The sequence below is a fragment of the Chenopodium quinoa genome, unplaced genomic scaffold (assembly GCF_001683475.1).
Source record: "Chenopodium quinoa cultivar QQ74 unplaced genomic scaffold, ASM168347v1, whole genome shotgun sequence".
Taxonomy (NCBI): domain Eukaryota; kingdom Viridiplantae; phylum Streptophyta; class Magnoliopsida; order Caryophyllales; family Amaranthaceae; genus Chenopodium; species Chenopodium quinoa.
In genome coordinates this window covers 690,798-762,886 of record NW_018742415.1, presented here as the reverse complement: position 1 = coordinate 762,886, position 72,089 = coordinate 690,798, and the positions used below count along the sequence as shown (strand labels likewise).

Sequence of the window (72,089 nt, the reverse complement as noted above, 5' to 3'; positions counted from 1 at the left end):
CCTAGGATTTCTATGTTGGTTGATTTAAGTGAACTTAACTAATCATCGCAACATCAAGAAAACCTAAGCATGCATCTAACGAATAATTCACATATATATAAGCATAAAATATAAAGCGAAATTATAGATGCATATTGGCAACTAGCATGACCCCTTGAGATCTTCATATCTTCAAAAGGTCTTCATTCGCAATTCAAGGCTTTGTCTTCCAAGATACGCCGTCTTCAAGACTTAACCAAACTATGCAAAAACTAGTGTCTACAACTAGGAATAATCTAAATATTAAAGTACAAAAATACTTAACGGTGCGTAGACCGTATTTAGATTTACAAAAATACATAACGGCACGTAGTCCGTATTTTCTATCCTACTCGGGTCCCACTAGTTGCCATTTCATAAAACCTGTGAGAGAGAATATATACATATATTCCATTCATCCATTCACTATTTGTGAATGACCCATGCAATTTACAAATTAAAACAAAGTAAAATGCATTTAAACAACGCGCGCTCTAGTAACTAATCTAGGTGGTTAATCCGATTAATACGCCTAATTAAAACTAGTCAAAGTTGTTTAACCGATTACGTCATTAATAATTGAAGCTCCCACTAAATTTCGCATTTCCTTAATTAATCTAATTAATTAAGTCGGTAGCACCCAAACTTGTCAAAATGAATTTTTTTTTTCCAATGCCGCTCAAAACCGAGGCCTAGCCTCCCAAAATTTTAATTAAAATAAACAAAATTAATTAAAATAAATAAAACGGAAAAATAAGCAACATCAAGCGTACTACGGCTAGCCACCTCACCGCACCAAGCATACACACACGCCAAGACCACGAACACACGGCCCACGGCACACGGCCGCGAGCTGCTGCCACGGCATAGCCGCGTGTGGCTGCTGCAGCCCGCACCTGCTGCCGCGCGTGTGGCCGCAAGTAAGGCGGCGCTGCCACCTTGGCAGCCACATATGGGCTGCTATGCAGCCCGGCTCGCCAAGGTGATGCAATGCCTCGTTTTGCGTGCCACGGCCTCGGGATTTGATCCCTTTTCGCGAGACAACAATAATTAATTCTAAATTAATTTTAGAACTAATTTAGAGAGCAAAATAAAATTTTAAACAAGTCTAACTTAATAAAATTTTCAAAGTGCAAATAACCAAAATAATTCCAAGAACCATTCTTAATTAAATTGGTTTAGCTTGGTGCAACATAAAATCAAGGCAATTTCTCACTTTCAATTTAATCAATTTAAATTAAACTTGAGAATTTGACAAAGTAAAGGGAAGTTGGAAAAATATGAACTTTAATGTTCAAATGAAAATTCCAACATCTAAATTTTGTGAATCCTTGAAAATTATATCTTCCAACATGAAGATAACCAAATTTCTATCACAAAAATCGAAACTTTATGTTTCTAATCAACTCAAAATGATTAAAACATCAAAGTTTAACACAAAATAACATTGAATTTAGTGGTTTTAAAAGTTTCAATCACTTATCACAAATAAAGATTGAATCTTTAACACTCATGGAAGCCTCAAAATTAAAACTTTCACACTAAAAAGCAATTAGTTTGCAATTATGTGAAAATAAATCAACCTTTAAGCATCAAATACTACCAAGTAAGTGTGCTTTAAGGGGACATAAAAATGCAGAAAATAATGCAAATAATCAACTATTTATGCCATTAATTTCAAGGTTAGAAAAGACTTAAAATTTTTCGTCAAAAACGAAAAACCCCTCGAAAAAGGCATTTCTGGTCAGAATTTGGCTAAAATCACAGCCCCCTTTGGGAATAAAAACCTTTCTTGAATACGTTTTCTACCCAAAATTCACTAGTCTTAGGTGAAATCTGGGTTCTGGGCCAAACTCGACATTAAAAACGGGATTAAAATAAATAAAACCGAGCTACTAATCTAATTAGCAACTTAAACCAGAAAATTAAGCCAAAATAAACCTTGAAAAACATGATTATAAAAATAAACGAGCGGGGCTCTGATACCACTGTTGGGGTTTGGTGCACCGCGGAAACAAACCCCGACCCAAGGAACCACTCGCAATAATTAAAATCATAAAGCATAAATAAATAATTACTAAGAAAAGATAACGAATCTTACCCTCGAAGCGAGCTTCGCCCAAAAGCCGGGGCTCTTACTTGAAAGCTACGAGCACGTCAAGCGCCGCGCCTCCAACGGTATACACCCACAAAAAGGCGAACACAACTTTAAGGTCTACTACCTGGGGGTTAGCGAGGTCCGACCAAAACCCGAGTGTTATATGAGTTTAAGAGTTTTTCCAATATTATGGAATGCTCTTTTTAACTCCCATTCAAGCATCATTTCCAATGCCCAAAGTTGGGTATTTATAGGGAATGATGGAGTATGAAAATCTCTCCCATCAATGTGAGACAATGAGATTTTTCTCATTTTATTTTAAAGCTAAAATAAAATTATTAAGCAAACTAGTAATAAATCAACAAGTGTCAAGCATACATGAGAGAGTAGGTGAGGACCACTTGGAGATGGGGACCAAACTTGCTCCCCACTCTCTCCCTCACCTTGTGCCACATGGCAACCCACTTGCTCCCAACCTTCCCCTTATACACGGCCCTATGGCCCGAGCCAATCCATGAGCCAAGCCCGAGCCCGGCCTGCACCCAGCCCGCAGCTGGCCCAAGCCCAGCCCGCACCTGTTGCTGCTGTGGCGTGGTGCGGCTGCGGCTGCTGCTGTGCCTAGCCGCGGCTGGCCGTGGCTGCCAGCACGGTGCGCCGGCTCGTCTTGCCCCTAGCATTCGGATGCTCGGGGCACTCCGATGCTAGGGGTATTTTCGGGAATATTATTGATTTATTATTATTTTGCGCGTCTCGTCTTTTATTATTTATACTCGACTTTCGACGATCGGTTTCGTCGCTCTAAGCTCGAATTACCGACGTCTAATTATTTAACACTCGGGCGACGAATTAATTTCTTCCGAATTAAATCGTCGAGTTGGTTCGCATATATTTGCTTGGGTGTGACCCGAAGGGTTCAGTCAAGATTAAGCTGTAATATTAATTATATTAATATTACTGATCGGAAGCGGCCTCCACCCAGGCATTCCGATCACTTGACCTTACTGAATATATTAGCTTTCTAATAATTCTGAACCCGCTATCAGAATAATACACTTGTTCGAAGGACACTATTCCTTTCATCCTCTAGGGGAACTTGGAGGTTTAAATTACTTCTCAATTGCGCTAAATATGATTGTGGCTGTTACCATGCGGATTAGTGTATTTGTGCATTCTCCTTGTTGCCCCTCCTTACTTTGATTTTGGCCAGTTATTTCCCTTCTTTGGTTTGGCGTGATTAGTTTGCTCGAGGACAAGTAAAATCTTAGCTTGGGGGGATTTGATAACTTGTTATTTGGTATGATTTTAGGGTAGCTTTGAACCTTTTTTTTTCGTATTATATGGCATCAAAGTTCACTATTTATCCTATTTTTATGCAATTTTTGTACCATCCATGCTTCACAGGATTAGGTTATTTGTGTTTCTGATGTAATGTAGCACATTTAGCACCTTTTGGCACCCATGAAGGCTATGGATTGATTGAGAATGAAAGGTAAAAGAAATAGGAAATCACAGGTTGATGGAACTATTAAAGAAACACGAGATAATATCTTGGAGAGAAATAAGAGCATTTAGAAGAGTTAATTAGGAAGGACTTTTATGCAAAGGTCAACTTAAACAGTCCATAACTTTCATTTTACTTAACATTTTGAGGTGATTATAATTGGAGATTAAATTTCATCTCTAGAGCTTTCTAACGAGTGGTCACATGCCTTTTTTTCGACAAGTAATGAAGAAGTTATGACTATTTGAATGATTTTGCTGAAGTGCTGACGCGCTAGGTTTGGCCGCGCTGGTATATTGGAGAGGTTGCTCCCCTTGGCGCGACCGCAGAATTCCTTTAGAGAGGTCTCGGCTATCTAGTGCTGAACATTCAGCCCATCACCTGTTTTAAGGTAGTGCAGCCGCTCTAATCACTTGGAGATGCCACACCTTTGCTTTTCTGCGCATTTTTTGATGGAGCTTTCTATGTAATTTAAGGGTAATATAAATAAAACCCAAATTAATTTTAAGGGGGGAGAAATTTTATGTAGTTTCTCATTTTTTAGAGAGATAAAGTAAGAGAAGCTTTTTGAAAGATTGGATTATGAAGAATTGAAAGAAGGAAACTTGAAGATTTGAATACTCCTTGCAAATTTAATTAGAATTTCTTACCTTCTCTCTTATTTTGTTATTTTATTTACATAGTTTTGTATCTTTTCATCCTTAATTACTTGTTCATACTAGATTAATGTTTGATTTCATGTTCTTAGTTGTTAATTTCTTTAGTTTTGATTTATTATGGTTTGAAAGACGAATTCACAAATACTTGTTTGCATGTTTTGATTTAGCTAATGTGGCATATTAATTAATTAGTTGACCTTAAGAGGTTTCATTATTAGATCTTGTAAGTGGCCAATGCTAGAACTATTAATCTAATCTTTCTCAATGAATGATTGAGAGATGAACTCGAGTTAGCTCCCTTATAATTGACATAAAACACCATGAGAATTGGAATTTCTAGTCAATGGAATGTTCATTTCATCGTGATTATGCTTTAATTCTTGTTTTATACATTGTAACCACGAGAGTAAGTTGTATTCATGAATCAAGTAATCCCTCTAGCTTGAGAGAGTAGTTGGGTGCCTTAAATGACTTCTCTTAATTTTTATCCCCAAATTGATATGTCTTGTATGTTAAACTATAGTTTGTGAATGACTTAATTGGTAGATACCTTCCCAAGATACTTTTTATTATTGTTTATAGTTTTTCTGCATAACTCATAACCCAAAAAGACTTGACTTATCTTGTCATAAATCGATACTTGTTAGTGCTCTCCTTAGTCCTTATGAGATCGACCCTTACATGCCCTTTCTACCCATTAGAGAGACCAAGTTAGGGTTTTATCTTTAGGCTGGACGAGACCTATCACCCGTCGAGTAACCACAGAGGCTTTCTTCTATGTCTCATCGTTTTCCTCTTCTTTTAACCTCTTGTTGTTAATCCTTTCTCAGCATAGTAGCAAAGAATGTTAAATTAGGGTCATACTAAACCTTTAGGGAAAACATCTTCATTCTTTGCGCTGACATTTTCATCTCAACAATAATGGTGTTGCTCATGGGGAGGAAGGAGGAATTTTCTACAACCATTGATGTGATGTGAGAAGGGAAGAAGACAAGGATTACAATTACCTATTTGTCCCCAATTTTATTAATGATTTTACCAACATAACCTGTGACATACATGTATGTATACCAATCTGATAAATTTGTATTTTTCGTACAACTAAAGCTTATACGGGGTATTCACTATTTCAACAAAAGATTTTGTATACTTTTACTTTACATTATTACTGGTATAATTAGAAATTGAATAGTTGGTTATAGGCAACTTTTAGAGAATAAGGGTATTTTAACCTACCTTCGTTACGTAATAAATGTAAATTTTTGACTTTTAGTTTTTTAACACCACTTTGATCATTAATAATTATATATCTTAATTACTACTTCATTTGTTTTATAATAATCGTAATACTTACCTTTTTCATCCGATTTATAATTATAGCAATCCTTCCTTATTTTTTTTATAGTGTTACCACTATTTTAATATTTCATTTTCTGCTAACCCCACTCACATTACTTTTATTTTTCCCCTTCCTCGTTTCTTAGATGCATCACATTTAAATTTACAAAATCCTAGACAATTTTTAGAGTGAAAAAAGATAGAGAGAAAAATTAAAGAGGACCTTAATATATAAGAGAGATAGAGAGAATTTATCAACTAAAAAGGAAAGTAATATGCATCTAAACCGAGATACAATCTGGGCCCCACCCCCTCTAGCTATAGCGAACCCGATCCTGCTAAGATGTGAGTAGCTGCATGAGCACCAATATCCTGAGTCTTAGCGAACGCCTAGACCCGCTTCAGCAATGCAATAACATCCTTCTTTAATTCCCCCAATGAAGAAAAGGAGAAAGGAAGAAAACCATAGCAAATAGCCCTGCAACGCACCCCATACTTGTCCCGCTTCCGCTAAGCCGCCGTCGACACAACATGACTAGGAATGAAGTCAGACAACCCCGATTGTGTCAAAGGTGAAGACCCCGTCAAGTCAACACATTGATAGGTTGTCGTACACCTGTCAAAAATAAATTCCTAACAAAACCAACTAACAATGTAGTAGGGTAAGTAGGGTCGAATCCACAGGGAGATGGTATTCAATCTAACCTCTAAGAAATTGGAGAAAATAAACTATGTCACAAAATTGGGATAAGGAAGTAGTCTATATTAAAATAGGAATAAAACAATTGATAAAAAGACCTAGGGTTGTGGTTCACCATGCTTGTAGTTCTAAATCTATTAAATATCAATAACAATTCAATTAATCAATTATCTAGAGAAATTGCTAAGCCTACGGTCGGTTCTTAACGCTCTCAATTCAACATATGTAGTTCGGTCGCTAACATAATCAGAATTGCTAATTGTAGGTAATCCTCTAAAAGTAAGATCTTTCGATTCAAACTCTTATTAACAAGAATTAATCAAACAATTGATCAGGTTGCAAGATTAACAATAAAACACTATCAATTAGAGAAATCAATAATCAAAATATTAAAATTATCAATCAAGATTCATAATATAAACATGGATTCCCAAACCCTAGAAATAAACTACCTAAACATGGAAAAAATAATTAAAACTAGATCTAAGGAATAAAACATAATTAAAAATAAGAGATAGAAATAAAATACCTCAATGAATAGAAATTATAAAACCAAGAATCATCCATGGAAGAATCCATGGAGATGCCATGAGAAACTAGGGTTCACGAGAAAACTCAAAAGAACGTAAAAATAAAAAGTATAAAAAGGCATTAGGAAAAATAATAATCCCTTGAGTATTTATAAACTTCCTAAATTCTAGGAAATTTTGCGAATAACTACCATTTAAATGACCACTTTTGATAACAACTACCATTTAAAATTTTCTTTTGAAAAAACTACCACAAAAACACAAAAAGTTTGAGTAGCACTACTACATTTATTGTTTTCGGCAAGAATCTCCGTTTTTTGGGCATATTTTATAAAATTTCCATCAAAAAATCCTAATTAAATGATAATATTGCACTATATTAACCCATAATTGGATTATACACTTCAATTGCCCCAAATCCCCCAATTTCTTACAGCCCTTAATTCAATTTTTTTGACCATAAACCCTAATTTTAAGATTTAATTGAGAAATTAAATAAACTATAATGCAAAATTAAAAATAATTGACCTATAATTGTGTTTTACTATTGAAATCTCTTGTTTTCTATACTACAATTGATTGAAATTTTATAAACTAGGCTTTCTCAACCGGAAATTCATCCCGGAAAATAAAACATGGTAGTGCTACTCAAAATTTTTGTGACTTTGTGATAGTTTTTTAAAAAGAAAATTTTAAATGGTAGTTGTTCTCAAAAGTGGTCATTTAAAAGGTTATTGGCAAAATTTCCTAAATTCTAATCTAAAAATAAATAAAGAAAAGAAATAAGAAAATACAAATTACACAAGTTGTATTACTATTATTGGATGATAAAGGATGACGTGGCACGAAGACTAAGTACGATGTGGGACGACGAAGCTACTCGAGGCTTCAAGGGCTGCTCGAACAGAACTGCGGGAGAAGGCCTAGCTGCGGCCTGGCAGTAGCATCAGGTGGCCTCGAGTGGGCGCGGGGCAGAGGCGCAGCCAGCCCTGCGGTGTTGCACCTCGTCGCTGATTGCATTGCTCAGATTGAAACGGCCATATCTTCTGTTCTAGGAAGAGTTTTTGGGCGTTTGACCTATCATTGGAAATCTCTTCAAGTATAGTTTCCAACGCAATTTGAATCTCTACAATCCGATTTGTATAACTCAAGTTATGATTAAAATAGTGGACAAATGTCAGTTTTGTCACTTTGTAAAATATCGTTTTCCTTCGTTTCTAACACAAATTCAATTCCGAAAAGTGCATAACAACCCTTGTGGATGCTATATTCATTCCTCATGCATATAAATCTCAAAATCAACATCTACGAACGTGGGATCTTTGATTTATAAACTCAATTAATCGACTTCCATCCAAATATCATCCGAATCAACTCCAAACACAACGAAAGCGTCCAAATGTCTATCAAATCACCTGAAACATTAAGAAAAACACAAATGGAGCTTAATAGAGCAAAAAACAAACAACTTATTCATTTGCAACCTAAAAAGCGATACAAAACTCAAACATCAACTGTAAAACTAGCATAAATGTGCCTATAAATCCTATATAAATGTGACTTATAAATTCCCCCAAGCTAATCCATTGCTTGTCCCTGAGAAACACTAGACTCAAAACGGAGAAACAAGACAAATAAGACTTCCAGGGAACTAGAATAAGACCAACCTGACTCTCGAGCAAACAATCAAACCAAAGTTATTAAGACCAAAATCTAGCTCGGATACAGATAGAACCACTTAACATCACGATCAACAATTGAAACCAAACTTGGCCACAAACGATTTCCCAATCAAGCTAGTCGTCGCCGCACACCTTGTAGAATATAAATATTTGATGCAACATAGGGTAATTTGACGATAGCAAGAGATAATATTCACTCAATTACAAAACAAACATGCCGATCAAAAGGACTTTATAAGATTGTAATGGGGCTAAGGGAAAGAGGTAGGATAATATTTTAGGAAAATGTGAGTAAAAAGCTAACTTGGGGAGCAAAAACATAAACGTGATCAAATAATGATCTAATTCCGATTGACATCACCAACTTTCTCCAAAACATTATATCGAACCAAGATTGAAATTAATTATACATCGTAATGAATAATTTTTTCTTTCTTTTTCCTTTTTCGTTGCCTTTTTCTTTCAATTCTTTGGCTTTTTCATTGAAGTACACATAACAAGCTTTTTATCTTTTTTTCTTTCTTTTTTCAAGTAACACTTCTCAACCATAAATACACCTTTTTTTCAAACTTTATTCCACCATGTTTTGCATAATTTAAAGCTTGACACTAAAACAACGACACCACATCAATAAGCTCCCCAAGCTAGCTAGACTTGGGAATAGTAACCAATGGGGCTAAAGTGGCTTGTAATGTAGCTAAATATCAATAAATGGACAAGGCAACAACATGGGTGAGCAAAGGGAACAAGTGTATCTATATATCATCTGAAGGCTACCTAAAGAACATGGCCTTTATCGATCATATGCGGCATGCGTGAATCATGATCAAATTACTAATAAATCTCAAGCCAAAGTCAATTAACATAACAAATTGCATCAGTCACACAAACACAAAGTAAGGTGACTTAACAAGAGAATTGGCTAGCTATACTTGATATGGGACAACCAATCTTTCCACAAACCATTCAATTGATTCACACAATATCAATTAGTTAGAAATGTATAACACAGACTGAGTGAATTTTAGAATTATAACTAAGATCAAAAGAAGCTCAAGAGAGTCAAATCAAATCCGCACACAGTTCGAAGTCAAAAAATATGAAAAATAGACACAAGTATGCACTATTAAAACAACTAAAAAAAAAACCAAGAAATAAATACATTATATTTCGATGTATGTAAACTCCCACTCCTAATGAATGGTACAAACCATACACCTACGAAGCACTAAAAATAAGCTAAAACACAACTAACATGCATAAAGTGCTAATGAGAATCATCCTCCCCAAGCTAAACATCACACTGTCCTCAATGTGAAAAAAGAGGAACTAAAACATAAATAAGGGAGAGGTACAACTCACAAAGGGGTGGGTATGCGAAGGGAGCGTCAAAAGGTATAGAAACCTCCACCACAATCGGTTGTTGTAATACGGTAGCCGACATAACCAAGGAACTTAGCTATGTTTGTACCTAGCAACAAAGTTCATCACTTGAACACACATTAGCATTATTATTTAAATAACAAAATAAACATAAAATAAAAAAGGAAATAGAAAAAAAAAAAAAGAAAATTGGGTTGCCTCCCAATTAGTGCTGGTTTTTAAGGTCCCACACGACCCTACTCAATTCGTCAATCGAAACAATCCAATGCCTTGAGTAACTTATCATACGCCCTTGCAAACATATCATTGAGCACCATATATGGCTTGACTACAAGCACACAAAACTTAAAATACAGGGGGTTAGAAAAAATAAAAGAAAAATAATCGGAAGAAGAAAAGTTAAAATAATAAGAAAAAGGAGAGTATATACAACTTACCTTTGCTTTCTCCTTAGGCAACCTTTTTGAATAAACATCAAGGTCTACATGGCCTAGTGTATCATGAAACGGAGATGTTTTGAGAAAGTACGGAGGATGCGACAAAGTGAATGAAGGAACTAGATCAAGTCTCTGGGAAAACGGGATATAAAGAGGAGATATGTTAGGCTCAACATAAATGCTTTTACCTTCAATTTCACCCTCATGAATAAGCTTGTTAACAAGATCTTCAACTACCAAAAGATCCAAAACCAATGATTTCTCAATCAAGGACTTCACGATAATTGGTTGTTCTTCCTTCTCCACTACATCTATATCGCCATTCCAAAAATTTTCACCATCAGAATCATAAATAAATGGGAAATTATTCTCCTCTATTATGCTTTTAATTGATGGGGAGTAAATATCATGAGTCAAATTAGCGCTTTCCTCCACTGAAATACAATCCTCAAAACCAATATCATTATCATCATGTATCACCTGTTGATTAGTATATTGTTGCACAACAAGTAATTCAATAGATTTTGAAATACGTTGACAATCATGCATCAATTCATTAAGTTCTTCATGCTTATTAACAATAAACTCATTCATCATATTGAAAAGTTCCCTACTCTCCGATGGATCGGGTTAAGTATAATTATCCACTTGGGGTTGGTAAGAGGAAGTAAAATCAGGCATATAAGACTCACTAGGGTAATAAGAAATTTCACAGGAATTCATGCATATATTTTGTGAATTTTGATAATCATATGATGCATCAAACATAGAAACATTAGCATTACAATTCCAGAAATTATAATCATATTGCCCCTGATAATAAAATCATTCATCCCATAAAAATTATAACCGTACAACTCCATGATGACAAAATCAGAGTTAAACAAAAAGGAAGTATATAAAAAATAAATAATAAAAATATATACAAGTTTAGTTCAACCAAAAATAAAAGTCAAATCAAATTAAGCCGTCTCCCCGGCAACGACGCCAAAATTTGATAGGTTGTCGTACACATGTCAAAAATAAATTCCTAACAAAACCAACTAACAATGTAGTAGGGTAAGTAGGGTCGAATCCACAGGGAGATGGTATTCAATCTAACCTCTAAGAAATTGGAGAAACTAAACTATGTCACGAAATTGGGATAGGGAAGTAGTCTAAATTAAAATAGGAATAAAACAATTGATAAAAAGACCTAGGGTTGTGGTTCACCATGCTTATAGTTCTAAATCTATCAAATATCAATAACAACTCAATCAATCAATTATCTAGAGCAATTTCTAAGCCTACGGTCGGGTCTTAACGCTCTCAATTCAACATATGTAGTTCGGTTGCTAACATAATCAGAATTGCTAATTGTAGGTAAGCCTCTAAAAGTAAGATCTTTCGATTCAAACTCTTATTAATAAGAATTAATCAAACAATTGATCAGGTTGCAAGATTAACAATAAAACACTATCAATTAAAGAAATCAATAATCAAAATATTAAAATTATCAATCAATATTCATAATATAAACATGGATTCCCAAACCCTAGAAATAAACTACCTAAACATGGAAAAAATAATTAAAACTAGATCTAAGGAATAAAACATAATTAAAAATAAGAGATAGAAATAAAATACCTCAATGAATTGAAATTATAAACCCAAGAATCATCCATGGAAGAATCCATGGAGATGCCATGAGAAACTAGGGTTCAAGAGAAAACTCAAAAGAACGTAAAAATAAAAAGTAAAAAAAGGCATAAGGAAAAATAACAATCCCTTGAATATTTATAAACTTCCTAAATTCTAATCTAAAAATAAATAAAGAAAAGAAATAAGAAAATACAAATTACACAAGTTGTATTACTATTATTGGATGATAAAGGATGACGTGCACGAAGAGTAAGTACGATGTGGGACGGCGAAGCTACTCGAGGCTTCAAGGGCTGCTTGACCAGACCTGCGGGCGCAGGCCTAGACGTGGCCTGGCAGTAGCATCAGGTGGCCTCGAGTGGGCGCGGGGCAGAGGCGCAGCAAGCCCTGCGGTGTTACACCTCGTCGCTGATTGCATTGCTCAGATTGAAACGGCCATATCATCTTTTCTGGGAAGCTTTTTTGGGCGTGTGACCTGTAATTGGAAAGCTCTTCAAGTCTAGTTTCCAAGGCAATTTGAATCGCTACAATCCTATTTGTAGAACTCAAGTTATGATAAAAATAGTGGACAAAGGTTAGTTTTGCCACTTTGTAAAATATCGTTTTTCTTCGTTTCTAACACAAATTCAATTCCGAAAAGTGCATAACAACCCTTGTGGATGCTATATTCATTCCTCATGCATATAATCTCAAAATCAACATCCATGAATGTGGGATCTTTGATTTATAAACTCAATTAATCGACTTCCATCCAAATATCATCCGAATCAACTCCAAACACAACGAAAGCGTCCAAATGTCTATCAAATCACCTGAAACATTAAGAAAAACACAAATGGATCATAATAGAGCACAAAACAAACAACATATGCATTTTCAACCTAAAAAGCGATACAAAACTCAAAAAACAACTATAAAACTAGCATAAATGTGCCTATAAATCCTATATAAATGTGACTCATCACACATACATCAAGGCCTCTATCCCAGGAATAAAGCAACACATCTACTGGTCGAAGAGCCCCGTCGTTCCCTCCAGTCAACCCAACATTAACCTCCTTTCGAACATAAATCCCAGATCGAAAAAAAATATCAACAAGGGTGTCACGAACAACATTGTGGCGATGTTTAATACCCACCATCCCAACACAAGACATTGCATGATCCCCATAAATATCCCCATCAAAAACCCTTGAGCAAGCAGAACACGGTGTTGAAACGGAGAACAAAGGAACACCCAACCGGTACCAAAGAACACTATGGTAAGTCTTAACATTCATAGTTTGACCCAAACCTGATATCGAGACAGTCCGTAACCAGCCAAATAGTGATCCCTCTGTTGGGACTTCCATAATGCAACCTGACGCGGAGATAATGAGAAAGTGGAATCCGCATATGTAGTGACCTTCGTGAAATATATATCTGCCAGTATTTTCATGAGCTTGGGGGCAGCGATCTCACTAGGGTTACTCATAAGGTCAGTCTCCACAGTCCTGTTAAAAAGACTAAGAGCACCATCGAAGGCCGGTCCCGGACCAACTGTACCAGAATTACGATGAAGCGATGCTTGAAGACCAGAAAACTACAGACGCGACGCAAGGAAAGCATAGTGCCGAACATCACCCGCTGAATAGACATCCAAACCACCAAAAGCAAAAGGTAAGGTGGCAAGTCGCCATTGCCAATCACCAAAACCAGGTCCTGAAGCAGTTACAATATGCTCTAAAGAAGCCCGATGGGCCACGTCAAAAGAAATCTACGCTGTTTCAAAAAGACGAGGAGGACAAGTGCGCATAGAAAATAAGAGTTTTGAAACCCCAGTACACGCACGAAGAAGAAACAACTTGCATTGGGGATCATCAAGCTTAGCAACAACATCTATTAACACAATGGTCTTTGAAACTCTCTGCGAAATAAGCTCACCACAGAAAGAGAAATCAACACTGACAGGACCACTCAACAACTTAATACCAAGCACAGGGCGTCAAATATTTGGAGGAAAGACATCAACAAGACGGCTACGAGGGTCCTCCGAGGGCTAGAATACTTCCGTTTTCTCAACGTTGACAGGAGTCCCAGACGAAGTCCCTCAGCCAAAATCAACTCAAAAACCTTTCCTACCACTAAGGTGTCACCAATAATAGTACCGTCATCTAAATACCAAGCTTGAAAACATAAGTCAAAAGAATCCCTGATTTGGCACACTAATGGATGAAGAACCAAAGCAAAAAGAAAAAGGGCCTAGAGGATCACCCTATTGCACTCCTTGACATGACCATAAAATATGCTCCTCGTAGAGAAACCTAGCTGGATTAGAGTAACAGAACTCAACCCATCGTGAGAGAGCTGGACAACGGAGACGAAACTCACGCAACAAAGTCGAACAATATACCAAATTAATGGCATTTTGGAAATCCACCAGCAACATGGAGAGGCCAACATCACCACCACGCGCCTCAACCAAACGATTAACATCATGAAGAATAGCCTCACCACCCGCAAGAACCCCAACACCAAACTGAAGACCTCCAAGATAGCTTCCTAGACACGGACCAATTAAAGCAACCCCAACCTTTGAAACCAGACGCCTCCAAATGGTACCCACAGCAATAGGCCGAATAGCACCTCCAGGCATAACAAGTGGCGTAAGAAGAGCACTAGCAATGTATTCTCCAAACACAACATGACATTTTCCAGCGAGAAAAAGATTAACCACCTGCGTAATAGCAACCGCAGCACCACTCAAACAATCCATAAGGTGTTGAGCACACAAGCTGTCTCTACTACATGATGTACCTCGCGGAAAACCCCTAATCTGATCCAAAACAACACCAGGAGTAGCAATAATGTGCTAATCAACGAGAATATCCGGTAAGATAGGAGCTGGAAAAGAAGGGTGCTTAGCTTGCAAATCCGTAAGAGTAGCATCATTTTAAGGGGCAAGACTAGAAGTAGGGATGTCAATGGGGCGGGGCGGGGCGGGGCGGATGTTGGCCTTCCCATCCCCATCCCCACCTAATATTTTCATCCCCATCCCCGCGGCGGGTCCAATTTTTATCCCCATCCCCGCCCCATCGGGTACAACTCCAAAACCATCCCCGCCCCACCCCCCACTTGGATATACATCCCCACCTAATCCCCACCAAAGACCCGCCTAATCCCCACCCAAGATCCACCTAATATCTGTATCTCAAATACACAATCTTACATAATTAATACGAATTATAAATAAAACATTCTATACACATTTTTGTGTTATAATATAAGTGTTGTACAAAGTATTATAATTAATATTGTATTTTATGTAATTATTTTATAGAAGAAAAGTATGTAATTTTGCTGTAAAAGATATATAGTTGTGGGTATGAGGTGGGGATGGGGCGGGTACGAAGTGGGGCGGGTGGGGCGGGGCGGGTGCAACTTAAAATCCACCCCCGCCCCATCACCCATGGCGGGTATGGTTTTTATCCCCATCCCCGCCCCACCACCCGCCAAATCGAGACCCATTCCCGCCCCATTGGGGCGGGGATGGGGCGGGTCTCCTACTTGACCCGCCCCACTGACATCCCTAACTAGAAGACGAAAGAACCTTAACCGCAACAGTATAATGTCCGTCAGAATTCTTTCTCTTACACTGCTTAATATTATGCTCGGACAAATCATGGTCCTCAACAACATCCAACAAAGGTGGAGACACATAAGATTTATTATTATTATTATTATTATTATTATTATTATTATTATTTCTCTCTTCTATCTACAATAAAATTTATATCCTACTAACTGTACTTTATATCATTAACATTTATCTTAGGTTCCTACTTTTTATATTATGTTTCTTATAACTTTGTGCACTATCTAGTATTGCGATTATTAACAAATACAGAGAGTAAAAAAATTTTAAAAAATTATATTTTGAAAATATGCATTAAGTTTTTGATACATAAATATTTAATTTTTTTATATATGTAAAAAGTATAGCAAAAGTTAATAGAAGTCCACAAGAAAAATAAAAACGTTGCATCTATTGTGAAACAAATATAGCATGAATTTAATGCATATAAGTTTTTTTATAACGTTATATAACAACCTTAATACATGAGGTTTGGTTTTACCCCTCTAAAGCTCTTTTCTCTTCTCCTTGTTTTTTATTAATTGAAATTTTTTTATTGAAAAAAATAAATTATTTTTACTAAACTAAAATTGTAATTAAGGATTAAAACTAATTTTTTTATCAATTAATGTATTAATTTTCCTTTCAAGTTATTTATTTTTGGTCGACAATACTTATTTTTACTAAATATTATTTTGACAAGGGGAAAAGGTATTAGGCTTAAAAAAACCCTATCTATACGTAATAATTTTGGGTTTTGGAAAGTCTGACTTTCCACGGAACAAAACCAGGCCCCAAGACCCGCTCACAATTATTATAACTAAAAATCATAATTGACAAGATAAAGGGAAAAGACAATATTACCCTTGATGCGTGCTTCACTCGTTCAACGAGCTCTTACTTGGAAAACTTCGAGTCCCGCACGTGCGTAGACCTCCGACGGAAATCCACCTGCAACTTGACCTATCTGGTCTTTACTCAGAGTTTAGCCAAGGTAGACAAAAAAAAAAAAAAAAAAACTAACTCGAGTTTTAGTGAACTTAAAGGTTTTCTCTCTTTGGATATGCCTTATTGAGTTTAAATCAAGTGGAATTCTCAAATATCAATACATGGATATTTATACAGAATTCCCACAAACATTCCACTCCCCCATCAATGTGGGAGAGTTGGTAAAAATCATTTTTCCATTTTATTTTTAATTCAAGAACAAAAGAAAACGACAAACCAATAATTAATTAATAAGTGTCAAACAAGGAGGGAGAGAGTAGGTGAGGACCACAAGAGGGGGGATGGGACCAAAGCCTTGATCCCCAAGCTTCCCCAAATCGCCCTCACTCTTCTTTTAGGCCCTATGAGCTGCTGCCAGCTGGCGAGCTTGGCCTTAGGCGCCAAGGCAGCCTGGCTGGCTACTAATGCACTTAGATGGGCTTGCTGGCGCTAGCTCGGTGTGGGTCCCTCGACCCAGCATGCATTGCATGGATGCAGGCTGCTAGCCGAGGTATTGCGCCCCACTGCTAGCCGTGCTAGCTCGCTACCGCTGCTAGCGTACTGCCTGTGCGTGTGTACAAGCATTGCTTGCTAGCCATGTGCTAGCAGCGATGCTAGCATTTGCTAGCATTGGTGCGCTAGCATACTATGCCACACACTAGCCAGCGCTGCTAGTAGCCTAGGCTTGGTGCATCGCGCATGCTAACTACCATGCTAGCCCATATGCCCCTAGCACTCGGTTTGCTCGGGGCACTCCGATGCTAGGGGTATTTTGGTAACTTGTTGATTAATTGATTTTTATCATCTCGTCGTCTTATTAATTTAACTCAACTTCCGACGCTCGGTCTTAATGCTCCTAGCTCAATTTCCGAAGTCTATGTTCATAATACTCGAGCGACTCATTAATTCCTTTTAGATTAATTCGTCGTGACAGATCGTTGGTTGCTTGGGTGTGACCCGAAGGGTTTAATTAAGATTAAGCTGTAATATTAATTATACATTAATGTTACTGATCGGAAGCGGCCTCTAACTAGGCATTCCGATTACTTGACCTCACTGAATAATTAGCTTTCTAATAATTCTGAACCTTCTATCAGAATAATACACTTGTTTGAAGGACATTATTCCTATCAATCTCCCACTTATCCTTCCGGAAAAGTATGCTTTTTTGTGTGTAGCCCATTTTTGATGTCACTAAATGTCTCTTCATGAACTATAAGGTAAGATTATTTGTCTTCCTTATTACGTCTATAAGTGTTTCTCAAAATCTAAGTTCGATTGTTAATAAGCATATTATATTTTTAAAATTCATCTGAGCACAACATGCATTTTCACAGTCTCGTTCTTCGAGAGGCCTTGTAAACAATAAAGACATATTCCCTATTTTTAGTAGGGGGACGTTCCCTGTCTTGTATTGTCAGCTTCTCTTACTAAGACGACCTAGTTGCCCGAGTGTTGCCGTTATAATCCCCATGTACGGCAAACGTTTGATGAACATCTGATGAGTCTATTATATATATTTTATTCCCCGTCCCACGGTCATATTTGTGCTTATTTGAGCTCTTCAGAGCTATTTTTATTACTATTATACGTTTTCTAGTGTTTTTGTAGAGTTGATATTATTTTGTAGGAATTTGCATAATTATGATGATTCCCGAGCTTATTGAGCCATTAAAAAGATATTAGAGACGGAGTGTATTTTATGACCGTATATTGGAAGCCCAAGACCGAGTTAGAAAAATTTGGTTTGGTGACTAAGGGCTCGATTAAGTAAAAGAGGTCTAAAGTTTCCCACACGAATTACGGACCAAATAAGAGAAGAAATGGGCTCTAAACAAAAAGGCACAAGGCCCAGCTCACAGCTGCAGTTGACCGGGCCCGATCGGGCGAGGCCTGGCCCGGTCGGGCGGACATCTTCAACACTTTTGGGCCTGCAATTTTATTGGCATATTTTGCTGATATTGAGTTCTAGCTTTTAATGGACTTGCTCCAGAGACTTTGAGTTTTGCTTTTAATGGGAGTTTTAATAGGTTTAAAAGTTTGACTTTCTATAAACTTCTTTTTCTATTCCTATTTAATAGGAAGTAGTACGTAGGCTTTGAGTTAGGCAAGTTTTATTAGTTTTTTTTTTTTAGTTTGTTAATTTCCTTCCTTAGTTTAACTTTTACGTAGTTTAGTTTTAGTTTTGTTTTGTTTTCTTTCTGACTTTTCTTTTTTCACATCAAGATTTATTATTATTATTTTTTTAATATTATTGTTCTTTCTCTTCATTCTCGTTTTTTTTTAAATTATGCTTTATTTAATTGCTTTGTTTAGTTTAGTTTAGATTTAATTATGTGCGAGTAGTTTTATTTCTAGGGTTGTGGGGATCTATAAATTATGTAGGGGTAATTTATTGTTGTTGATTGTCAATGCTTAATTAATTTCTTGTTGATTGATTTAATGCTATGCAACTAGACTTGCGCAGGTCTTTTATGTATGAGTTTAGCAATATTGATTCGAGATTCGAGAGATGAGAATTGATGTTTAGGCTTAGTTTCAATAGGCAGACTAATTTATAAATGGTTAAGTCAAGATTCGAGAGATGAGATTTAATACTGGTAAATTAACTCTGTAATTGTAATACGTAGCGAAATCCCTTTATGATCTGATTAATTGATGCATTGATGATTGATTATTATGTTTTACCATAGAATATTATTTATTGGTGAACCTATGACCTAAGTCTTTTATTAATTGATTTCCCCTACTTTTATTTCACCCTCCTTTTATTCTTCGTAGTATAGTTCCTTTATATAACAACAAATTGGTTACTTAATAATTTAGATTACTCTTAATTAATTAGGAATAAATTGACTTGTTTCCCTGTGCTTCGACCCTTCTTCCCTATCTGCATAGTAAGTAGACTTAGGAATTATTTTTGATAAGGTGATACGACTTTAGACTGTCAACATCAAAATGGACTAGTACTCAAACAAGAGAATTCATAATACTCATGGTCGAGGAAGGAGGTTCCAATAGCCATAATGAGATGTGTTCTTATGACAATTTTTAAATCTCTTAAAATATTCTCATAGGTCGATCCAGTATGGTTATAATCCAATACCCGTGCATATTATTTATGACAATCATGTCCTTGTAGCACAAGAAACGATGATATAAATTAAACTGCACAATAATCTCAAGTGGTCATTAAGAGTCCATCATTTAAATGACCTCGATTAGGGATAATTTTTTATTACAATATTCAATGTTAACTTAATAGGTGTTAATAATGTTGATAATGTTAATACCCTATTTTGAATATTCTTAGGAAAGAATGGATTCAATATTTAATCCTAAACCACAATAAAATAGAAACAGAGTGATGAAATTGCATGAAATTAAATTACTCCAAAATTTGAATGGTTCATCAAAGTGTTTTACATTAAAATGTTCAAAATTAATTAAAACACTTAAAAAGGAAATCAAAGCCAATCACCAACTTGCTTGATTCCCATTGCCTGAACGTGCTTGTTGTGTTTCACTTGAGGTAAAGGTTTAGTAAGTGGATTGGCTACATTGCCCGTTCCAACTTTTCAAATTATGATTTCACCCTATGACTTCCATTATCTTATCATGTGAAATCGCCGATTGACTTGTTTGACCTTCTAATGTTCCCTTGGATCTCTAGCATGAGAAATAGCTCCATTGTTGTCACAATAGAGGGTTATTGGATCCTAAATGGAGGATACAACATCAAGTTCACCAACGAACTTATGAATCCAAACTGCCTCCTTACCGCTTCAGCAGCTGCCAAGAATTTGGCTTCAGTTGTAGAATTTGCAGTATTGCTCTACTTAGAAATAAATCTTCCAACTAAATGCTCCTCCATTTAGATAGAATATGTATCCTGAATGCAATTTGAAATCGTCTCTGTTTGTTTGGAAGCTTGCATCCGCGTAACCTTCAACAACTAATTCATCTGAGCCACTATATACCAAGAATTTATCCTTGTTGCTTTTCAGGTACTTTAGGATATTCTTGGACGTAATCCAATGCTCCTCTCCTGGGTCTGATTGGTATTGACTCGTAGCACTCAAGGCATACTATACGTCTGTCCTAGTACATATCATGGCATACATAATCTATACAATAAGCGAAGCATATGGAATTTGATTCATCCTTTGTCGCTCATCACGTGTCTTTGGACACTGCTTCTTGCTTAGGGTTATGCCATGTGACATAGGTGGTTGACCTCTCTTGGCCTCTGCCATGTTGAATGGTGCTAGAACTTTATCAATATAAGTACTTTTGCTCAATCTAATCATCCTCTTAGATATATCCTTGTAGATCTTGCTGCCCAATATGTATTCTGCCTCTCCGAAGTATTTCATTGAAAAACACTTTCCAAGCCAGGCCTTTACAGATTCTAGCATTGGAATATTGTTTCCTATGAGCAATATGTCATCGACATATAAGACAGGAAGGCGATGTCACTCCCACTGACCTTCTTGAAAACAAAAGACTCATCTGGATTCTTGACAAAACTAAAACTTACTGATGGCTTCATCGAATCACAGATTCCAACTTTTGCTTACTTGATTTAACCCATAAATGGATTTTTTAAGCTTTCATACCTTCCCAACATTGTTTTGGCTAAAAAAACCTTCAAGCTGTGTCATATACATGGTTTCTTCCAAAATTCCATTGAGGAAGGTGTTTTTGACGTCCATCTTCCATATTTCATAATTATAATATGCAGTAATCGCTAGGATGATCCAAATGGACTTAATCATTGCCACAGGAGAAAAGGTTTCATCATAATCAACACCGTAAATTTTCCTGTAACCTCTTGCTATCATTTTAGCTTTGTAAATGAATACATTTCCATCTTTGTCGTTTTTCAATTTGAAAATTTATTTACATTCGATAGGTGTGTAACCTTTGGGTAAATCAACCGAGTCCCATACTTGATTTTTAAACATGGAGTCCATTTCATATCTCATGGCTTCTTGTCATTTAGCATAGTTAGATCTCGCCACAGCTTGCTTGTAGGTTGCCGGTTTATCTCCATCCACTACTAGGATGTACTGATTCTCGGTTAATGCAACACCAAGATATCATCAGGTTGAGACTTTGGCCTCTGCGACCTACGTAGGGTAACAGACTGAGCATTTGCATTGTTGGTTTGATTTTGCACATTTTGACCAACGTCAACAGATGTTGTTTAAGCACTTTGACTACCACTTTGATTTTGTTGCTCGTCCTCTCAAACTTAATCGAGTTCGATTTTCCTCCCACTTGTCATTTTAGAAAGATTTTCCTTCTCCAAAAAGACACCATCACGAGCAACAAACACTTTGCTCTCGTATTTATTGAAGTAATACTCTTTGAATTCTTTTGGTAGCCCACAAAGAAAAGCTTGTCAGATTTAGGGTGATGTTTATCAGAAAATAATATTTGACATATTCTTCGAAACCCCAGATCTTGAGAAAAGACAACCTAGGAGGTTTCTTCGTCCATAATTCATATGTAGTCTTTTCTATGGCTTTTAACAAAGCACGGTTCAATGTTAGTGCCGCGATTAGAAGTGCGTGTCCCCTGAAAGAAATAGGAAGATCACTAAGTCCCATTATTGATCGTACCATGTCTAGCAAGGTTCGATTTCTCCTTTAGGATACTCCGTTCCATTGTGGAGTTCCTGAAGGTGTCATTTCTGAAAGTATACCATGCTCTTTCAGATGGTCATCAAATTCTTAGCTCAAATATTCACCACCTCGATCCGATTGAAGGGCTTTGATTTTCTTGCCAAGTTGATTTTCAACTCCAGGCCAATATGAAATTCTTTGAATTTCTCAAACGATTCAGATTTGTTCGACATAAGGTGGACATATCCATATCTACTATAGTTGTACGTGAAGGTGATAAAATATCGATAGTCATTCCTTGTGGTTGTACTGTGCTCATTGGTCCACATACATCGGTGTGTATTAGTGTAAGGAGGGTGATCCCATCGTAAGGGGTACTCTCCTTAAATGCCTTTGGCCACTTAAAATCCTAGGACTTTACACTTGTTAGGGTGTATTAGGATTTGAATTCCTGACTTTTTGGGGGACCTTGAATTAAAATTGTTTCTATCATTACATTTTTTTTTGTAAGAAACAAGTAAGAGTCTCCAATGAGTTTTAGGAAAAACTCATAAACCTCGTTCATGCCTTTCTTTCATGTGGAGTTCATGGAATAATTAGCACAAATCATAAGTTTACCCATGCCCAAATTGGTCTATAAACCAGAAATGAGCTCGGGAGCGAGGGTACTAAAATAACGTTCCTTTTAGAGGGAAATCGTCATCCTAGCCCTAGTGCGGCCTCTACTAGCTCTTCCGTTTTTACAATTTCATCACCAAACAATATATGCAACGCGATACCTAAAACTATGTTAGTTGATTTTATTTACAAGCATTAATTCACGTAGGAATTACATCGTAATGTCGTTATTCTTATTTAATCAAATTCGGGAAAAGGAAAAGAAAATGAACAATATTCGCCTTGGCTTAAGTGATCAACCAACAATTATTTAATTAAATTCTAATCTTTATTTAACGCAAGATACTATGTGGAATTGATTAATTAATTATTTTAAAGGTGATCAAACAACACTAATTAATTAATTAAAGTCCTTTTAAACAAGAAAATAAATGTGATTTAACTAAGTGCTCGGGAATTTACCACTTTAGATCTCCGTTTAGAACAATTATGGACTCCTTCTTGTTGGGGAACCTCCACCGTAGTAACAAAGTATCAAAAGGGTGAATGTTTAGGACAAGAGGGGCTAGGTTGCACAAGTTCACAAGTATTTCTCCAGAGTTTTAGGTTAATTTCTGTCTCTTTAAGCCTCGGTCTAAGCTCGTATTTATAGGGAATGATTAGGTTTAGAGTTTCGAGCATTCTGTCGCAGTAGGTGTCGCGCGCAACAGAATGAGTTGCGCACGGCATCCCAGCGCAAGTGATTTGGTTGCGCTGCTAAGGGCAGCGCAACTAATTGTCTTGCGCGCGACTTTATGGTAAGATTCAATTTTATATTTTCCATATAATTCTGGATCTTTCGCAGCGCAACTATTGGGGTTGCGCTGGGTGTCACGCGCAACTGAATTAGTTGCGCACGGCAGCCCAGCGCAACTCTTTGAGATGCGCGCGACTTTTTCTGCGGCAGCACTAAGATTTAACCTAGGCGCTCCTAAATCCGTCATTATTAGGTTTTAAGCACGGGCTTAAACCTAATTAATTATGACCGGGTTTAGTTAATTGGACCTTTGTTTTGGCTTTTATTTTTAATTTGGGGTAGTCTTTTGTGTTTTTGGCTTAACTAGTTAACCGTAAGTATTCTTCACTTCGATCCAACACAAAGATGGTTTTATTTATCGTTATTGCACTTCCTGTCGGGACAGGAGGCCAAAAGTAGATGTCTGCAGTTAGCCCCCACTTTGATCGAGTCTAGAATAGACGACGATCAAAGTAGTCAAGGAAATAAATCCGAGACTCATTCTACGAAGTTCTCTAAGGATAGAGAATCTTTTAGAAATGTTTAAGGATGTCGAAACAATTCTTCGTTTGCTAAGTGTTTGAAATAAGTAGCTATTAAATCTAGAAAACGTTTTTCCTAGTCTTAACGCGCTAAAGAATCTAGATTGATCCTTTGCAATAATTGTAGAACGCTTTTACAAGTAAAGGTGTTCTGGGTGATGTCAAGTCATGAGAAGAGATCGGTTTTAAAAGGATAAAAGGGGAAGATTTCCTCTCAATCGTGTCATCGTTGGTCCAAAGTCCCTCGATATGTCATTGAAACTTTAGCCTGACTTTAACAAAGTAAAAGATGAAAAAGGGTTTTCGGTATTAGAGCCGAAATGGTCCGGTATTCAAGCCGGGTCCGGTATTTGAGCCGGAAGTCCACAAGATAGAAATACATGTCTCAGGATTGGAGGCATATATCCAAATTCAGTGAGAGGGAAGAAAGTCAGCAACTCTCTCAGCAGTTTTGTCCACAAGATGAGTACACGTGTCTCAGGGGGCACGTGACTACATAGGCGCGACATCGTCTCGTCGCTTCTTTATATAAGGGATGGATCGACACCCTAACTGTCCGGTAAGTTAGTAAGCGCACTAACTACCGTATTTTCTTGATGAATAAAAAGTTATACCGCAAGTGCACGGTATCTGTTGTTAGCAGAGACTTAGCAAATACGGGTCGAATCCCATAGGGAGACATGTTCTATTAGTTTTTGCCCAATTATTATAAACTATTACAATAAACGAAGAGTGGTTTGATGATTAATTAACTAAAGAATGACAATAATGAAAATAAGGTTGTTCACAGATAAATTAAAGTCTAGGGCATACGTTCGGTCCACCATGCTTATATCAAACCAAGAAATGCAAACAATCCATTAATAAACAAACTGGGTCGAATAATTAAAGCACTTGTTAATCCTACGGTCGGGAATTAACACTTGCGAATTAACATATGTAGTTCGGTCGCTAACATAATCAAATTTGCCAATTGTAATTAAGCCTCTAAAAATATGATCTTTCAATTCTAATTTTTATTAGCTAAATAATTAACTCATGATATTGCCCAATCACATGAATCAAACAATAAAGCACAAATCAATTGGAATTATTCAAACCCTAATTCATAAATTTATGAATAAATAAGCACAAATAATCATGGTATAAACATGGCTTCCCTCACTTAACCCTAGAAAACGACTACTCACGCATAATTGAAATAAACAAAACAAAAGATATAATTAAACTTGAATTCATAATTATTAAAATAAATAAAGAACAAAATATTTAATGAAAATACCTCAATGATTGAATTAATGTAGAATGAAAAGCTAGGATTCAACAATGGAGAGAAAAAAAACTAAGAAGCGATAAAGCATAAAAAGAAAAATAAAATCCTCTCAAGTATTTATATTAAAACCTAATCCTCAATAAAAATAAAATTGATAAAAATAAAATAATGAAATAAAAGTAACAAAGGTCATCTTTTAATTGGCCGCGAGAATTACGATCGACGGTTGTTTTCCCGCGCGCCAGACCCATCGCCCGATGGATGGCCGATGTTCAAGTGATCAAGGGCTGCGACGAAGACCATCGGCCGATAAATTTCCATCGGGCTAGGCAGATTCGAAGGGTTGTTTGTGCGGCTAAACCATCGCCCGATGGCTGGGCGATTGCTGGCAGATTTGAAGGACCAATTTCGGAAGGCTGTAACTCACAATCTAGGAATCTTATGAAGGCGTGCGACCTATAATTGGAAATCTCTTCAAGTCTAGTTTCCAACCCAACTCGAATCACCTCAATCAGATCCGTAGAACTCAAGATATGGCTGAAACAATGCACAAAGGTCCTTTTTGATACTTTGCAAGCCTTCGTTTTCCTTTGTTCCTAACTCAAATTCAATTTCGAAAAGTGCATATCGATCCTTGTGGATGCTATTTTCAATTCATGCATATAATCCTTAGAGACAACATCCACGAGCATAAATTCCCCGGTCAATGAACTCGATCCATCTATTTCCAGTCAAATATCATTCGAATCATCTCCAAATACTTCGAAAGCGTCCAAATGACTACGAAATCACTTGAAACATTAAGAAATACACAAAAGGAGCGTAATAGAGCGATATAGAATGACTTATACAAATATGACCCTAAAATCCACCAAAAAGACTAAGAAAAAGGTATAAAAACTAACATTAACGTGCCTAAGAACCCTATATAAATATGATTCATCATTGCTCCCATTCAAGTAGTGCCTGTTCCTGAAGGTTCGGCGTGCCTGTCGACTCGTGAGCTAACGCCTACAGTAGTTTTCTACCTTTTAGTCCCGAGAGGTAAATCTCGTAAAGCTTGGGCTGAGTGAATTTTTATGCAACACCTACGCCGTACAATTTTTCGCCGTACGATACACCATTTGCATTTTTACGCTGCATGAAAACGCCTTCCTTTTTGCTTCGGACGTGAAAAAAGAAAAAAAAACCCAGACAATTGTAACGTCAGTACAGTAAAATGACAAATCTGTCCATGGGTGCTTTTACGTAAAGCACCACCACAGAACGCTTATGGTACTCTTACAAAAAACGTTCAAAACGTATGCTTGGGGAAGGCACAAAGCACGGTGTGCATGCAAGAATGATGCAAAAAACTAACAAAGACGAAAACAAACTACAATATGTAAAGCAATTTAAAAAGATTTTGATAATTTGCGCGCCATTACGTCTAATAACGAGCAAAAACCGTTGAAAAATGATCGAACGGATCAAAATCAAAATCCCGATTTTTTAGTGACCAGTATCCACGCGCAACTTAAAGGGTCGCGCTGGCTAGACGCGTGCATCGTGCTGAGTTGCGGGTCACGCTAGCCAGACGCGTGCATCGTTCTGAGTTGCGCTAGTATCTCACGTGCAACAGATTCAGTTGCGCACGACATTTATGTCAGTAAAGTGAAAATCGCAAACGCGATTTTTCACTTCACTCTTTCTTTCTCTTTCCTTCGCCATTTACGACCCTTTCTCTCTCTAGGAAGCTCGGTTTTTTACGATTTTAGAAGCTAAAGAAAGAAAATTTTGTCCTTAATTCATATTTGCCGTAATCCAATGTAAGTTTTTTGCTAGAATTTGTTCTTTTTAGGGTGAATTTGAATGATTTTCGAATCGTTAAACCCCAAATTTTGAATTTAAGGGTTTTCGATCCAGTCCATTATTCTTGAAATTTTTTGTTCTATGTTGTCATGCTATGTTTAAGGAGTGTTTTGCAACAAATTTCATGAAAAATGGTTAAGTATTGAACCTTATATGAGCATTTCTTTGTTCAAGTTCATTCTTGCTTGCTTTTTTCGAATTTTGCTTGATTTTATTGCTTTTTCTTGCTCATTTTGGTTATAATATCTGATTATGAAGTATATTATAGTGATGGAACGAATATTACTTTCATAATTCATTTTTGTGAATTTTGAATTGTTGAAAAATGGCGCGAAACATACTCTTAGCTTATTTTTACCATATTCAACTTCAAAATTGTTTGGTAGACGATAATTGTGTTTATATTACTGTTATTCGTCTAAAAAAGTAGTTGACTCTTTGAGATTTTGGAATACAATCCCTTGAATACTTAGTTGAAATTGGTATAGGATGACTTTTGTGGGTGTTAGAAGCCCCCATTTATTGAGTTTAACTGCAAGTATCGTAGCCCCCAAGTATGGGTGGCATTCAATTTTCGTGCTTTGCCCTATCAGCAGCCATTATGCTGCCGAAACGGGTCTAGAATACGTATATTAGTTTAGTTTAGGAAATAAAGTAAACTAATTAAAGAAACTTTATCCATCATAGCATGATTTGTCGATGCTGAGGAGGTTTACGGTGGTCCGGACGAGGCAGTTCGCCGTCGGAAGAGAGTGGCTCGTCCTCGAGAGGAGGTTCGAGAGCGACGCGTCGCGATCGATCGACGTCGCCAGGAGGATGTGGTTTGGGGGCCTCCTCCCAACTGGGACCCCAGGGTCCTTAAGTGGGACCTAGACCATCACGTTTCAATCAAAGGGTGGCGCGGCATCGTGAGTTTTTTGCGCCTTTGTTTCTTTTTTTTTTGTTTCTTCTCCTTTTTAAACCATAACCGTTTTTTTTTTATTTTTATTCTTTTATTTTCCTTAGAGTGAGCCTAGCATGCGTTTGTACGACTCTGGTGACCTGCGAGCCCGTTTTGAGAGTTTACTTGAGGTGGCAAAGGAGATTGTAGCACTTTCTAGTATTGGCTCCTAGCTGGCGGCTCTTCGGGATTTATCGAGTCAGCCTACATCGTCAGCTTTCCTCCGTGGATTGCTGGAGTTTAGGTGGGATTCCACCAACACTTTTCATTTTCCAAGGGGAGAGATGACGGTTACCCCTTTCGGCTTCTCTATGATTACGGGTATTCTTTTTGAAGGCGAGCCTATAGTCATATAGTTCGTTAAGGGGTCAGACGAGAGATTGCGCGGCCTTGTGGGGGGACCGTCTTGCGTCGGCCCTCCATGTGTACGTGCAATCTTGTCCGTACTCAGTTCTTGCTGACGAGTTGTCGGCTGATGAGCTTGATCGGTAGTGTACACCTGAGCAGCTGGCTCGGATATACATTGCTCACGTTTTTTCCGTCACCCTTTTGAGTGATCGAGGAGAGCGTTTCGCCATTGGGTTACTTATTTGCCTCAGTAATTTGGGGCAAGTTGATGACCTGAGTTGGGCGGAGGTGTCATATGCCCGTATGCTTACAACTATGGGCAAGGCGACCTGGGTGATGGATTCCGCGGCAGCTACTGAGGTGCCTCGGATCTCGCTTACATGGCATGGTCGTATCCTTGAGGTACGTGTTTTAAGCTTCTTTCGGTAATTACTTTCGCCTTTTCCTTTAGGCTTATCTTTTCTGGGTTTCAGGCTTGGGGATACTCGTACTTGCCTTTCTTAGCCCCCAGAGTGCTCGGGGCTGCTCGTTTTCCTATCTGCCATCGATTTGTCGCGATTAAGAAGAGACGAGCCACTTCTGCCGGTGACTTTTGCTAGAGGATCCTTTGGGCGACTCGTGCGTCGGTGAGTATTCCAACTACATGTGCATTCTTGGATTGTATTGATTTTCTGACGATTTTTCATGTTGTTGTGTTTTATAGATCGATCTCCGTCCTTGGAGTTTGATCGTCGGAGTCCCTAAGGCTATCCGATCTGGCATGGTTCGTTGCAATTTCCGGGCCCTCTATACGGGACTCTCGGTGTTCTAGAGGATAGACGCTTGGTTTTTAGGCGAGCGTGTTCTCTGGGGACTTTCATCCAAGGAGCCTTTGGTTCCTGCGGATCCCCTGATCCGGATGCTACGTCCGGACTTGCTGTCTACCGAGGATCGAGCTCAGGCGATCCTTGGTTATCGAGCGGAGCAGCTGGTGCTGCCGGAGGTTTCTTATCTGGCTTTTATAGCATCCAGGCTGATTCCTTTTCCGGCTTTTGTTCTGGTTAGTACTCTAACTCTCTTTTTTCCGTGTTTCTATTTATTTTTTCGGAACTTTGACCCTTTTATCGTTTTTTGTCATATATATATTAGCGGGTCGAGCTAGGTGGTTGGGTGCCTCCTACAGCGGAGATCACGTATACCGATGCTGTCGGATCGGTAATTTGTGAGACCCTTCCAGCAGCAGAGGATGACGAGGGGATACCGTTTGTATCTGAGACGGTTGAGTCGGTATGTCTTTTTTGTGTATGTACTTAAATATTTCTATTTTTTTTGTTTCATATACATTTGTTTACTAACTGTCCTAGTATCTTTGGAACAGGTTTTGCGGGAAATCGTGAACGACATGGTGAGGACTTTACGTGCTTTCCGAGCTGCTTATCGGAGAGCCCTCATGATTTTATCATGCCGTGATCATCAGATGATCGCGGTAAGTTTTATTTCTTTTCTTTTCAACAAAGTTATTACATTTCAGTTATTACTCTTTGTTTTTGATTTTGCAGGATGTGCAACAACTGTCTAGTAGTCGCCGAGCACCCTGATTCCTCTTGTACACATATTGTTATTTTTTAGGAAACCAATGTATATATATTTATTTTTGCATTTTTTGTACATATGATACATTTGTATATATGTCATATTATTATTTGTTTCCATGTGTACATTATTACTATTTTTATTATTAAAAGCAAAAAAATTTCCGAGGGAGGGAAAGGGTTCCCGACTTACCCCCCTCGAAAAAATAACCAAACTCGAAAAAGAAGGCAAAAACAAAAAAGAATAAAAAAGAGAAAAAAAAGAAAATAAGAAAATAATAATAAAAAGAAAATAAGGAAGTAGGAAAATAATAATAAAGAAAATTAAAGTAGGAAAATAATAAGAAAAAAGAAAAAAAAATAATAAAAAAAGAAAATAAGAAAGTAGGCAAGAAAAGGGACACAAAGTATTAGAAGGCAAGTGTATGATTCGTCTTAATATTTCGTGAAGATTTCGTCATTATAGGAGCCAAAATACGGAAATAAAACCAACTCACATGCCGTGTCAGGGGAGACGCGCGCAACTGCGTGAGTTGTGCGCGGCTGTCGCGCGCATGTAAATCAGTTGCGCGCGCCACCTATTAGTGAACTTTCCTTTAAGCCGAATTTGCCGAAAATTTGCCCCTCTTGGGTCTATTTAAACGTGGTTTCGTGTAGGCTTTTGATCATCTCGCATTCATTCGCTTAGTAATATAAGAAACTAAAAAGAATTAATCTCTCTAAATTCTCATTCTTTTTTATTGAACAATGGTGAAGACCTTTGAACAACGTTTGAAGCAATGGGTCACTTCCCTTTCAACCGAGGACAAACTAGCTTTCAAAATTTACCACTTATACCCTCTATTGAATTATATGCAACTAGTGGTTAACTTTGATTTTTTTTCATGCCGCAGTCAACTATTGGGACTCTAACTACCGTCTTTTCTTGTTCAAAGGGGACGGAATTGTCCCCCTTCCCGGTGAGTTAGAGGCCTTGCTAGGTTTCCCTACAAATATTCTCCCTATGACTTATTCGCCTACCTTGTCGGATCCCAAACCTATATTCCAAAGATTTTTTGGCTTGTCCGACAATGATATGGAACTGAAGAAGGCATGAACTAAATTCAATTTATTGAACATTTTGTCGCCCCTCTTAACAACATGACTAAACAACGCTTTAAAATTCGTGCTTTATGTTATTGTCTTGTTGTTAATTGTTTACTTAGGAAAGGCAAAGAATACGGAGATTATTCCATAGTGTGCATAGTAGAGCAAATAGAGGGATGTCATTCACCCGCTCCTTTGGTTTTGGCGGAAACCGTTCTGTGCTTGAATCGCCTTAGAGGAGATCCTAACGAAATCGGTTTCACGGGAAGTCCACTCCTATTACACGTACTTTTTTTTTTCGGCGTTTATCAACGCAAGTCACAAAGTTGCGCTGGCATGACCAGCGCAATCTTCTTCGCTGCGCGCAACTGGTTTGGTTGCGCGCGCCACCTACTTGTGTAAAAAAATCACAAACTAATTTTTTCTTCTTTTTTTTTTCAGATTTGGCTCATGGAGCGCTTGCGAATTGTTGATCAGCCACAAAACCTTGAGGCTAATGGAGTAAAGACATTCCCTGGACGTCGAATCCTTTATAAGCATAAGAATGAAGAGGAATGGACGTCGTTTTTCTGTCATGGGGTTTCTAACATACGTTTTGTGATTCCTTGGTGGAACATAAATAGTATGATTGGGAATAGTCTCAATTGCCCTTACATAAGGCTTTTAGGCCTATCTAGTACTAATTATATTTTTCCTTGTAGGGTAATGAGACAATATAGGATGAGACAATTTATTCCCCCACAAGATTGTGATGCCCCTAAAGATGTGATATTTAAACCCGAAAGAATTCCTCGTTGGATGGAATATTGGTCAAGCCTTCCTAGGTGGGTAATACAAAATCCTACCGCGAGTATTACATTATCTTCCTTTTATAAAGCTTGGATGAATGCGGTGAATAAGGGCGAATTAAACAAGGCTCGATCTCAACTTCAAGCCGCCACCGCTCGTAATCCACCCAAGCCTTTGATGCATTCAACCACTACTACTCCTCCTAGTGGCCAAAACAAAGGAGTGAGAAGAAAATTAGACTTCTCATCCCCTAAGGCTCGTTTAAAGGAAACAAAAAGGAAAGCTCCCTCCAACCCCGCGCAACAAGGTGTGAAAATCAAAGAACCTTCACCAAATACTCGCAAGAAAGCTCCAATAGTCAAAGGGAAAGGAAAACAGGTTGCAAAGGCCCCAATTCCTAAATTGAGAAACAATGTTTGGGTGAAGAAGAAGAGTGTAGGGGAAAGATCCAAGGTTTCTGAAAATACTGCGATGGAATCTACTCCTCCATCATCCGTGACAATCGAGGACATAGTAAAACCTTAGAGTGTTACATAATTTTATCATTAGTTTATTTCGAATAAAGTGTAATCACTACTATGTTTTTTTTTCGTTTACTATCTAGTTCGACAATGTCTCTCTTTTGAATGAAATAAAATGAGCTTTATATTTTTATATTTTGATATGACCGAATCACAAAGATTTTCTACCTATTCGCATTACGAAATCAGGTCTTTGCGTAGTTCTAATAATTTTTTTATGTATTTTTTTATTTTTCTTTAATCTCTTAGATAGAAATTAAATGAAAAATTAATCAAACCTCGTTTAAAAGAATTAAATCAAAGTTTAATTTTATTTTGAGAGTATATGTTATATTTAAGAAATACCCTCTTTTTGCCGTAAGTAGAAATCTCAACTTCATTCAAACGTAAAAAAATTCGGGTTCGCAGTTCGTCATCAGGTGGCGCGCGCAACGTTTGTAGTTGCACGAGCCTGTCGCGTGCAAAGAAATCTATTGCCCATGACATCCGCAGGCAACTCTTCCAGTTGCGCGCGACACCTGTGCTACGAATGTCTCGATTTTTTTTTTTAATATTTTGAATTATTACCCCCCAAGTGTGAAGATTTTTTCGTGATGTTCGAAAAAATTTGAACACTTAGAACGGTTAATGTAGACACCCAGTTGTGTCTCCCCAAAACCAAACCCAGTGATGAGTACCTTTCACGTCGAATCATAATCGAATAAAGCGAAAGTGTGGAAAGTTTAGTGTTGCGGATAGTTTTGATTCTTTTTTCTTTTCTCTGTTTTTGAAAACTTATTTTAAGAAAATAGCCAATCCAGTTTGTTTTGTCCATGATATGGGTCCAATAGTAGTGTAGTTGGATGAGGCTTGACAAGAGCTTTCCAACGATATATTATAAGCCCAATTCCGATGAATATTGAGGAAGTTATGGCCAATTTATTAAACTGGGCCCGGTTTGAGCTTTATATGCGGCCCAATGATCTAGGGGAGGGCCTAATATAGATTTATCATTCCTAATGAAATTAGGAATGGTTTTAGTCTTCTAGATTCTTCTAGAAGGTTCTTTTCATTCCTAATTCAATTAGCATTGATAAATTGACTTTTGTTGACTTTTCCGAGTTTTAATTAAAATCAAAGAGCATTTTTGAGGAAAATACAATTTTATCCTCTTGTATGGTAATTTTATCTGATTTTAGGAAAACGCGTAATTTTCCAGATCAGCGCCAAACGCCAGCTGTAGCGCCTAGCGCTACGATTGGCGCTAGTGTTGGCGCCTGGCGCCAACAGCCAGCGTTGGCGCCAATCTCGTTTTACGTGCGCCAAACTCTTTTTTGCTATTTTATCTTTTTGGCTGATTTTCTCTATAAATAACGCATTAAAAACTCCGTTTTCGATAACCAGTTTTCACCTATAATCAACGATAACCTAGAACCAGTTTTCAATTCTCTCCCATTCTCTTTAATCATTCACCATCTTTCTCTCCCACTTTTTCTAAACTAGCTTTTTACATACAAAATTCCGCATTCATTAGATCTAGATACACCTAGCCAAATTTGAAGTTGCCTTCGCCCTAAACGTGAAAGGTTTAATTTCTGAGGGTTTGGTCCCAAATCTCTCTTTCAATTATTTTATTTAATTGTTTGTTTTATTATTTTTCTTGAAGTTACTAACGTGTGTATTTTGTTATTAGAAAGAGGTACGAGGCATCAAAGTAAGTAATTTAATGGTTTTTTTTGATGTTATGATATAGAGTTCATGCTTAGATTGTTATTTTAATTCCTAGTATCATGTCTAGCTAGGGTAATTTTAATATCAAGTATGATTAAAAGTACAATGCTTTTTATGTTCTTCCTAATATTTATGATTGTTAGTACCATGTTAGGGTTTAAGATTTGATTTTTTATGCTTAGTTACATGCTAGGGTTTGTTATTAATCTTGTTAGTATCATGCCTAGGATCTAGCTGTTATTATGCTTTAACATTATTATGATTGTTTTTATGATTTATGATTATAATTGTTATAATTATTGTTATTATCATTTTTTAATTATAATTTATGATTATAATGTTATTATGATTATTTATTACGTTGCTTGATGATATATATTGTTATCGCTTGATCACGCTTTTTATGCATGTTTAAAGGGAATTTGGTACTTGTAATCACGCTTAATAAGATAATTAATAATCTTGTTTAGGGTTAATTTGATTATAATTCAAGTGATCTCCAATAATAGATTTATTTGTGCATTAAATTCAACCTACATAGATTAAACAGGTTTAGGGTAATCCTATTGATTGCATGTTAATCAGAAAGCGCACATGAATACGATCAGAATAAAGTAGAGGCCTATTATTAGGGCAAGTTCAATCTCTTTTAGGTTGGATTTGTACCTTCATCCCCGAACCCTTATTTGGTTCAAGACCTTATGGATTTGACGATCGCTTGGATCATTAAGGGGTGTAACCTTCACCCTGTGAACGGTTTACAAGTTCCTAAAACTTGTTGGCAACTCTTTTGCTCTATCTTCTTCCCTTTTGGACGCCACCGTACTTTAGCGTATGATCACAGTGGAGTTCAAGCTAGGGGTTTTAACGCTTAAAATTATTCCCCACAGTTTTTGGCGACTCCACTGGGGAGGATTTCTATTTTAATTCCTGAATTTGTTTCGGCAATGATTTAGAATGAGTGGATGAGACTCAAAACGTTCTAAGTATTTCATGTGCGTAATTTTGATTAACATTATTGTCATATGCATAAAAAAGATCTCATTGGAAAGACCATCCGTAATGAGTTAAAAACATAGGATTTTACACGTAGGAAATTTGAGAAATATCTTTCACAACTAGGACCGAAATAACACTGCGCGAAACTGGAAAATTTTATCAGCACAGAAAGCTGCTGAGGCATGTAGGAATTAGCGCCAACGACCAGAGCATTGTGCCAGGCATTTAACTGTAGCGCCAGACGCTAGCATTGGCGCCAGGCGCTACAGCTAAAACCTGGCGCCAGTCTCTGTTTGCTGGCGCCAAATTCTTCCATTACCGAGCCAGAAATATGCGTTCTAATTTCGACTAGTTTTTCGTATTGTTTGCTCGATCCTACTTCCTGATTGAATTTTTTCTCACTTTTCTGAAACCCATATGTGTTCTACATATGGACATAACCCTCTGGGAATTCATGGGCCATCTACCTGATTGAACGCTCTGTGCAACAAAGGGTACATCCGAGAATGTTGAATTCACCAAACCATGGAAGCGAGTTTTTCTAAACTCGCGGTGTCCCATCCACTCGCGCCAACCCATCACGGTAAGGCTTCCGCGCGGTGCATCCGGACAATTAACCATGGACCCTCTATTGACTAAACCATATCCCGAACTTTAGAGAACAAGAGCCATGGTTAGGTTGCAAACTCATTGCATCATATTGTGCTTACTTGACTAATTGTGCATTATTTGTAGTGCGTATACTATGTTTTCTTAACCGTTTGTTTGACTTGTGTTGAGATTAAATAAATTAATGACTTAAAGAACTTTGCCTAATTAGTTAATTTGAGTCAATAAAGTCTCATATTTTAATCAGAATTGACCTAGTACGACATTAGGCATACCCCTGTTGATTAATAACACCGAAAACAGTTCCAGATTAAAGCTCCAGCATTGGCGCCAAAGTCTGGACTGTAGCGCCACTCTGTGGAGTGTGGCGCCTGGCGTCAACTCTGTCGTCTGGCGCTACACTACACAGTGCGGCGCTAGTTCTGTCGTTTTGCCGACAGTTCGGATTATTGATTGAGTCATCACCTAGTGTCTAATTAACCAGTTTGCTAATTAATTCGGTTAATTTTCACTGTCAATAATACTTTGTCAAGTCGTTAATTTAGTCTAGTCACATAGTCTAGCCACATGGTCATGACACGAGTCTTAACATGTCACCTACACTCACTAGTCTTAGCACACACTTCGAGTATGTATCACCATGACCATGTCTTAGGTTCATGCATGAGTCGGTCTTTTCCGTCATTTAAGTTGGGGGTACATTCTATTCCTAATACTTCATATCCCTCCATCTACATCATTTTTCTTCACATCCTATTCCAATCTTTCGTCTCTTCCTCCATCCATTGCATGTTGAATAAAGTCTGAGTCAAATAGTTGACAATGAATATCCCCAAATTCCTTTTCCACAGTACTTGGTCGAGGAGAGAAGGGCGATTAATCAAGGACAACCTCTTTATTCAAGTCTCACTTTTTGATAAACCGATTCGTCAAAAGAGGAAGGCTAAAAAGATAATGGAAAGTCAAGAAGAAGTTAATGAGCTTATGAACCAACTGGTTACCGTGACTGAGACACTAAAGCTCCTCACCTCAAGATCAATGATCCTGTGAAGCAACAACAAATGGACCTCATGCAAGAAAGTTTGAAGAAGCTATCTAGTGACTATAAATTTCAGGGCATGAGTTCACAAGGGGTCTCGCTGGACAAGGAACTTCTTCCACATAAGTTCAACGCCACCGACATCCCTAAATTCAAGGCAACAGATAACCCTTACTTTCATCTAAGAGGTTTTGAAACCATAATGAACATTAAGGGTATCGATAAGTAGGTTTTCCCCTCTTTGTTCCCACTATCTCTCGAAACCGTTTGTCAACAATGGTTCTTTTCTCTGGAGAAAGAAAAAACCTCTTCTTGGGAGTCGATAACAAACGCTTTCATAGATAGGTATAAGTGCAACATCCAAGATGAAACAGACCACAGACCACAGACAACTTGAGATGTTAAAACAAAAAGAAAATAAAGGGTTCACGTCTTTCTTCAACAAATGGAGGGAAACTTCCGCTAATATGGTCAAGGCTCCTACCAAAAAAGAATCTGTGAGGATGTTTATCAAGAATCTCCAAGGGAAGTATTCAAAGCACTTAAAGTACCAACACAATTTAAATACTTTCAAAGCCGTCTATAATATAGGCATTGACATTGAAGATGACCTTCTGAAAGATAATGGTACGAGAGGAAAGAAGAACGACCATCCTTCTTCTTCCTCTCCCATTAATGAGGTACATGCCATGAACGCCTCTAAACCACGAATACAAAGATCAAAAAGGGTGTTCACTCCACTCGGTATGAGTTATGAAACAACTTTCGAGAAGTTACACCACAAAGGACTAGTCATGCCCATAGGGCCCATCAAAGATCCAGTTCCAGAAGCCAGGCCACCTAAGTGGGACCCTAATAAGCATTGCAAATATCACCAAGGAAAGGTTCATGGCACTGAAGAGTGTTGGAAACTCAAAGAAGCTATTCAAGATCTGATCGATAACAATGAAACTTCCGAGATTCTAGCCATCAAAGATGACCAAGCATCCTTCGATCAATCACTTCTTATCACACCTGTAGGAGAGCCCATGATCAAGACAGATTATATGACCTCTCTCGATGAAGTGGCCATAATTGAGGAGGATGAAAGTCTTTTCTTTGATAATACTAGGGAAGACTCGTCAAGTCTAAAAGAGGACGTTCGAAAATTACAAGATGTCGTTGCCATGCTCTTGAATGTGGTAGAAGGATTAGCAAATCGGGTAATGGCCATCGAACAAAATTCTCGCTAAGGGTTTAATGAAGAACTCAATGCTCCTAAGCCACAGGCAAAATGGACCATTGAATAATACACACCAATAGGAATGACTTACAATGAAGCTTTTGACTGTCTTCACGATCAAGTTCAAGACCCTCCACCTGAAAAACATTTTCCCAATTGGGATCCGAATTCCTATTGTCGATACCATAAAGGTCGCGGTCACACTACCGAAAAGTGTCTCGCCCTCAAGGATCGTGTTCAAGACTTCATTGATTCAAATCTCCTTCATGTTCCTCCGCGCGGAAAGAATGCCAAGATTAGTAACAATAGTAACAGTGACTGTAAAGGGAAAAAGAACAACTATCCTTCTTCTTCTGAAAACACCTACTCTAGCAACAGTGTTGGTACTTTCGACCTTAGTGAGATCCTAGCCATGGGTAATCGAAAGCAACCGAAAAGAGAATTTACCCCTATTGGAATTAGCTACGATGATGCTTTCGATCGACTCCATGCCAAGGGAATCATTTCTCCTATTGGACCTCTTCAAGATCCCCCGCCTAGGAAGAGAGTGCCTAGTTGGAATCCAAACGAACACTGCAAGTACCATCAAGGTAGGGGTCATGCTACTGAGAACTGTTGGAAGCTAAAGGAGGCTATCCAACATTTGATTGATAATAACAAGCTTCCCATACCTCCAGTTAACAAGAAGAGCGAGTGATGATAAAGAAAACAACAAAAGACAAGATGCGAGCTTCAACGACAAGATTTCGTGACCTCTTTTTTTCTATTTCTTTTTCATATTTTCCTTTCCCCAATAAGTCTAGCATAGGCACCTTTTCTTTTCCTTTAGATTAATTTTGTAGATTCTTTCTTTTTCCCTTTTTTTTTTAATAAAATGAGCATTTATTTCTTACATATGATTATTTCATTACATTGCATTTAAAAAAAAAATCCATGTCGAATTAAGCACAAGGTATACCAATGATTTGAGGCACCCCTTGTAGCCACATCATATTACCTTTCACCTTTCTGATATGCAATCCTTTCTTCATAAACCACTTTGAGCCTCGTCTAACGATATACCTTTCTTTTTTCAACCTACGTCTACCTAACCTTGGGATGGGATGGTGTGTAACTTATGCAATTCTAAAAAGGCTTGAGTGATTTCAAAAGATCAAAATATATAAACAAAAAATGAAAACAAGTGTACAAAAGGGCAAGTGTTGCAATGTCTTTGATATGAAAATATATTTGATAAGAACACGTCTCAGATTGTGTCTCTTATCGAGTGCTCGGTACCGTGCCTGAGAAACATGAATGCCAAGTGAGTTATAGACCGCATTATCGGGATTGCCCACACTTATAAAAATAAAATAGATGCTAAAGCAAAAGATAAAAAAAGAGCTAAAAAAGAGTAGAAACTCAAGCATAAAAATACAAAGATTCAAAAGCAAGGTTGCACACCCTGGGGGATTATCTAGGGTCTTGCGCCTTTTTTATCCCCTTCTTCTTCAACTTCTAGCCTAACCACGTTACAACCCTTAAAAAACCTTCTTGAGGTATACACACTTGTGCGAGGTTCGGCTAGAGCTACGTTCAGCCTGATTCCTAACGGATACGTAGGCAACCTCACATCAAGGTGCGGCCGTAATAAACATGCATTCATATTCACATTCACACACTTACACCATGATCGTATCAAGAGATTTCCTATGCTCATCCCTTTTCATTTAGAGCTAGACTTGGGGGCTTGATCCCTATATCATTAGCTTACCTAGCCTAAGAGTCATCACCATTTCACTTTTTTTAAAAAACAATATTTTCCCACACACTTAGCCTTTGCGGCCTAACTTTAGTGTCACCTTCACACACCGCACGGATACATGACCAAATATACTTCCCTTAGGAACCCTTTGTCATGAAATCTTAACATTGAATCATGCCTTGTCATATCAAAATCTCTCATCACTCATAATTGTCATTGCATCACGAAGTATGAAATGCTTAGCCTCCGTGCCTAAGTTACCCAAATACTTTCATCATTGAGTCAACCATTGAGATATCCTAGGATGGATTAATCCTTGAACCTTTAGAGATGGTATCAAACAACATTTTACTAAGCTCATTCAACATGCATTTGAAAACTTTGATTCATTTTCGTGTCTTTCTTTTTCGGGAGAAAGTCGGTACCCTCCATAAAAATGACGAAAATTTTTCGCTTTTTTTGCATTTTTGAGTCGCACGATCACATTACAATGCACACACGAGTCATGTACATATTGAGTCATGTTGTGTCATATCACTTTGATTTGAGTCTAACACATGTGTCAAACAGTTTGAATCGAGTCAACCTCGAGTCAATCACAGCGAGTCAAGTTTATATCTTGAGTTATGTCAAGTCAATGAGTCAAGCAATGCTAAACCTTAGGTCAACCCTAAGATGATTAAAGAGATTAGAAAAGTTCTATAGTAAAAAAATAAATACAGGTGCAGCAGAACAGGGAAGACCCTACTCCACCGCCGGACGAAAACATCTAGCGTCTGGCAATAGATTTCAGCGCCTGGCGCTAGATCTCAGCGTCTGGCGACAAAGTCAATTCTTGGGGCCAGAGATATTTCAGCAGCGACAGAGCTCGAAGCCTCTCAGAAAGGGATTTCGACCTCATACAACAATTTTAGGTTCCTTGGTACGCTAGTTAGCCCCTATAAGCAATTTGACATGATTAAGTAGTCAGTTTGGTTACAATCACAGTAATTGGTCGACCTGATGAAAGATCGTCTCACTTAGCTTAAAGCGCCTAATCACAGAAACAACGACATACTGGTTTTAGCGGAAGCAAAGTTCATGCGAGCTTTAGAGATCGACAAACGTTGGTCTTCGGAAATTTTTCTTCAGAATATTATCGCAACAAACGTTCAAGTACCGAAGCTCTATTGTTTAGAGACGCGTGAACATCTCCATCAAAGCTCTTTGCTCCAGAGACGCGTGGGCATATTATTCAAGCTTTTTTGTTCAGAGACACGTGAACATTTCCATCAAGCTCTTTTGCTCCAGAGACGCGTGGGTATATCATTCAAAAGCTCTTTTGTTCGGAGACGCGTGGACATATTATCAAAGATCTCCTATTTTCAAGCTCTTTCGCTCAGAGACGCGTGGGCATCCTATTATCAAGCTCTTTGTTCAGAGACGCGTGGACACATCATTTAGAAGTTCATATTAAAAAGGAATATAATAAAGAAGCTCTATTGTTCAGAGACGCATGGACATATTCATATGCATATAAAAAAGAAGCTCTTTGTTCAAAGACGAGTGAACATCGAAACAGCAAGGTGACGATCCCTAGATTGTGGAGAGTTGTCACAAACAACTGAGGATTGTTTCAAGAGAAGCGATCTTCGATAGTATTCCCTTGGACGTGGAATATTATCAATGCAGATGAGGATTGTTTAAAGAGAAGCAATCTTCTATAGTATCCCCTTGGACGTAGAGTATTATCATAGCGGAAGAGGATTGTTTCAAGAGAAGCAATCTTCGATAGTATTCCCTTGGACGTGGAATATTATCATAGCGGAGGAGGATCGTTTCAGGCGAAGCAATCTTCTATATTGGAAGCAGTTACAGGCGTAGCGGTTTTCAAGCGGGATGGCATTCTCTAGCTTGCAGAAGGTCATCAAAACAATCGGTTACTTTCAGAGACGTTTGCTCGACGATGCAAGATATGCGTTTCTAAACTCTCTTATCTGTTTTAACTAACGCTAGTTTGCAGGTATCGGCATTACAAGAATGATTTAGGGTCGCAGAACGTATTGAATCATTCTCCGTCTCTATCGATACTTTGACTTTCGTTTTCGAAACTTGCGTTTCTCCAAACTCAGTCAAAGTGGGGGCTTCTGTAGACACCCATTTGTGTCTCCCCAAAACCAAACCCAGTGATGAGTACCTTTCACGTCGAATCATAATCGAATAAAGCGAAAGTGTGGAAAGTTTAGTGTTGCGGATAGTTTTAATTTCTTTTCTCTTCTCTCTATTTATGAAAACTTATTTTAAGAAAACAGTCAGTCCAGTTTGGTTGGTCCATGATATGGGTCCAATAGTAGTGTAGTTGGATGGGGCTTGACAATAGCTTTCCAACGATATATTATAAGCCCAATTCCGATGAATATTGAGGAAGTTATGGCCAATTTACTAAACTGGGCCCGGTTTGAGCTTTATATGCGGCCCAATGATCTAGGAGAGGGCCTAATATAGATTTATCATTCCTAATGCAATTAGGAATGGTTTTAGTCTTCTAGATTCTTCTAGAAGGTTGTTTTCATTTCTAATTCAATTAGCATTGATAAATTGACTTGTGTTGACTTTTCAGTGTTTTTATTAAAATCAAAGAGAATTTTTGAGGAAAATACGATTTTATCCTCTTGTACGGTAATTTTATCTGATTTTAGGAAAACGCGTAATTTTCCAGATCAGCGCCAAACGCCAGCTGTAGCGCCTGACGCTACGATTGGCGCCTGGCGCCAGCTTTGGCGCCTAGCGCTAGTGTTGGCGCCTGGCGCCAACAGCCAGCGTTGGCGCCAATCTCGTTTTACGTGCGCCAAACTCTTTTTTGATATTTTATCGTTTTGGCTGATTTTCTCTATAAATAACGTATTAAAAACTCCGTTTTCGATAACCAGTTTTCACCTATAATCATCGATAACCTACAACCAGTTTTCAATTCTCTCTCATTCTCTTTAATCATTCACCATCTTTCTCTCTCTCTTTTTCTAAACTAGCTTTTTACATACAAAATTCCGCATTCATTAGATCTAGATACACCTAGCCATATTCGAAGTTGCCTTCGCCCTAGACGTGAAAGGTTTAATTTCTGAGGGTTTGGTCCCAAATCTCTCTTTCAATTATTTAATTTAATTGTTTGTTTTATTATTTTTCTTGAAGTTACTAACGTGTGTATTTTGTTATTAGAAAGGGGTACGAGGCATCAAAGTAAGTAATTTAATGGTTTTTATTGATGTTATGATATAGAGTTCATGCTTAGATTTTTATTTTAATTTCTAGTATCATGTCTAGAGTAATTTTAATATATAGTATGATTAAAAGTACGATGCCTTTTATGTTCTTCCTAATATTTATGATTGTTAGTACCATGTTAGGGTTAAATATTTGATTTTTAATGCTTAGTTACATGATAGGGTATGTTATTAATTTTGTTAGTATTATGCCTAGGATCTCGCTGTTATTATGCTTTAACATTATTATGATTGTTTTTATGATTTATGATTATAATTGTTATAATTATTGTTATTATGATTATTTTAATTATAATTTATGATTATAATGTTCTTATGATCATTTATTATGTTGCTTGATGATATATATTGTTATTGCTTGATCACGCCTTCTATGCATGTTTAAAGGGAATTTGGTACTTGTAATCACGCTTAATAAGATAATTAATAATCTTGTTTAGGGTTAATTTGATTATAATTCAAGTGATTGCCAATAATAGATTTATTTGTGCATTAAATTCAACCAACATAGATTAAACAGGTTTAGGGTAATCCTACTGATTGCATGTTAATCAGAAAGCACACATGAATACGATCAGAATAAAGTATAGGCCTATTATTAGGGCAGGTTCAATCTCTTTTAGGTTGGATTTGTACCTTCATCCCCGAACCCTTATTTGGTTCAAGACCTTATGGAGTTGACGATCTCTTGGATCGTTAAGGGGTGTAACGTTCACCCTGTGAACGGTTTACAAGTTCCTAAAACTTGTTGGTGACTCTTTTGCTCTATCTTCTTCCCTTTTGGACGCCACCGTACTTTAGTGTATGATCACAGTGGGGTTCAAGTTAGGGGTTTTAATGCTTGAAATTATTCCCCACAGTTTATTATGTCTAAATTACCCCCCAAATGTTATGTATTTTACCGTGTTATTCAGTAAAATGCATAACACTTAGAATATTTCAATTGAATGCTAATTAAAAATTGGTTGTATGAGTGAAGGAGTTTATCCGGATTTCATATGTAATATTTCTTAAGGCGATCAATGTTTATTAGTTGGCGAATTTCATCTCCTCCAATATCCATTAATCTGACGGCTCCTCCTGATAGGATTTCAATGACGCGGTAGGGACCTACCCAATTAGGTTTGAATTTCCCTCTTGGATCGGTTGGTGGACCCCTAACCTCCTTTAGTACAAAGTCACCTTCTTTTATATTTCTTGGTTTGACTCTTTTATTGAAATGACGCACAATACGCCTTTGGTAGACTTTTACATGATGCAAAGCTCTTAATCATCGTTCATCGAGGAATAAAGCTCTTCGTACCTCGCTCTTACCCATTCAGCTTCCGGTAGCTTACTTTCAAGTACAATGCGTAGGGATGGTATTTCCAGTTCGACTGGTTGAACTGCGTCCATTCCGAAAACTAAGGAGTATGGAGTTACACCTATTGATGTTCGTATAGACGTTCTATAACCCCATAATGCGAAGTGTAGTTTATTCGACCAATCTTTATAATTTTCTGCCATTTTCTTAATGATGACTGTTATATTTTTATCTGTTGACTCTACAGCTCCATTCATTTGAGGTCTGTATGGGGATGAATGATGATGTTTTACTTATAACGAGTTAAGAGGGTCTCAACTTCAGCATGGAATTGAGATCCCTGATCACTAATTAGTTCATGTGGAACTCGATATCTACAAAATATGTTTCGTTTGAGAAACTTTGCGACATGTTTAGAAGTGATATTCACGTAAGAAGCAGCCTCAATCCACTTAGTGAAGTAATCGATGGCTACTAATACGTACTCGTGCCCTCATGTTCCTGTTGGAGAGACTGTTCCTATTATGTCAATTCCCTTAGTCGAAAAAGGCCAAGGGGAAGTGGGATTGTATAGTTCGGATGGTGGAAGGTGTTGTAAATTAGCGAACATTTGGCACCCTGGACATTTTTTAACATATTGTATGAAATCATGTTCCATAGTGGACCAATAGTACCCTTGTCGCGAAATTATTTTTGAAAGCATTTTACCATAGATGTGAGGTCCAAAACACCTTTGTGAGTACTTTCCATAAGGGTGTGGCTTCCGGTTGGCCTATACGTAATAAACTTTAACCATTAGGTCCTTTTTTGCTTAATTGACCATTTACCAGACCATATTGGGCCGCAAGTGTTCATAAGGCTCGTTGGTCTTTCAATGAAGTATTTTCGGGATATGTGCCATGAGTAATATATTGAATGATATGATCATACCAAGGACTGTCTCTTTCGATGTCATTTATTTCCTCTATTGCATTGCAATACGCTGGTTCTTCTCTTCTATCAACGCATAATGGCATCCTATTTAAGTGATCTGGAATGTTGATCATTGAGGCTAATTTTGCTAGCACATCGGCAAATTGATTGTCATTCCTTGGGAGATATTTAAAATCAATATGTTCAAAATGCTCGATGAGTTGCTCTAGGTATGCTTGGTATAATATCATTGTGGAGTTCTTTATTTTCCATTTTTTTAGTATATGATTTATAATCAAACTGGAGTCTCCATATACCTCTAATTTTTGCTCACCTATGCTAGCTGCTAGTTTAACAGAGATTAGAGTATGTGCTTCCTCTGGACTTATGAGTAATACTCTTACGCCACATCCTTTTTGATTGGACGCACCGTCGAAGTACATTACCCATTTGTCATCTTGTGTCATGAGAATCTCTTCATCCGGAAGATGAGTAGTTTCTGCACGACTTGTTTGAATTGGATGTTGTGCTAGAAAGTCGGAAATTACTATTCCTTTCATTGATTTTTCAGGGATATATTTTAGCTCAAATTCGGCCAACATCACCAACCACTTAGATATCCTTCCTTGTATAGGTGGTAGTTCAAACAAATACTTTATCAGATTTTGTTGAGAAATCACATGAGTAGTGTGTGGTAACATATAATGTCGTAATTTTTTGGTTGCCCACACTAATGCTAGGCTTGTCTTTTCCAAGGTACTATATTTTGTTTCATATTGGATGAATTTTTTACTTATTTAATATATTGTACGCTCGACTTTTTCTACCTCTTGTGCTAACATGGCACCTGTGGCTATGTCTGTAATTGTAATGTATAGCCTAAGAGGTAGTTTGGGTACTGGGGGTGCTAAAATTGGTTGACTTTTGAGATAATCTTTGATTTTCTCAAAGGCCTTTGGCATTGATCGTCCCATACATGTTTCTCCTCTTATATCAATTTTTTAAATGTTGGCTCACAAGTTATAGTTAATTTGTTGATAAATCGACTAATGTATTGTAGTTTGCAAAGGAATCCCCTAATTTCTTTTTCTGTTTGAGGGGGAGGCATGTCAACAATTGCCTTTATTTTAGAGGGATCGATGTCGATTGTTAATTGAGATGAACACTACAAGAGGGGGGGGGGGTGAATTGTAGTTGAGTTCCTAAATAATAATTTTGCAAATATAAAACAGAACAAAATAAGAACTTGCGATGCACACAGAATTTACGAGGAAACCTTCTAGTGCCCAACTAGAAGTAAAACCTCGACCCTACCTTAGGGATTTCAAACACAAATACTTCATCTATAATAGGGCAAACACCAAGTTACAACTTATTATAATTCAGCCTCTACTCACAAGTTTCCAAGTGAACTTGCTACAGAACAGATCACTGTTCTTCCCAGTCTGAGTCCCACACTCAAAATCTCTTGTACTCCCTAAGTACAGATCTTCCCCCTTCTCACCAGAAGCTCTCTCTGTATACAATGATAAAAATACTCTCACCCTAATAAACCCAAAACCAAATACAAGAATTAACACCTAGTATATGATAGGCAAGCTATGCACGAAACCCAAAACTAATATGACAGTATGATAAGCTTGAACTTACACGACTATAGCTCTGTAAATTCTTCACGCATAAAACTCACAAAAAACCTAGGCTCATGTTATTCTCTACTATTTATACAAGTATTACCTGTATAAACAGTAGGTTTACATAAAGATAAATAAGTAAAACTTAACTTATCTTAAAACACGGTTTTTTTAATTAAATCCTTTGAAGAAAATCTTTTCAGAAAATAAGATAGAAATATTGAATTAAATAGCATAATATCTTTTTAACAAACTGATTTTAAGAGATAAATATTTAAAGAAAATCTTTTTCCGATTTCTATCTTTTATCTTTTCCGATTTTAATTTATTTGCCAAGCTAACTGTCACGCTTCTAATAAGTTTCATGCATATCCTACTTAACATATTTAACAATGAATCTAGAAGATAAAATCTTAACTAAAACATTGCTGCGCTGTACTCTTGTTCTGGTAGGTTTACTTGGACTCCACGCTTACTAAGTTCCTCCAAAGATCTTAGTCAGCAATCTTCAAGTTCTTATGAAGGAACGTTCCTTTGAGGGAACTCAGTTCCTGTTAGGGAACTCTTCTTTTGTATTGAATAACTTTCTTGATAAAGAACTCCTTCAAGTCTTCCCAGCTTTAGTTACTTCTTCCATCTCCAAGATCAATTTCACCTAGGCTACACAAACACTTGAAAAGTCTTTATGAGATGAGTTTGCTGTAACTTAAGTTCCTCATCATCAAAACCTTTAAACATCAATATCGATGCCACATGTGCTTACTATGTATCCGAGTAACTTACCAGAAGTGACTTCGAAGGCGCATTTTTGTGGATACAATCACATTTTGTTTTCTTTTATGCGAGTGAAAAATTTGCGTAAAGCTTTTATATGTCCTATTCTATCTTTGGACTTCACGATCATATCATCCACATACACTTCTATTTCTTTATGCATCATATCATTCAAGAGAGTCATAGCCGTTCTTTGGTACGTAGCTCCTGCATTTTTTAAACCAAATGGCATGACTCTGTAGCAATACGTACCCCAAGGGGTAATAAAGCATGTCTTTTCCTCGTCTTCTTTTGCCATTAAAATTTGGTTGTAACCTGCGTATCCATCCATAAAGGATAACATCGCATGTTCAGCCGTGTTACCTACCAATATATAAATATGTGGTAGAGGAAAATCGTCTTTAGGGCTAGCTTTATTGAGATCCCTAAAGTCGACACACATGCGAACTCGTCCATCCTTTTTAGGGACTGGAACGATGTTCGCTACCCATTGTGGGTAATTACATACGCGAATAAAATCGGCGTTCAACTGTTTTTGTACTTCTTCTTTTATTTTTAATGCAACATCAGGTTTCATTCATCGAAGTTTTTGTTTTACTAGTTTAGAGGTAGGGTTCAAGGGAATGGTATGTTCCGCAATTTCCCTATCTATTCCAGGCATGTCCTTGTATGACCAAGAAAACACGTCTTCGAATTCTTTGAGCGTCGATATGAGGGTCGATCGCTCTTCCGGATTTAGAGTTAAGCCAATTTGGACTTCTCTTTTATTTTCGTTAGTTCCTATATTAACTATTTCAGTTTTTTCAACGATAGGGTTCTTTTGTTCTCGTTCATTCATTAGTTCAATCAATTTATTAATGTTATCATCTTCATTAGATTGATTGTTATAGAATTCGAAAGATTCAAGAGAAGGCATATATTCGGATATAGAGCTCATATTATTAAAATAAAAAGAGAGTACATCAAGAGAAGAATCCTGTTTGGACCTTCGTCCTTGGAACTAGAAAATAAAGACTCAGTGATAGCCACAAGGCCTAGGTTTTCAGCTTCCCTAGAGTCTATAATAGATTCATCGTCTGATTCTTCAAACATCTTCCCTTTGCCTGTGACGACTTTCAGCTTATCGCCTTTGTTATTGGTCCATTTGAAAGATTTCCTCCATCCATGCTCAAAATTTTTGTTTGAAAGGGTGATCAACGAGGTTGGGTCAAAAGCCTCATCTTGAATGGTGTTTTTATTGGTGATTGTAGCGACATGATTTTGCTCTAGTCCAAATAGAAAGTTAAATTCTTGCCCATTATAGCACCCTAGAGTTTCTACGTGCTTTGTTTTTCGCATCGTGAGACTCCAATTCTTCTATGGTTGGTTTATATACCAATCAAAAGGAAAAGATTTTCTTTGGGATAGGTAGTAAGAGAGATTTCTTCATTCCTATTCCCGAAGGCATACTAGGAAAGTAAGTACTCTTGAGTAAGATGTTGTTTACTATCCGAGTGGAATATGGATCAAGCTTGAATGGTTCTTCAAAGTCTTCTTCCAATTCAATTGTGAAGATTGGCTCCACGGCAAATCCCCACATGTCCTCTTTGTTGGGGTTTGATGAGTCCGACTCACCGCGGAAACAAACCCAAAAATAAGACCGCACTTGCAATAAATAAAACCATAAACATAATTAAATTAATCACAAGATTAAGATAAAGTGATTAACTTTGGAGGGTGCTTCGCCCAACCGGAAGGGGCTCTTACTTTGAAAGCAAGCCTCGAAATCATGACGACCTCCAACGATAGTCCACCCACAACTCGACCACCGTAAACGGTCCAACACCTTGGGGTTAGCAAGGCCCGACCAAAAACCCGCGTAATTAATGAGTTCAAAGGTTTTCATAATGGTGATGCCTTTTTCAACTCTTACTCAAGTGCTCTTCCCAATGCCCCAAGTTGGGTATTTATAGGGAAGAGCTAGAGAGTGAAAAGCTCTCCCATCAATGTGGGAGAATTTGATTTTCCCATTTTATTTTAAAGCTAAAATAAAATTAATAATCAAACTAGTAATAAATCAACAAGTGGCAAGCTCATGTGAGAGGTTGGGTGAGGACCATTTGGAGGAGGGGGGGGGGACCAAACTTGCTCCCCACTGCCTCTCCCAAAACCGGCCAATACAACACTTCACACACTTCTCACCATGCGCCACATGGCACCCGTCCTTGGGCATCAAGGCAACTAAGGTGGGCTGCCTTGTTCGTGGCTGCCTCGCCCAGCAGGCCCAGCACAAGCGTGCGGGCTGCTAGCGCTGCCAGCTAGCAAGCCCAGCATGCTTGTGCGGGCTACTAGCGCTCTCAGCAAGCGAGCCATGCACCAAGGATGCGGGTTGTTGCTTAGAGCAGCTTCTGCCTTGCGCCTTGGCCCAACATTGCTAGGCAGCACACATTGGCCCAGCTATGCTGCTTCTAACTGTTGCGGTTGGTGCGCCTAGCCTTGCGATGCTAGCATTGGTGCGCTAGCACGCACCAGCTAGCCTAGGCTCGGCTTGGTGCGCACGCTAGCCACCATGCTAGGTCATATGCCCCTAGCACTCCGAGCAAACCGAGTGCTAGGGGTATTTTGGTCTTTGTTGATTTATTATTATTTTCATATCTAGTGTTTTCCTATTTTTTGACTCGACTTCCGACGTTCAGTTTCGCCGCTCTAAGCTTTAATTCCCGACGTCTAAATATTAATTACTCGGTTGACTTATTAATTCCTTCCGGAATTATTTGTCGCTTCGGTTCAATAGTTGTTTGGGTGTGACCCGAAGGGTTCAGTCAATATTAAGCTGTAATATTAATTATGCATTAATATTACTGATCGGAAGCGGCCTCCACCCAGGCATTTCGATCACTTGACCTTACTGAATATTTTAGCTTTCTAATAATTCTGAACCCACTAGCGGAATAGTGAACTTATTCAAAGGTCACCATTCCTTTCAATCTCCCACTTGTCCTTCCGGACAAGTGCGCATTCGGTGTACGACCTTTTTCCTATGTTGCTTAATGTCTCTTCATGAACTATAAGGTAATATTATTTTGTCATTCTTATTACGTCCAGAAGTAATTCTTGATTTTGAGTTCGACTGTCAATAAACAGATGATTTCTAAAATCCATCCGAGCACGGCCATGCATTTTCACAGTCTCGCTCTACGAGAGGCCTTTTATACAACAAAGACATCTTTCCTATTTTAGTAGGGGGACATTCCCAGTCTTGTAATATAGCTCCTCTTACTGAGAGGACCTAGCCACCCGAGTGTTGCCGTTATAATCCCCTATTACGGCAAACGTTTGACAACATTAAAGCGGACTAGTACTCAAACAAGAGAACTCACAATACTCATGGTTGAGGAAATAGGTTCCGATAGCCATAATGAGAAGTACACTTATGAAGATTTTTAATCTCTTAAAGTATTCTCATAGGCCGATCCAGTATGGTTCTAAACCTATATCTGTGCAAATGATTTATGACAATCATGTCCTCGTAGCACTAGAAACGGTGCTATAAATCAGACTACACACTAATCTCAATTGGTCATTAATCCTCCACCGTTTAAATGACCTTGATTAGGGATAATTTCCGATTATAATATTCAATGTTCAATTAATAGGTGTTTCCTTACCAAGACTGGTCTTGATACCCTATTTTGAATATTCTCATAATCGAATGGACTCATTATTTAATCCTAAACCACAATTAAATAGCAAACGGAGTTATAAAATATTGCATGAAATTTATATTACTCCAAAACATGAATGATTTTTCTTAGTGTCTTACATTAAATGTTCAAAATTAACTAAAACACTAAACAAGGAAATCAAAGCTAGTCTCCTACATGCTTGATTCCTATTGCCTCAACGTGCTTGTTGTGCTTCACTTGAGGCAAAGGTTTAGTAAGTGGATTGGCTACATTGCCATCCGTTCCAACTTTGCAAATTCTGATTTCATCTTCTGATCTCCATTCTCGAATCATGTGAAACCGCCGTTTGACATGTTTGAGCTTCTGATGTTCCCTTGGCTCTCTGGCCTGAGCAATATCTCCATTGTTGTCACAATAGAGGTCTATTGGACCCTTTATGGAGGGTACAACATCAAGTTCACCAACGAACTTCCAAATCCAAAGAGCCTCCTTAGCTGCTTCAGTAGCTGCTATGTATTTGGCTTTAGTTGTAGAATCTGCAGTTGTACTATACTTGGCACTCTTCTAACTAAACTCTCCTCCATTTAGACAGAACACTTATCCAGATTGCGATTTGAAATCGTCTCTGTCTTTCTAGAAGCTTTCGTCGGTATAACCTTCCACAACTAATTCCTCTGAACCACCATACACCAGGAATTTATCCTTGTTCCTTTTCAGGTAATTTAGGATATTCTTCGCCGCAGTCCATTTGGCCTCTCCTGGATCTGATTGGTAACGGCTCGTAGCACTCAAGGCATACAATACATCTGGCCTAGTACATATCATGGCATACATGATCGATCTATTAAGCGAAGCATATGGAATCTGATTCATTCTTACCCGCTCATCAGGTGTCCGTGGACATTGCTTCTTACTTAGGGTTATGCCATGTGACATTGGTAGGTGCCCGCTCTTGGCCTCCTCCATGCCAAATCGAGCAAGTACCTTATCAATATAAGTACTTTGACTCAATCCAATCATCCTTTTTGATCTATCCCTATAGATCTTGATGCCTAGTATGTACCGAGCCTCTCTTAAGTCTTTCATTGAGAAGCACTTTCCAAGCCAGGCCTTTATAGACTCTAACAACGGAATGCTGTTCCAATGAGCAATATGTCATCGACATATAAGACTAGGAAGGCGATGTCACTCCCACTGACCTTCTTGTAAACACAAGATTCATCTGGATTCTTGATAAAACCAAACTTACCGATGGCTTCATCGAATCGCAGATTCCAACTTTTGCTTGCTTGCTTTAGTCCATAAATGGACTTCTTAAGCTTACAAACCTTCCCAGCATTGTTTTGGTGGAAAAAACCTTCAGGCTGTGTCATATACACAGTTTCTTCCAAAATACCATTAAGGAAGGCGGTTTTGACGTCCATCTGCTATATTTCATAATTGTAATATGCAACAATCGCTTGGAGGATCCGAATGGATTTCAGCATTGCAATTGGTGAAAAGGTTTCATTATAATCAATACCATGAAAATTTCTGTAACCTTTTGCCACCAATCTAGCTTTGTAAATGAATACATTTCCATCTTTGTCGGTTTTCATCTTGAAAATCCACTTACATGCGATAGGTGTATAACCTTCGGGTAAGTTAACCAAGTCCCAGACTTGATTTTCAAACATGGAATCCATTTCAGATCTCATGGCCTCTTGCCATTTAGAAAAGTCGGTGCTTGCCATCGCTTGCTTGTAGGTTGCCGGTTCATCTCCATCCGTAATCAGGATGTCCTGATTCTCGGTTAATACTAAACCAAGAAATCTATCAGGTTGAGATCTCGGCCTCTGAGACCTACGTATGGTAATGGATTGAGCATTTGCATTGTCGGTTTGACTTTGAACATTTTGATCATTTTGACTTGCATCAACAGATGTTGTTTGAGCACTTTCACTATCATTATGATTTTGTTCCTCATCCTCACGAACTTCTTCGAGTTCGATTTTCCTCCCACTTGTCATTTTGGAAAGGTGTTCCTTCTCCAAAAAGACACCATCGCGAGCAACAAAACACTTTTTTCTCTGATTTGTTGTAGAAGTAATACCCTTTGGTTTCATTTGGGTAGCCCACAAAGTAAACCTTGTCAGATTTGGGATGAAGTTTGTCAGAAATCAATTTCTTGACATATGCTTCTTATCCCCATATCTTTAGAAAAGACAACCTAGGAGGTTTCTTCGTCCATAACTCATATGGAGTCTTTTCTACAGCTTTTGATGGTGCACGGTTCAGTGCTAGTGCCACAGTTAGAAGTGCGTATCCCCAGAAAGAGATAAGAAGATCACTAAGACCCATTGTTGATCGTACCATGTCTAACAAGGCCCGATTTCACCTTTCGGATACTCCGTTCCATTATGGAGTTCCTTGAGGTGTCAATTCTGAAAGTATACCCTTTTCTTTCAGATGGTCATCGAATTCTTGATTCAAGTATTCACCAGCTCGATCCGATTGAAGGGCTTTGATTTTCTTGCCAAGCTGATTTTCAACTTCACTATGAAATTCTTTGAACTTTTCAAACGATTTAGATTTATGCGACATTTGGTAGATTACAGGCTAAAGTCGTATCACCTAATCAAAAGTAATTCCTAAATCCTCTAACTAATGAAGATAGGGAAGTAGGGTCGAATCCATAGGGAAATAATTCTTTTTATTCCTAATTAATTAAAGCATTCTAAATTCTTAAGTAACAATTTGATAATATGAATATAAAACTAAACTACGAAGACTAAGAGGAAAGAGAAAACAATGAATAAAGGCCTAGGGCATAGGTTCACCAATAAATAACATTTCAGGCTAAAACATAATAATCAATTATCAATGCATAAATTAACCAGATCATAAAGGGCTTTCGCTACGTATTACAATCACACAATTAATTTACCGGTATTAAATCTCATCTCTTGAATCTCGACTTAACCATTAATAAATTAACCTGCCTATTGAAACTAGACCTAAACATCAATTCTAATCTCTCGAATCTCGAATCAATATTGTCAAACTCATACATAAAAGATCAGGCCTAAAAATAGCCACAGAGAATTAAATCAATCAATAGGAAATTAATCTAGAATTGACAATCAATATTAATAAATCATCCCTTCATATTATTCATGGATTCCCACAACCCTAGAAATTAAACTACACAAACATAATTAAAACTAAACTAATTAAAGCAATTAAAGTAAGCATGATAAAGAGCAAGAATTAAGAGAAAGAGAATAGTAGTATTAAAGTAATAAGAAAACAAAATAATAAAATCTTGATATGAAAAGAAAACTAAACTAAACTAAAGAAAAAAAAAAAGAAAACTAAATAACTAAAACTAAGTTAAGAGAACCTAAAACTAAAACTAAGGAAAAACCTTCGTAAAAAAAACTTCCTCTAATACTAATACTACTCCTCCTTTTATAAATAAAAGTCAACAACCAACTAATAGTTTCCTATTCCCAACAAAACTACAATTAGGAAAAATAACCCAATTAAAAGCCCTATCTTGCAATAATAAGGGTAAACATTAAGCCCAAATCAAAATAGCCCAAATCAAAATGAGCCTGCGCTGATCTCTACCCGACCGGGCCTGGCCTCCCCCGATCGGACCCGGTTAGCTTGAGCTGCGAGCTGGGCTTCATAGCTCAACCTCCCTTTTGTTCTTGGACTTGGTCTTTTAGAGCTCATTAGCCGAAATTCATTCACTTGTTTGGTCCGTGATATAATAATTTGTAAAATCTTGGACCTTCTCTTGTATCGAGCCCTTAATCACCGGATTAAATTTCTCTAACTCGGCCTTGGGCTTAAAATATCCGGTCATAAAATACGCTCCGTCTCTAATATTTTTGTAGTGGCTTAAATAAGCTCGGGAATTATCATAAATTTGCGAATTCCTACAAAATAATACCTACTCTAAAAAAACACTAGAAAACGTATATTAGTAATAAAAATCGCTCCGCAGAGCTCAAATATGCACAAATATGACCGTGGGACATGGAATAAATATATATATAAAATAGACTTATCAAACTCCCCCAAGCCAAACATTTGCTTGTCCCTAAGCAAAGCAATGAATAAATAAATCAACACTTCACCCCAAATACAATTAAAAATCAATAAATACAATTCAAGGAAAATCTGACAAAAAAGTATCAAAGTCAATAATTCAAATCCATCCAACTACCAATCTTCCCTAACAATTGTCAAATAGAGCGAACCACAAGAGCATATAGAATTCAAGACTAGTGCTCACATACTCAACTCTCATTTATGTGGCGAGAAAAAGATGTACTCGATCGCTCTCCAACCAACCCCTTCAATGTGAACTATGCCTTCCCAAACTCACACTCTCGTGTGTTTAAAGAGAATAGCACTCAACCTAGATAGTCGACTCGAAATATGTCAAATCATAACTTGCATTGATAAACAACACTTTCACATTCATACAAATCTATGCACAAAGGTCGGAAGGTCTTTAAAGCTTGTATTGTAAGGCTAGGGTAGGATAAATTTAGGAAAATGTGAGAGAAAAGCCATGCTTAAGGGAGCCATATCCTAACAAAACCCAAGGTCAAAAGGAAGTAATGACCAAATCATCTCCAATCACAACTCAACTCCACAAAAGTTCACCAAACAATCCCATACATAACAACAATCCTAACACTTACACATTCATTCACAAAATATGATAATAAGAAATAGAGTGAATTAAAACAAACTTTAAACTACTTTTTCTTTTCTATCTTTTTTTTCTCAAACTTGAACTTCTTTTTTTTCTTGAACTTTTTTTTCTTTTTTTTTTCTTGAGCAACCTTCACATAGAACATTTGAAACAATTTTTTTTTTGCTGTTTTTTTTTCTTTTTATCTCACATTGGAAAATTTCAACTTTGAAACACAAATTATCAACATTTTTCCAATCACAATATCAAAAGAACAATCACTATTCTTTTATTCCCACATTGTGCAAATAAAGTGCACATCACAACTCCCTCACCTCACCAACTAATAGCTCCCCCAAGCTAAGCTTGGGACTAGTAACCAATGGGGCTCATATAGGCTTGTAATGTGGCTAAATTATCAATAAAAGGGCACAAGCAACAACATGGGTAGCAAGAAGGGAACAAATGTATCTAATATCGTCTAAAAGCTACCTAAGAGAACAAATGCCTTCGTCCTCCTCAATGTGCATAATATTGAGCCATACAAACATTACTAATAGTTGCAAACTAATACTCAAATTCATTGACATACCAGGAACTATCACACATTCCTAACCAAATCAACCAGTGAAGCACTATATTCACAGGCAATTGGACAAAATTGACGCATGTTAGGACATCTAAGCAATCAAACTTCAAATCATGATCAACTAATCCACAATTCTTATCATCATATACCAAGAATCAAAACAATATTTTCCAAGTATGGGGCACAGGGAAGCATGATTTACAACTCATTGGAACGTATTTTTGGCTTTTTTATTTTTTCAATTTTTTTGTATTTTTTCATATAAGAAAGAAATAAAACTAACCTAGAAAGCAATAAATCTAAACTATAAAAACACACCAAAAACAAAAGAAAAGAGAAAAAGAAAGATACCAAATCTAAAAACTCCCCCAAGCTAGAATCAAACAATGTCCTCATTGGCTTGGGAACTAGCCCAACATAGCTAGCCCTCATCATCCTCATCCATGGAGCCGAAACCTCCACCTCCGCTGCCACCTGCACCAGAAGAGCTACCACCAAAATAATCAGCATGAAATTTCCTCCCCGCCGGTCCCCGAAAGGAATGTCCTGGCCCTACCCATGGAAGGCAGAATAGTCAGTATAAATACCATGGGCAGTGGGATCCCTATCGTATCCCTGGGGTGGAGGCTGAAACTAGTCAGGGTAAATGGCATCGTTGGGAATGTTGCCCAGACGAGCATAATAATCATACATAGGGTAGAGAGCTCTACCTTGGTTCCTCTCAAGGTACCCTAATCTATGGTCAATAGAGCCTACCATCCTCCTAAGGTCAGTGTGGGAATGCTCAATATGGCCTAAAGCCTGACCTATACTCTGAAGGTCCCAAACTGGGTCAGAGTCAACATGGGGGACAGAGTGAGACATGCGAGGTGGTGAAAGCACTACTTTGGGCTCAGGCTAGGGTGGCAGAACTAGTGGTGGTACTGGTGGTGCTTGCACCCTAGCATGGGCAACTAAAAGGTCGTACATGTAAAATGCTTGCCAGGGGGAAAGGCGATCAAGGCAGGACTAGGTAGGGAAAAGATGAGCAATGGCTGCTTGGTCCTAGTCCTAATACACCAGTGGGGGGTCTGCTCACTATCCAGTCGTACCCAACACAACTCCTCAAAATATCTAGCAGCCATATAGGTATCCGGTCAACAGTTAGTCATATGGTGGGTCCACTCTCAACAAAACCGACCTTTTTAACTGCTATTCTAGTGATAAGGCCTCCTATACGAATAGGGGTACGAGACTGGGTACTGGCTGTGGCATGTCTACTCAGGTGGTGGATGATGTATCTACCTATGTTCAGTTTACCAAAACCATACACATAGTGTCCAATAACCGCTAGTTTGTTGGTTTGGGCGTTATGAGGCTCGTTCCTACTAAGAAAACACAATCTCGCAAATCTTTGCCAGATTTTTGGGATAGGGTGATGGATAGGTTTCGTACTAGCATGTAGGGGTCGGGGGTAGGTAAACAAGTTAGAGCATGATAAATATCACCCATTTTATAATCAGCATGCCATTGGAATGGTAATTCAGAATTCAATTCAAATAATTTACAAAATTCAACATATGTCAAACTAATATTCCTATTGTTTAACCTAAAAAATAAGTTCGGTCCATTTCTACTATTTACAACTTTCAAAGAAAACAAAAATTCACATGTTAATTCACGGTACGTAGGATAGTGCATGTCAACGAATTTTCTCATTTCTATATCATTCAAAAATCGTTTAACAAAATCGTACAAACCATAAGATTCTAGAGTAGGGCGGTGTAACCACCGTGAAGGAATTACCTCTCGCCCGGCAAGGTGTTCTAGCCGTTCCTTTTGCTCCTGGCTAGAAATTCGTATTGTTGGCCAATAGGAGAGTTGCAAATCTAGATCGTACTCCTCCCTCGAGCTAGAAAATGGGTGTAAAATTATTTGATTGAAACTTGAAAATTTTTATATAAGATTTTAGAGGATGAAGAGAGGATTAAGAATATGTAAAAATTATTGGATTTGGGTAAGTGACAGGGTAAAGTCGTATCCCCTAATCAAAAGTAATACCTAAATCCTCTAACTAATGTAGATAGGGAAGTAGGGTCGATCTCCATAGGGAAACAAGTCTTTCTATTCCTAATTAACTAAAATAATCTAGATTATGAAGTAACCAATTTATATTTGAGTATGAAACTAAACTACAAAGAATGAGAATAGGGAGAAAACAATATATAAAAGGATCTAGTCATTGACATTGCATAAATAACATGATTAACAGGCTCTCGCAATTTATTAATCAACATAGATCTAATAGGCTCTCGCAATTTATTAGATCTAAGTTCTTATTGAAAATAGCCTTTAATATCAAATTAACATCTGCTCGATTCATCAACTCAATATTGCTATACTTTTACAAACCGCAATTGTAAAACGTTAAAACAATTCAATAAGAAATTATCATGCAATACCAATAATCAATAATAGTCAACCATCAATAATGCACCAATTAACCAGATTGTAAAGGGCTTTCTCTACGTATTACAATCACACAATTAATTAAACGTTTTCTAAAACAAGAATTAGAACTAAACTTAATCAGGTCTTCTAAAAACGCGCGCTCGATCGGGCGAAGGGCCGCCCGATCGGGCGCACCTTTTTATTCGCGTTCTTCCCAAGCAGCATTGCCCGATCATGCTAGATGCTCGCACGATCGGGCGCGCCTTAGCATGCACAGCACTATGGTCTTTCCGCGCCCGATCGAACTAGAGGTTGTCGGATCGGGTCTTTGCTCCCCTTTGAGGCTTGGACTTCGATTGGGCTAGATTTCTCGGCCCAATCCGGATTTCCTCTCGGGTCTTGAATACTTGGTCCAAATGCCTCGGGATTCCAGTTACCGACCCTTAATCATCGGCTCTCACTGATCCTGGGCTCCAAAAGTGGTCGTGTCCTTCTAGCTTCCGTAGTTGATCCATAAAGCCCGGGAAAATGCTCCAAGAGTGCAATTTCCTGTAAAATACAACTAAAACTACAAAAAAACACTTGAAAACACAAATTAGTAATAAAAGTGTCCCAAAAGAGCCAAAAACACTACTAATAACGACCAAGGGAGGGGGGTAAAACACTATATAAAATGGACATATCAAACTCCCCCAAGCCAAACCTTTGCTTGTCCCTAAGCAAAGAGCTCATCAATGAACATATAAAACATACTTCACCCCAATAATAAAAATCAATCACAACGATCCAGGGTAAATCAAATAAACATGTTTCAAAATCAACCAATCATATCCATCTAATTACCAATCTTCCCTAACAATTGTCAAATAGAGCAAACCGCTAGAGCATATAGAATTCCAGACTAGTGCTCACGCATCAACCCTCATTTTTGTGGCGAGTAAAAGATGTACTCGATCGCTCTCCATCCAACCCCTTTATGTGAACAATGCCCTCCCAACTCACACTCTCTTGTGTATAAAACAATGAACTCTCAATCCTATTAGTCGACTCGAAATATGCCAAATCATAACTTGCACTGATAAACAACACTTTCACATTCATACAATTCAACGCACAAAGGTCGGAAGGTCTTCAAAGCTTGTAATGTAAGGCTAGGGTAAAGGGTAGGAATCATTTGGGAACAAGTGAGAGAAAAGCTATGCTTAAGGGAGCCAAATCCTATCAAAACCCATGATCAAAATAATGACCAACATCTCCTACATAACCAATTCTAACATCAACCAAATATACTCCAAACAACATAAACAATCCCAACACTTACATTTTCACTCATAAGATATAATAATGAAGAAGTAGAGTGAATAAACAAACTTTGTTTTTCAAACTTGAATTTTCATTGAAGCTCTAAATTATTTTTCTTTGATCAACCTCAAACTAGAACATTTAAACACTTTTTTTCTTTTGAAGTTCACTTATTTTTTTCACATTTTTTTTCTTGAACTTCTTTTTTTTTATAATATCATGCTTTATTTTTTCAAGAAAATATAACTTTCAAACTCATCAAAAATAACATGATCAACAACAAAATAACTTCTCAAAACCCACCCAAATTGTGCAAATAATAAGCACACTACAAACTCCCTCATCTCACTCACTAATAGCTCCCCCAAGCCAAGCTTGGGACTAGTAACCAATGGGGCAAAATAGGCTTGTAATGCGGCTAATAAACAACAAAAGGTCAAGGCAACAACATGGGTAGCAAGAAGCACTAGTGGAAAAATAGTTATCCGTAACGGGAAAAATTAGCCTATCCGTAACGGGCAGCGGGCGTTACGTATGCTGCCGTTACGGATAGGCTATGTTATTCGTAACGGGCACTGCCCGTTATGAATAACCCGTTATTTGTAACGGACAGTTTGACTGCTCATTACGAATAACCCGTTATTTGTAACGGACAGTTTGACTGCCCGTTACGAATAACCCGTTATTTGTAACCGACAGTTTGACTGCCCGTTACGAATAACCCGTTATTTGTAAAGGGCAGTCAAAATGTCCGTTACAAATACAATTGAACCCAAATTAAAAAAAAAATGCAGCAGGTGATACCTGCTACACTGCTAACCTGATAACCTTTTATGATGCCAAATTTTAATTACTATTATCAATATTCAATAATAATAAATGTAAAATTTAAATTATAAAATCAAAGATACAACTTTACAACAACTCCCTAACATGAGTCAAAAGCTACTACATAAATAATAGTCCTTAATACAACAATGAAAGTTTATAACTATATAGAGTGAATAGTTAATTTGTATGCAAGGCTCGACCAACTGACAGAAGATGAATGCACCACTTTCTTCCATGCTTCGACTTGCTCATTAGTGTAAATTCCTGGGCAACGGGGAAATCTGCATCATAATTCTTTTTTTGTTAGACATACGACAGTAATATGTTTGACAGGAAGACCATAATATGAACACAAATAGTGAGCTAAAATTAGAAGAATGTTACTAGCTAACTGTAAAAAACATAGGATGGGAACCCGAAAACCAATTTGGTTTTTCTAGTCTGGGTTTGTTAACTGATAATTTCTCAAGTAGCAGAGATGCTATAAGAGACAATGCTGCCATATGCCTTAGAGCCAGGGACAAAACTAAGAAAGGGGTGGAGTATGCCTAGCTACTAATCCCCACCTCCCCGTCTTCAGCGTCATGGCTCATCTATTTTATAAGATGGCACGAGATTAACCATGTACATTTCAATTTCAAAATCCAAAAAGCCAGAAAATAGCAAAATGCTTCTTTTTCATCCACTCTCATTCATATATTCACAACCATACATAATGGGGTTACTCAAATTGCTACAATATCTTACATTTTGAGCTCAATTAGTTGAAATATAAGTGGGAAATTTACTGTACAAGAAATAAATTCAATCATTAAAGCAAAAATACAGAAATGAGCATTGAAATTCATTTTTATAGCACAAGAACTTCCTGGTACAAAATTCAGCAACACGAGTCACAATGTAGCAAAAGTTACCTAGGTCTTGGACTCCAACATTGGTGATACGGAAGGAGTGGACGGCCCACTTCAAGTAGCTACCGTGCTCAGGCTTCCTGAGTGGCAAACCTTCTCTCAAAGCAACCTCGTCAATTTGGACAACATTGATACAAGCCTTCTCAAGATCCTCAACCTCATCCTTGATGGCCAAAGCAATTTGGTAGCAAGTCTCGTGCCTGAATACACAATAACACAAATAAACATATGAGAAATTGAGCCACAATAAAAACAATCTATTTGGAGCAGAGTTTTATTATAATCCCAGTTTCTGAGGATCAAATATGATATTCACAACCAAAGGAATTGTCACAAAACTATATAAAAAGTAAGTGTTAATAAAAAATAAAAAATAAAATAGAAAAACTTATGGCAAGCAAAATGTAGTAGCATAAGGGTTTACCTCATCCTTCTGACTAGACAATGCCTTGGCCAAAGCGTTAAATTCAACAACTTTCTGTGCAGCAAATGCAAGCCATGACTTGATTTCATCATCAAGCTTTAAGTCTCGTTAACAAGATCAACAGTAGTGTGAAGAAGTGAGCAGGAAGTGGAGACCACAAGCTTGTCTGCAAGCAAAGAACAACTAAGTTAGCCAAACGTCTTTATTAGGCGACATAAATTTATTTGTTTGAGATACAAGTTAAGTCACCCTTAGTAGGCTTGGACAACATTAAGTAGGAGACTGGTCCAACAAGAATTGGGACAGTGTCTACTCCAAGGTGTAGGACAAACGATAAGATAAGTTACTTCGATAATCATGATATATTTATAAAAAAATAAAAAGGGATTGTACTGGACTGACTACTTAAGAACAGAAGTAGCTCATATCAGCAATACATATCCCCTGACACCCCCTGAATAAAAATTAAGAGCATGACAATTAAGAACCCCCTGGGGACAAGGGTTAGTTATTGATGGACCAGAAAATAACAACAATATAAGGTAAACAAGTGACAAGAAATCCTCAAGGGAAACTTTAAACCTATTTGTGAAAATTTATTTGTGAAAATTACTGTTCTAGGCACATTTAGTAATTTCTCCAAGTTAAATTTGAAAAGAGAAATTACTGTTATGGGATCCTATGCTTTCAACAATTATGTCAAAATTTAAACAGAAGCTTATCAACTAGATACTCAGCATATCTTTCCACTCATTATAGCTGGAAAGTAAGTGAACTTGACTTGAGATTTAAATGAGCTAGGCCAATCACTGCATAGCTTGGCTCAAATAAGATCATGAACAGACTTCCATTTCTAGGTTAAGGAGTTCTAGTTATAAACCGCAGTTAATATCACAAAACAGAAAAAATATATGAGTTGGTAAACCAAGATAGGCTACCATTAGCTCTAGCTCTACTTTTATCAACTCAAGTTGAGAATATATTCACATACCCAACTACTTCATGGCCAAAAATGGGAGGAAACAATTGTGTAGCAGTACTGCCCTGCAGAATATAGAGAATATTTGGAGTTTTCAGCTCTAGAAAAACATAGTTTAGAAACCTCAAGGGATACAAACTAGTATGGAATGAAAATAGAATGGTAGGTGAATAAGATATACCTTAGCTTCCCAAAAGTAAAAGTCTGTAAGACAAAGTGTAGTGTACTTGATTTTAACTCTGACTTCCAAGGTCTATGGTGGAGCAACCTCTACTTGCTCTATCACCAACGGCTTCCTAGCCTCCCATGCTACAACAGCTATACAACAAACTAATAATAAATCAACAAAGTGAAGATGAGATTTTGTAGTTAACACGACGAGGCTGAGATTCATACCTTTGCAGGGTATCACAAGGCCAACAGTACTAGACATTGGCAATGTTTAGATCAATCAGATGAGATCTCACTTCGAAATTACTTTTCAGGCACATTCAGTATTAACCTTGAATTCAGACGATTTTAACAAGCCCATGGCCCGGGTAGGATCCTTGGCAGCCCCTCTCGTATGTAATAAATTGAGTACTTTGAAATTAGTAAGAAAGCCAACATTGTAGAGGTTGCATAAAACAAAACCTAACATGAAGAGGCCATTGTAGTATATAAAAATTTATGAGCATGTAACTTATCAGGTAGAAAACATCAACTAAAAATCACCAGCATTCACCAATTTCATATTAAAACACCAAAGAATGAAGAAATGAAAGAACCTTGCACACATAATCAATAAGCAATACCCAAAGTCTCACTTCAACAACAGATTAACAGAGATTATACCAACAACCCATAAATTACCAATAAAAATGAACGAATTGGGGATAAATTGATCGATTTCGGTAAAGAACTCGAAGAACCCTAGAATTAATCAACATGCCATATCAGGTTTCTTAATTCTCTCTATAAACAAAAAAATTACAAAAAAATTTGGCAATCAGGTATTAATAAACAAAGATGAACTAAATTCATTACTGATTGCATGTATTACTTGTTTCAATTGAAGAACATATATTTTTTTTTAGATTTATTATTCGTTTAGACATACAAAGGATAATCGAACCATATAAATGTCAAAAATGAATCAAATACAAATTGCATGTAGAAAAAAATAAAGCAAATTAGAATTCACAAGAACAAATTCAATAACTTAAACAATTAGATGCCCAGAAATCAATTCAAGAAGAGGAAAAAACAATTGAAGGACTTCTTACCTCACGATCTAAAATGCCCAAAAATTAATTCAAGAAGAGGAGAAAAGGCTTGAGTTTGAAATGAAAGAAAGAGGTGAAATGACGGGGAGGAGATCGAGGAGAGGAGAGAAGAGGAGAGAGAGAGGGATTAAGGGACTGATGAGAGAAAAAGAGGTGAATGACGGCTTTAGGTGAAACCCTAAAAAGCTCTCATTAGTTGGGCCAAGTTTGGGCATTTGTATCGGGCACAATACGCCTGTTACGTGTAATATAGTATTCGTAACGGGCAAAATAGTGTCCGTTACGCATACTTATATATTCGTAACGGACACTAATTTGTCTGTTACATAACGAACACTATTTTGCCCGTTACGAATAAATATAAGTATTCGTAACGGACACTATTTTGCCCGTTACGAATGTCTTAATTGTAACGGGCAAAGCTTTGCCCATTACAAATAGCCTGTTACGAATGAGATTTTTTCCACTAGTGAAGGGAACAAATGTATCTACAATGTCTGGAGGCTACCTAAAAGAACAAATGCCTTCGTCCTCCACAATGTGCATAATAATGAATCATATAAACATTACTAATAGTTGCAAAACCAATACTCAAATTCATTGACATACCAGGAACTATGGAACTATCACACATTCCTTACCAAATGAACTAGTCAAGAACTATATTCACAAGTAGTTGGACAAAATTGACGCATGTAAAGGTTTCAAGGCAATCAAACATCAAATCATGATCAACTAATTTACAATGCCTATCATCAAATACCAAGAATCAAAATAATTTTCTCAAGTATGGGGCACAGGGAAGTATGATTCATAATTCATTGGAACGTATTTTTGAATTTTTTTTTATATTTTTCATATATAAGAAAGCAATAAAAACTACACTAGAAAGCAAATAAAGAGAGAAAATGAAGAGAATTACCAAGAGAAAGAACACCCCCCAAGCCAAATCAAGCAATGCCCTCATTGACTTGGGAGAGTAGCCTACTCCTCATCCTCATCCATCCTTGAATAGCCCCTTCCGTGGCTAGAACCACCACCTCCGTGGCTAGAGCCACCACCTCCATAACCCGAACCACCTGCAAAGTAGTTGGGGTCCACATTCACCCCAAGCCCACCAAAAGGTACATCGGTCCCATAACCATGGACCGATGAGTAGTCAACGTAGGTACCAAAGGCACTTGGGTTCGTATATCCACCTTGCGGATATTGGAACCAATCAGGGACAAGTGAATCGGGGGGAATAGCCCCCCGACGGGCGTAGTCATCATACATGGGGTATAAACCCCTCCTTAGGTTCCTCTCCACATAACCTACCCTTCGATCTAGAGACCCTACTCTAGTATCCAAATCTCTAACCAAGCCCTCAACTCTCCCTTGGCCCATCTCAATCCTATCTAATTGGCTCCTAAAAGCCGAGAAGTCATAAGGGGCGTTGGGATCTATGTTGTAGTTGGTAGAGGAAGTGGGAATATTGTATGTAAAGGGTTGAGGTGGTGGATAATGTGGTGAATGGTGAGGAGGTGAGTGGTCAATGGGAGAGTGATGGGGTTGAGGTGAAGGGTGAGGTGGTTGCACCTCACCTTGACCGTTAAGCTCAAAAGTGTAAGAAGGCTTCCCCTTCTCAAATTTGGTCAAGGTCGGGTGGGGTAAAGTGAAAGCATTATCCCTCCTACCTGATTCCCGTTGAATCACCCACCAAGTCTCCCCTCCCATGACATTAACCTAATTAAGGCCACCTAGATAGGGTAGGTCCATAATAGTTGGGCCGGCTACCTTACCGTCATCGTTAGGGACAAAGCTAAGGTGTTTGACCGCTATATGTGTAACTAGGCCACCAAAGTAAATGGGTACCCTAGACCTACCCGCCTCGGCCGCATTGGCCACCCGTTGGAAGTGGTTGGCCATTTTATGGACTATATTGAGCTTTTCACTTCTAGGGATCATGTATGACCCTAGTAATTCAAGCTCATCCCGCCTAACATTGGCGGGTTCATGCCTTCCAAATATGGTAAGGCCAACAAACCGTTGCCAAATCTTTGGCACGGGATGTTGTATCCAAGTGCCTTTAGCATGTTGGAGGTTCAAATTGGGATCCCCCGTAAGGGATTGATAGACAACGGCAATGTTGTCTTGGGGCGGTTCAAGGGGCCTATTCGATTTCAACTCAAAAATTTTACCAAATTCTTTCAATGTCAATCTAATATCATTATTGAATAATCAAAATTGAACATGAGAAATTAAAGCATTTGATTTTATGACATTAAAACCTAGAAACGAATTCTAAGGTTAAATAATCATAAGTATCGTAATGCATGTTAAAGAAACCGCTCATGCCAACTCCCTTGAATAATTTTTCTACATGCTTATCAATTCCTAATCTAATAAGGATAAGGTGATAAATGAAATGAGTGGGAATTACCTGCCTCGTGATCAGGTTGAGCATCCTCTATTTTTGCTCTTGGGTGGTGATGACCACCCTCTCCCATCCCGGAACTTGCAAATCTAGGTCAATTCTGGCCTCTTGTTGCCTTGAGCTTCCCCCCCTTACAGTTCTTGATCTCTTGAGAGCCATTGTGATTAGAAAAGATAGGAATTGAAGACTTTCTCTCTCTTAAGGTTTAGAGAAATTTGAGAGAAAGTGGTACAAATTAGGTGTAGATTGTAGAGAAAGATGAAAGGATTAAAAATATGCAAAAAATTTTGAGTTTTGATGGAAAGATTGGAGAAGATCATGAGAATAAGTGAGTTTGAAGGTGCAAAAATGGAGGTTTTAGAGAGAGAAAGTAATGGTGAAGAAGATGAAAGAAGAAGAAAGTGAGGAAAGAAAGAAGAGAAAAGAATTAAAAGAGGACAGCCATATAGGCGCGCCCGATCGGGCGGATAATGCTGACATCTAGAACCTTAGTTGCGCGCCCGATCGGGTGAGCTCCGCTCGATCGGGCGCGAACACGGACGAAAATTTTGCCCTTTCACTCGCCCGATCGGGTGAGCTTTGCCCGATATTTTATTTCCTTCACTCTATTTGCGCCCGATCGGGCAACCTCGCCCGATCGGGCGAAATTTGCTCGAGTTTCTGACTTTACTTGCGCGCCCGATCGAGCAGCCTCGCCTGTTCGGGCGAAATTTGCTCGACTTCCAGCTCTCCTTTCGCGCCCGATCGGGCGAAATTAAAGTTGAAAAATTCCCTTGGTTGCGCGCCCGATTGGGCGGAGCTCGCCCGATCGGGCCCGTGCCCAGTCAGATGTCCTAGCTTTTTCTTCGTCTTCAAATTTTTCTAAGTCTTTTGACCTCTTAAACCTATACCTGTACAAAAACACTTATAAACTATAAAATTTCACTCTCCTCGCCTCTCTAAAATAAAAAATATAAATAAAGAAAAAGGAAAACTAGTTTAGAATGCAAGAAAAACAGGTTGTCTCCCGCAAAGCGCTGGTTTATCTAGGTCCCGCACGACCCTCTTACCACAGTGAAATAACTAGGACCCTTGGCCTAACGCTTGATCGGGTGGTTTCTCACCCGGTCTAGCGATGTTTAGGCTGCGATGCGGCATCCTGACATACCCTGTGGGACGCCAAATCACCTTATCTGGTGGATCCTCCTTAACTTGGACTGGGAAATCTTCAATGGTACGCACCAAAGATCCTTCTTTGATCAAGGATTGCTTCAAATTGCCATTGCATTCAACACTAGCAACTCGATCTGGCGGGATACCTACCGTAGGCTCGATTTGCACAACTTGCTCGATCGGTTCCACCTTTTCATCTTCGAAACCAAGACCAACGGTGTAAAGTGCTCTTTCTATTGCATCAACTTCCTTCTGCCATTTTTCTATCTCATCTAAAAGGGATGCAACACAAGATATTGCCTCCAAGGGATCTTTTTCAAGAGCTTAGGGCTTGTTAGAATAATTTTCAACCACATCAACAATAAAACATTTCTCCTCAGTCATGGAGCTTTTAAGGGCATTATTCAGATTAAAAACAACTTTATCATCCCCTACTGATAATGTTAACTTACCACTTCTTACATCTATGACTGCTCCTGCAGTGTTAAGGAATGGTCTACCCAAAGTCATTGGGGTTTGCATATCCTCAGCCATATCAAAAACAATAAAATCTACAGGTATATAAAATTTAACTACTCTAACGGGGACATCCTCTAAAACACCTAAGGGGTATTTGAAAGAACGGTCGACCATTTGTAAAGTTATATTGGTAGCTTTTAATTTACCCATATTTAACTTAGAACACACATATAGTGGCATGACGCTAACACTAGCACCCAAATCAAATAATGCATTATCAATCAAGAGATTGCCAATATGACAAGGGATAGAAAAACTACCCGGATCTTTTAATTTAGGTGGAGACTTATTTTGAAGTACGACACTACAGTCTGCAGTGAAAGCTACTATCTCTACCTCACTAATAGACCTTTTCCTCGTCAATATTTCTTTCATAAATTTTGCATACGAGGGGATTTGTGTGATTAATTCAGTGAAGGGAACTGTTACCTTCAAATCTTTTACCACCTCCAGGAACTTACCAAACTACTTATCCAAGTTTGTCTTCAATTGACGATTGGGGAATGGGAGTTTGATAATTGGCTTTGGGGCATTATTTCCCTTGTCTGGAGTGGCCACCTTCTCTGGAGTCGTACCCTGCAATGTAGAATTAGATATGTTAGTATTATCCTTTAGCCTTGCAGGGCTATCAACTACGTTGTTTGGTTTAACGGAATCAAGATTAGCATTATTTAATAAAACAGGTTCATCAACTCTGGGCATAGGGGGCCCTTCATAGTTTGAACCACTCTTTAGAGTAATTGCAAATGCTTGATCCGTAGGCCTAGTCGGCTGTGCCGGCAGAGCTCCTTGTTGGCGGGCTAGTAAGGGTGGCAGAGAGTTGCGCAATTTGATTGTCTACAATTTTATTATGTGCTAGAATTTGATCAATTGTCGCATCTCTACTCACCATATGCTTTTGCATATTAACCAACATTGCTCTAATTTCCACCAGAGAAGGGTCAGAAGATGAGGAGGGTTGTTGTGGTTGGTTCTTCTAACTAGCATTGGGATGGTAATATTTCTGCTACTGTTGTTGTGGCGCCTGTGGTTCTTGTGGTGGTGGATTTTGAACATTAGTGCTCCGGTAGGAAAGGTACGGGTGATTCCGATACCCAGGATTGTAGGTGTTGGAGTATGGTTATTCTGCCTATAAGCTTGAAAGGCATTAACTTGCTCCACGGAACTCCTGCAATCTTGCTCCCAATGACCTATAATACCACAATTTTCACAGAAAGCCTCATTAGAATTATTATTAATCGCAGAAACATTAGCTACATTAGCAACATTAAGATTAGCCATATTAGGGATTGTGTATTGCCATATCTTCAATAACCTGACCTGCATCATCAACATTAAGATTCATAAATATCCCACTAGCTGTAGAGTCTAAAATTATTCGAGAAGAATTTCCAATGCCATTATAAAAGGCTTGGATTAACTGCCATTGTGCTAAATTATGGTGAGGGCATTCTCTTTGTAGGTCCTTGAACCTCTCCCAAGCCTCATATAAAGATTCATCGGCTTCTTGGGCAAAGTTCTGGATCGCACTCCGTAGTATTGTTGTTCTCTCTGCAGGATAATACTTGTTATAGAAATTCAAAACAAGAGTTTCCCAGTTAGTTATACCAAGTGTAGTTCTATTTAAACCATTAAACTACAATTTAGCTTTTACAGTTAAAGAGAAGGGAAAGAGAATCTCCCTGATTTAGTCTTGAGTGACCCCGGCTTGCCTGATGGTGTTATAATATTGACAATAGTCGGCAATGTGAAGATTCGCCCTTGGCTGCACTGAATTGCTTCCTCTCTATCATCGTTATAAATTGAGGTTTAATTTCAAATTGAACCCCATCAAGAGTCGGAGTAGGGGTGAGATGTGGAAAATCCGTAAGCTTTGGTTGTTAATAATCACTAAGCTTCTTTGGAGTCGTCATCTCTGATTCCGCGTCTGATGATGTCTCTGAATCGCTAGAACCAGTTGGAGGATCGCGGTGATTATTGTTATTATCACCAGAATCCGCCAGGATTTGCTTGTAGAAATTTTTCTGTCTATGGAAGAAACGTTCGATCTCAGGATCGAATGGGATGTACCCCGATCTGGAACACCTGGGCATAAACAAAAACTAGAAGCAAATATGAGATTTGTCTCAGAGAACAAACGCTCTCTGAGACAAAAGGGGAATAATCTAGACTACAAAATTAATCAGAAATAAAAATAAAACCGTTTCCCCGGCAACGGCGCCAAATTTTGACAGGGTAAAGTCGTATCCCCTAATCAAAAGTAATACCTAAATCCTCTAACTAATGTAGATAGGGAAGTAGGGTCGATCTCCACAGGGAAACAAGTCTTTCTATTCCTAATTAACTAAAATAATCTAGATTATGAAGCAACCAATATTTATATTTGAGTATGAAACTAAACTACAAAGAATGAGAATAGGGAGAAAACAATATATAAAAGGATCTAGGGCATAGGTTCACCAATAAATAATACTCCAGGGTAAAACATTATAATCAATCATTGACATTGCATAAATAACATGATTAACAGGATCTCGCAGTTTATTAATCAACATAGATGTAACAGGCTCTCGCAATTTACTAGATGTAAGTTCTTCTTCAAAATAGCCTTTAATATCAAATTAACATCTGCTCGATTCATCAACTCAATATTGCCATACTTTTACAAGCCGCAATTGTAAAACGTTAAAACAATTCAATAAGAAATTATCATGCAATACCAATAATCAATAATAGCCAACCATCAATGCATCAATTAACCAGATTGTAAAGGGCTTTCGCTACGTATTACAATCACACAATTAATTTACCGGTATTAAATCTCATCTCTCGAATCTTGACTTAACCATTTATAAATTAATCTGCCTATTGAAACTAGACCTAAACATCAACTCTCATCTCTCGAATCTCGAATCAATGTTGTCAAACTCTTGCATAAAAGATAGGCCTAATCTAGTCACAGAGCATTAAATCAATCAATAGGAAATTAATCTAGCATTGACAATCAACAACAACAAATTACCCCTTCATATTATTTATGGATCCCCTTAAACCCTAGAATTAAAACTACTCACACATATTAAAAACTAAACTAATCAAAGCAATAAAATAAGTCATGATGAAAGGAATAAAATAAACAACTAAGATTAAGAGAAGAGAAATCGTTACCAAAC

At 37.8% G+C, this 72,089-nt stretch overlaps 1 long non-coding RNA gene across 3 annotated transcripts; it reads right to left on the bottom strand.

Annotated features, from left to right (window-relative positions):
* Nucleotides 1–61,248: 61,248 nt before the first annotated feature.
* LOC110706840 lies at nucleotides 61,249–65,037 on the bottom strand. Of its 3 annotated transcripts, XR_002508398.1 has the most exons (7): nucleotides 64,830–65,037; nucleotides 63,961–64,197; nucleotides 63,746–63,882; nucleotides 63,577–63,629; nucleotides 62,586–62,751; nucleotides 62,165–62,361; nucleotides 61,249–61,531 (listed from the first exon to the last, which is right to left on the bottom strand). It is a non-coding gene; the product is annotated as an uncharacterized LOC110706840 (long non-coding RNA). The 3 variants fall into 3 exon arrangements; XR_002508399.1 differs by lacking the exon at nucleotides 64,830–65,037 and having other exon boundaries at nucleotides 63,746–63,894; nucleotides 63,961–64,823; XR_002508397.1 differs by lacking the exon at nucleotides 64,830–65,037 and having other exon boundaries at nucleotides 63,961–64,823.
* Between the last annotated feature and the right edge of the window lie 7,052 nt (nucleotides 65,038–72,089).